The following is a 67,042-nucleotide window of genomic DNA, read 5'->3' as shown; positions in this document are numbered from 1 at the left end:
AGGGCTGCTGCCAGAGCCATGGCAAGCTGGTTGGCATTCATCCCTAGGTCGTGTTACCACTGCCGCCTTCACTTAGTAGCACCTTTGGGGGCTTTCACACTTTGGCATTCAAGTTCCCAAGGCCTGTGCCTCGCCTCTGCTGGGTTTGATGTCAGACTTCTTTGCAAGTGACCTTCTTTGCCTTTTGCCCAGGGAAATACATGCACATTCCAATGCCTCTTAAATAACACGCCTACATCGGCTAGAGAGTAGAGTTGTCCAGGGCATCCCAAGAATTTGGGCAGCGACTCAAAGGGCCAGAGAAGGGATTTTCCACAGGTCACACAGCAGCACCTCCAACGTCCCCATGAAAATCCACCCGCGTGGGGCATGCTAGAGGCAGAAGCAGCATGCCCCGCTTTGTGCCTAGCCGGGGTCTTGTGTTTAATCTCTCTCTCTCTTTAGCCAGAGCGTGCCCAAAGCCAGCCTGCGGTCAGGCTGCTCTGCGCCTGCCTGCCCTCGCCCCGCACACGGAGCTTCGTAAGCAGCTGTGCTCAGGGACAGTAATTGCTCTTTCCCACCCCTTCAGGCAGGCTTCAAACTACGCTTTGGCCTATCAGGCAGAGGAGAAGGACGGCAGGGGCTCACAAAAGCCAGAGTCCTCAGACCACCTGCTGATGAAGAAGTTTCTTCTAACCAACAAACACGGTGTGCGGCAGGAACATAAAGTGCACCAATGCCGTATACCCATATAGAGAAGAGCCTGATCCCAGCAGGAGCTCTCCTTGAAGCAGCAGACCAGGCATTGTGGACTCCAGGCATCCATTTGCCTTCCCTTGCCCTCAAGTGTTTTCGCTAACGCACTCAACTCTTCAGGCCCTCTGTCTGGTCCTCTAAATGCCTCCCACCCAACATCCCTCAGCTCCCTCCAACCTCAACCCTTCAGCATTCACCCCTAGCAGGCCTTACAGCACCTGGCACCATGTGTCACTGACGGACTCAATCCAGCCCTGTGGCTGTGCACAAGGAACATTCCAGCCACAGGACTCACCACACTGGCCCAGAAGAAGCACCTGTGTTCCTATGAGTTCACGACAAGACCAGCACTCATCTGAGTGCAGGCAGCAGCTCTGCTCCTCCTTTGAAATTGGCTGCCATGGCACCCTTACTTGTCCTCTCAAAGACACCAGAACTCCCCTGCCTCGGCTTTGGCTGTCCCAGCAGCAAGGCCTGTACAAACCCACACCTGATCCACACCACGATCTCTATGGCTGCAAGAGCTGACAGTGCCAAGTTCACAGGGGAAGCCTCGGGCAAGAATGCGCTGGGGAAAATGCACCACAGCAACTAGGCAATCGACCGCAAAGGTGCTTACTGAAGAGGCTCTCCCACTTGTCCTCTCGTTTCCCATCCTTCCCCAGTGGGTGGAACAAGAGCATGTCATGGCCAAGAAGGTAGCGCAACAGTTCCTCACAGTAATAGGGGATGCCGTAGCTTCTTTGCGTCAGCAACCTGCAAAGGAGCACATCCAGCACTCACTGACACAGGCAAAGGCAGGTCAGGTGGGTGCTGAGCCACTTGGGCAGAGCACAGAAACCAACGTCTTCACCACAGATCCACCTCACTTCTGAAAGGGCCACGACTCCCACGGGCTTTGGGGCCTGAGTCACCCGGAAGATACAGCCTTTGCTGGAATCCTCGGGAAAAGCAGTGCAGATAGAGCCCCAAGCAAGCCTTGTCCTTCGTGTCCCCAACAGCCTAGATACTTTCCGGCACCAGTGAGAACCTTTGCCCCAGTGAATCACCCCTCAAAGCCTCACCACGCAGACTAATGCCTTTGCCACCCCTGAGCCATGCCAGCGTGCAGGACCACTTCCTTCCTGCCTTCCGGTGCAACACAGGAGGCTGGACACCTCCTGTGCTCTGTGCCTAGGCAGCTGCCCACTCGCAGCTCACGACTGTCAGTATGTCCCACTGGCTAGAGGCACTGGCCCTTCTAGAAGCTCTGCACTGCCTTTTCTAGGGCTTCATTCCCTTTGCCTCTCTGCACAGCTTCAAGCCCTCAGCAAGAGCTCACAGGCCCTGCCTGTGACTTACGTCTCTAGATCCTGGGGCAGGCTGACAACTCCAAGCGCCTGGCAGGCTTTCTGCACTACAGCGGAAGGCTTCAGCTCTCCCAGACGAACACAACTGGTTTTTGGCAGCTTCAGGATGTCTACGGCAGCTTGGCAAAGCCTCTGTCTTCTGCAGTGACTGGCAGTGAAGCTCATCACCATGAAGATTGAGACATCCCTGAGCACGCTCCACATAAGACTCCAGGAGGGAGAGTCGATGCAGTGGGCGTTGTCGATGACAAATACAACGCCATCTTCTTCAACAGTCTGAAACAAACAGCTTGCTCTGGGGGGATTCTGATGGGTTCTCAAGTAGCCTCCATAGCAGCAACTTTGGCCTCTTTCTCTCCCTCTCCAGACAGAGAGGGAGAGAGAGAGACGGAGAGAATGCTCTGAAGCCTCTTTCCTCTCCCCAGCTACTTAGGCATTCAGAATCTTACTGGCTTGCACTTTCTCTGAGACTTTAAGGCCTCTGGTGCAAAGTAGGACAGAAGAAAGAACCTTGTTGCTCCTCCCAAGCACGTTCCCACCAACTTTATGGGAGGAAAGGTATCGGGGCTATGGGCAGGGGTGCTTGGGCTATGAAGGGTAAGGACTCAGGTACATCGTCCTCCCGCCAGCTCCCACCACTCTCCTCCTGAAGCCTCCGCCTGTGGCATTGGTGTCTTTCTCTGACCCCCAAGGGAGAGAAGAGCTCACCTTCTGGAGCACTTTCTTCAAAACCAACTCCAGCTCCATTTGCCTTTGAGTGCCACTCATCTGGGAAACTGCCGTCGAGAGGGGAAACTGCCCAGAAAAGCACAGTCATAGAGAAACAGCCTTCCAGGGCTTGCAGCACACCTACCCACCACACAACACCAACCCAGCAAAATGCCTCTCCTGGCCTCACCATCAGCCCTCTCCCCAACACAGCTGCAAGGAGACAACACAGGTCATCAGCCCCATCTCCAAGCTGCTCTTCAGTGCCTTTTGCCCACCGCGCTCAGGAACAGAAGCCTGCGCTATATGCCCCTGCTCTTCCCTCCAGGCAGCCAAGCGACTCCCCACCAGAGCCTCCAAACTACTAAAGCTCACAAGCAGCCCTTTGCCAGGGCCAGAGAGGGCTTCGCTCTCACCTTAACGAGGAAGATGTCGTTGAGGAGGCAGTAGCTGCTCTCTGCCATCAGCCCTTGGAGCTTTGCCTGCAGCACAAGCTGTCTGGCACTGCACGATTGACATGCCTGCAGGCCCAGGGCCATGGCCAGCACCATACGGAGGGCAGAGTAGACCTGCTTCAGGTTTAGCTCTGTCAGTTCCACGGCCACCACCCTGCCACGCAAAAGCAAAAGGGACCGAGATTCAGAGAGCAACGCAAAGAGCTGCAGACTTCCAAGGCAAAACTGTCAGAGAAGAGGCACGTCATCCAGGGCTGTCTGCAAGGGAGCTCTGGACACACAGCCCCAGACGGATTCTTCTTCCGCACACCTCCAAGTGCTTCACAGAGGGCCAAGCTTTTCCCGCGTCTTACAAGGAAAAGCCACAGAGGGGCAATTGCTGCCAAGCCCCTGGGAGAGCCACCACCACACCCGGTGTCTCCACAGCTCTCAGCACCTCCCCCTGCTCAGCAACTTGCCAGCTGAAGAAGCAAGGACTGAGCAAGTTGGGCCTTTGTGTTTGAATGCCACAGCTTTGCCATCTGCCTCCTATACTACGGAAAGCCTTGGCCACCCCAGGGGCCTTTGGGGATAAAGCCCAAGGGCAAGCAGCCTTTCTCTGGCAGCTCCACCACACCACTCCCGCCTCCCCCAGCATCTTTCTTCTCCTTACTCTCCAGGTGCATGAAAAGCACGCAGCTTGGGCTCTTGCCAGACCTTGCTGCCTGGCCTAAGTTTGCAAGAGCAACAGCCCTGGCTCCACAAGCCACTTCCAGCTCCCGCGAGACGTAGTAGGAGAGCGTACAGCTGCTCCATACCAGCGGCTCCAGGAGGCTTTTCAGGGATGCTGCAGGCCAACGGCCAGCAGCACTAGCAGAGGGGCTCAAGGATGCCACGAACATCAGTGGATGGGCAAGGGAAGTGTCCCACACGTAGCGCTCCAAAACACTCACCTGTGGCCAGCAGCCTGGCCTAAAAATGCCAGCTCAGTGAGTAAATGGCTCTTTCCAGAGCCAAGCACACCCTCAAATGCTAGGATGCTGCTTTCGTGACAAGTCCTGTAGGCTTTCAAGGCACTTTCAAAGAGGGCAATCTCCTCCTCGCGACCTGTGAAGGCAGACAAAAAGCAAGCTGCTGCAGCGAGCTCAAAAGCCAACAACCTTGGGCAGCCTCCCCTCTTGCTGCCACTGCACCTTCCCTCCACCGCACCTGCGAGCCTGCCCGCACCCAGGGCTCCTTCCCACCCTAAGAGCTACAATTCTGCAGCTAGGCCTGCCTTAGGGCACTCACAGCCCCACCTTCCTGCTGGAGCCTGGGAGCAACTGCTTTCTTGAAAGCTCCTGACACGCTAATGGTGCAGGAAGGCAGGAAGCACTAGGCGTCTCACTCTGATTCCCACCTCCACTTCTGGCCCAACTCCAACCTTACGAACGAGCTATGAGCCTAAACCTGATGGCCACTGCAGGCAACACCATCCCTTGCAAAAGCATCTCCATTCCCAGGCTGGTACTAGCAGGTACCCAAGGGCAAGAAATGGGCATACACAAGAGCAAGGCATTCACCTACCGAGCAAGGGGCCGTACTCTGACCTCTCCTCCATAAGATCCAGGCCAAATATGCTAGCAGGGGGAGAGAAAAACAAAAGTCAGTGAAGGAGGCAGAAGCTGGAGGACAGAGAGTCATGCGTGCAGCTGAGGACACACTCTTGCCTACCCGCTCCTCTTTTGAGCATAATGGCAGCCTGGCCACGCTCCCACCACCAAAGTTCACGCTCATTCAGCAGAGAGTGCAAACACCAAACAAGCACAGGGAAAACTTCCAGCACATGGAAGTCCAAGGGCTTCTGCCCACACTGGCACAGCACACGCTATCAACGTGCAAGCAACAGAGGCCAAAACATCATCCAAAGAGAACCTACAAGCCTGGCCCAGAGGAACAGCTCCAGTTTCACCAGCAAGCGAGCAAGAAGACAGGCCTGGCCACCCACACTTGCCCAGGGGACCAGCACAGACCAAAGTGCTTTCCAAGAGCTTCCTGCTCAGAAGCAGCCGAGATAATACCCCCTGGGTGGGTCACAATTGCCACTGCATTGCACTTGCATGCCAGCAAGCAAGCACAGGGCAGAAAGCAGAGTTGCAGGCCCTCTGGGCAGGGGCTGACAGGCCCCTCTGGGCCTACGGACTCCCGAGAGCCCTCTCCACCCCTACGCCATCACTCCCACTCTCTCAACAGCAACAGGCACCAAGGTGAACAGGCAAAAAGCACGGCCGTGCTATGGCTTTCCCTCTTCTCAGCCACAGTGGTGGGAGGCCTGGGGAGGGCAGCAGCTTGGCCTCTTTCTGCACAGCTCCTCTTTTTCCCCAAGGCTGCACCCTGTGTGCCTCCACGCCCCCAGCAGCCTGCTCAAAGAGCACACTCACAGCTTCTGCGACATCCCCAGGTACTGATAGACAGTGCCAGGATCGCCAACCCCCTTCATCTGGGCCTTCGGCAGCTCCTTGAAGTAGGACCGGGGCAGCCGGGATGCTGCGTAGGTCGCCGCATCGCAGGACACCAGCCCCGGGTAGTGCTCCATCAGCCGGGCAGCCAGGTTCACCTTCTGGCCCATGACTGCCACAGAGAGAGAGCACGCGTTGACGTCCTCAGGAGAGCAACCCGCACCACCCTTCCAGGCTGCCGGCTGCATCCCCTGCAGCACAGGCCAGCACAAAACCCTGCTGAGCACGAGCGAGAGCAACAAGGAGGCTCACAGCCCGTCCCCCGTCGTACGGCAGGACCCGCCCCGCCTCCGCCAGTCCCGACGTGCTGCCGCAGGCCAAGCCCTCGTCCTGGCCCGGCGCCCAGGGCCCACAGCTTCTTCCCCGACACTCTGCCTCTTCCCTTCAGAGACGCGGCCCGGGCACCCGCTCCGCAGACGGACACCTCGTACCTGTGTACTCGTGCCTGACGCGGTGGCCGACGACTCCGCAGAACGCCGTCCCGCTGGTGACCCCCACGGACACTGCCCTGAGGCGCAGGCAGAGCAGCAGGGACTCAGCAGCGCCCGTGCGCAGTCCTGCCTGCCCACCGCCGCCCCTTCCCCACGTCCCCGCGCTCTGCCGTCTGCCCCGGCAGCGCAGGCCTCGGGGACCGGCAGAGCCCGGCAGCGGACACGCCAGCTTGAGCGGGCTGCGTGTGCAGAGCAGCCAGGCGCTCTGGCACCCCTCCGCACCCCCCGCCCCAGGCCGTCCCGGGCAGCACGCCTCCCCACTCACTCGATTTTCCCCAGCCTGCCGGAGCAGGCGGTGGAGATTTTAATCGCGCTTTCCAAGGCGCAAACGCTCTCGCAGGGCAGCTTTCCTCCAGGGAGGCCAAACACACACAGCAGCGTGCAGCCCTGCCGAGGACAGAGGCAGCACACCTTGCCGCAACGCCTGCACCAAACCCTTCCCGCCCTGAGACTCCAGCCTCCGCCGACCGCAGCAGAGCTTCAGGGCAACCCCAGAACACAGGGTACCGCTCCCAACGCCGAGGCAGAGCTGCTTCCTCTCTCCCCACCGTGCGAGAGACAGAGCCGCTTCCCTCCTCTCCACCACCACCCTCGCCCTCGTGCGCGGGGGCACTGCTCCTCCACGCTCACCTTATCAAACATGGAGATTTTGTTGATTTCGCCCTTGTGAGGACGGAGGATCTCCGAAATCAGCACGCTGCTGTCCTGGATAGCCTTGCAGATTTGCGTTAGGTTGACCTTGGCAGCAAACTGCAGCTTCACAAAGAGGCAGGTGACCGGCCGCAGCTCGGATAGGCACGCCAGGGGCTGTCTGTCGTCAATCTGGAAGACAGCAGCGGGCCACCTCCACCAGCCAGCTCGCCCTGGGCGCTTCCTGCCTGCAGCAGATACCAAGGCAGAGCGCACAGAGCGGCAGCAGCGGGCGCTCTCAGAGGAATGCAGAAAGCCTCCTCGCAGCGCAAAGCAGGCGTCAGCCTGCGCGAGGCAGATACGCAACAGTGCAATGCGGCACTGGGCATGGATGGACACAAGGGGCCACCCTCAGCAACGCTGTCACCGCTCCGGAGGCATCTCTCTCTTACCCCGGGGCCATGGCCAGAACAACACCAGTGGAAAATGCAGAGGGCAATCCACCCCGCCCTCACCCCCGGCGCTCTCTGCAGGAGCGCACAGTCGGCAGGTTTCTGGCCCCTGCAGCACTCCTTTCCCAGGTTTTTGCATACGGGGGCATTTTCTTTGCCTTACCTGCTGTCTGGAGAACTGCCGCTCTGCAACACACATCTCCTTCTCCCCTCCCTCTCCCCCAAAAGGCACCTCCCAGCACTCGTGGCCATACCTTGCGCAGGACACTGGCTGGGATGTACTTCCTCAGCACCTTCCCCTGAGCACGATGAGGGGCCAAGGTAACCGCAGGCCTCAGGACGCCTACGCAAGGAAAATACACGCGGTCACTGGCAGCAGGGCGCTACGAGCCTGGCTACGGGGGCCTCGCAAAGCAGGGGCTGGCACTGCAACTCGGGGAGCAAGGTCCTCTGCCCTTTGCCCGTGTGTTCCTCTTGCAGGTGCTCAGCCACAGCAGTCCCCTGGAAGCAGCAGGAAGCAGCCAGTGCCTCTGCTGCAGCGCAGCTGCGCCCCAAGCACAACCACTAACTAACTGCAAGGGGGAGAGGGCAGAGGCCAGGCCCCAGCAGCCCCTCCGCAAGCCAGTCCCCATCTTTCTGGGCTGGCACAGAACAAGGCAAAGCCGGAGCACTCACCTGGCATTTCAGGAGAACGGCAGTTCAGCTGGGCTCGTGTGAACTTGGAGAAAAGTTCTTCGCGTTCCGACACAGACATCCGCTGCACGCCTGTAACCTGGAGGCACACGCAGCAGAAGCACTGCCATCAGCCTCCCCAGGAGTCCCAGGGCACGCGTCCTACCCTCCCTCCATCCCGCCCTCGCTTCCCAGAGAAGAGGAGATCTCCGTGTAGCAAAGCCACCTTGCTGGATTTGCACCGGGACAAACGCTGGCATCAGCAGCACACGAGCTGTGCAGCCATCAGCCACGCACCCCGACGTCTACAGAACACCGCCACGACCCCAGCAGGGCCAAACCCTGACACTCCCTCCTGACCCCACTGCAAACCCAGCAAGCACAATCCACAGCTAACCCTCAGCTGGAAGGGCAACAGCTACAGCTCTCCACCTCCGCTTTACAGCTACGACCCCCACAACGCCCATCTCCTCAGCCTTCGCACACCTTCCTCCCTCACCCCCAGCTCCAGGTGCCCCAAACAGCTCTAGAGGCCATCTCACCCACCTTCACAGCTCCTTGGCCTTTCACTCTCTTGCTCTTCACCTGGCTCTGGTTACAGAGCTCCCAGCAGCTGGCTGACAGGATAATATCACTTGCACTTGCAAGGTTTTGCGCCTGCCAGACCTCACCCACGGCCTTGCCAAGGATCAGGAAGTGCTGCTCCTTGCGGTCTCCCACAGTCAGCAGCGACATGTGCCCTGCAGAGATCCCTGGGGAGAGACAAGCACGACTGAGGCGCAGAGCACTTGCACCTCCGCAGCCTCCCGCAGCGGCAACTCTCCACAGGCTCCGTTCCAAGCTCAACCCTGGAGACAGGCTCCTGCTCTCAGCTGCTTCAGCTGGAGGCACCCGTCCTTCATTACGGAGTCCAGCTGGAGTGTCGATGGGGAGGGGGTACAAAGTGGGGCCTGCCAACAGAGGGGCCTGAAACGGGTGCCTAGAAAGAGGCACATGAAGCTGACACTGACATGTCTTCACAGCCACAGCACCCCAGAGGCCCAGCACACCAGCACCTTTGCTGGCCATCTGCTCAGGGTGCGTGCAGGCAGCTTGTAAGCGGCTGCCTGAGAGCACACAACAGCCTTCCAGGCAGAAGGTTTCCACTGGCCCCACGAGGGATCACCACCTCTCCCCCAGGCGGAAAAGCAGCCTGTGGCCCTGCACAGGGCCATGGAGCCACACACGGCACAGCTTATCCAGCACACCCCATACCTATCTTCAGTCGGAGCTTCAGACCCACGTCTGTGTCACGGACGCTGTACTTCTCCTGGATTTGCCGGCAGCACTGCAGCACCAGGCTGATGGTGTCTCTCAGCTGTGTTTCCCTCACTCTCCACAGCACCAGTACAGCATCCCCTGCAGAAAGCAGGGGAACAGGGGAAGGCTCTCGTGAGACCTGACGCTCCCTGAGCTGCACCCCCCTGCACGGACAGCAGGAACCGGCAGGCGTGCTGAGGAAGAGGCACTCGTCGGAAGGCCTCCTCCTCAGCTACAGCTCTCTGGGCACAGGGATGCCTTCCCCTCCCCCAGGCCAGCTACAACAGCAGCCATGCCCACAGAGGATGAAGGTGCACAGTGTGGCTACAGGAACACGGGCACCCCTGCAGCTGGTCCCACTCAGGGCAGAGATGAGAGGCCTCTCTCATCCCCTCCTTCCTACCATGCTGCCTCAACTCCCAAGCTCCCAGGCTGCCTCCCCAACACCTCCACACCAGCCCTGTCCCACTGCAGCTTCCCGCTTGGGGCCTGCGATGGCAGCTCCCCAGGAGCACCTGCGTGCCAACAGAGCCTCCCCTCTGGGCTTTGCCAGCTCACAGCTCACTCTGTCCTCTCCCCTGGCACGCCTCTGCAGTGGCAGCAGAGATAAGTTTCAATTAGAAAGACATACCTGCAAACTTCAAGATGTCTCCTCCAAAGCCCAGCAGCTCTGCAGGCGAAAGAAAGCAAGAGAAGAGTCACCTCTGCACCTTCTCCAAGCAAGCCACAGAAGCAGCCACTCTGCTGCCCGAGCAGCACAGGGGCAGTGGTGCCTGGTGGGGCACCATTCAGGAAAGCACAGCTCCAGCCCCGCCTCTACACTGCTCACAGGCACCACAGCACTGGTGCCTATGGTACTGGGCACTGCCCAAAGGAGCTAGTGAAGATAAGACACCCATTTCTCAGCACCAGTGTCCCCCAGCACAAGAGCCCAGCTGCTCTCGGTGGCCCTCAGCACCCACAGAAACCCCCAGCACGCGGAAGGAGGCTGCCTAGCGCACCTCTCTGCTCTCCCAAAGAGCAGCCTCATGGCACCGTCCCAGACAGTCCTGCAGAACGGCACTTACCCTCCACAATGTCGCCCATGTAGTCATTGAGCGTTTGCGTTAGCTCGTCCGCACCCCGCTCGAGGCTGACGCTCTGGCTAAACTTCTCTGTCAGAGCAGTGAAACCTCAAAGAGGCACAAACAGGCACAGAGGAATCAGCAGGTGCCTACATGGCCGCCAGCTTCACGCTCCCACCTCAGAGAGCGTGCGCATTACATCATGCCCTGACCTGGCTTGTGACAACGAGCCTGCACCACCCAAGAGAAACCACCACTCTCGCATTGGCCACTGCTCCCGGCAGCGTGCCTTCTCCCACACCACACAGCCTGGAGCAGGGGCCCCTGGCCCACGCGCTCTTGCAGCCCGTGGAGGAGTGCCTAGCACTGGGTACCTCTGCTGAGCCCAACTAGCCAACTCCCGGCCTCTTGCAGGCCTCTCCTCTTTTGGAGCCCCTTGTTCCTCCTGACGTCAGCCACCTCTGAGCTCTACTTCCCCCAAAGTGGAAGATGGCAGCAGCAAAGAGGCCTCCTCTGATGCAGTCTCCACCAGAGGTGGCACCGGGGCTCCCAAAGGTCCAGAAAGTCCCAATGCCTCGTGTCTCTGACTTCTTCTCAACCCCCGCCCTTCACAAGCCTTGGACCCACCTGAGACGTCCGCAAAGAGCAGTACTCCATGAAAATTCTGAACGCAACGGGCTTCGTGCCTCAAGTCCTCAGATAAAATGAGGTCGGGGACGTAAGCAGCTACTTCCCCGAGTTCTGAGCAGTGCTTGGACCTTCTCTCCCAGGCACAAGACATCGTCAGCGCCCTTGGGGTACACAGGGTACCTCAGGAGAAGACGACCGTGCCCAACCGGGAGCAGGCTAGCACAGCACCACGCAGGGTTGCGCAATAGCCTGGGGCCTTGGGAGGGGCTGCTGGCCCCCTGCCACCAAGGGGCAGGTCACAATCAGCCGGCAGTGACATCGGCCACATGTCGTCGATTGCCTCTGTGCTGTCATCAGACAAGCGAGCCAGCTAACAGGGACAGCTTCTGCACGTCGTCGCTGCCCTAGCAACTGCAGCACGCAGTGGGGCGCGTCCTAGGTTGTTCTGTTGTGAAGAGCAAGTGGGTCTTTTCCAGGGGGTGGGGGACAGAGCAAACCTCCAGCCACAGGGCTCCTGGCGGAGGCCAGGAGGAGATGGACAGGGCTGCACCAGCAGCACAGCGGACGGGCATATCAGAGAGGGGGAGAAAAAGCTGAAAGACGCGGCAGGAGGCAGCTCCAGCCCCCTGCTCTGCGGGAGAGAGCTGTGTAAAGCTTCCACGCCGCAGGAACACCCCCTCATGCTGGGCACCCCAGCTCACAGGCAGCCCAAGGCTCACTGCACCCTACGGGAAGGTGAGCCGGGGCTGAGGCTGACACCCTCGCAGGCGGTGCCCTTGCCACAGGGCGCAGTCCCGCAGAGGCTGAACACGGCATGCACAGCTGGGTGCTGGCCTCTAGCCGGGCAGATTACAGCTGGCGGCTCCGACTTGCTTGTTTTCTGCTCTGTTTTTCCTGGTTTCTCTTTTGTAAATAAACTCAAGAATCCCAGCTCCCTGTGCGTGCAGAGGGCACGAGCTGGGAGCCCCTGGGCTCTAGGGGCCAGCTCCTGCAGAGATTGCATGCCTAAGGCCAGAATGTGAAAGCGCAAGCGCAGAGCGGTTACCTGAGGTAGTGAAATTGTAACCAATAGAAAGATTTGTATAAAATACTCCCTGGAAAGTGTGTATAAATGAAGAATGAGAGGGGGAGAAGGTGTGCTAGCTTTGTGGATTTACCACCTAGCACCCATCTCTGCGCAGAAATGAAATAAAGAAATATCTCGACCCTGTGTGTCTGTTGGTTGCTTGCACACCGGGTAACAGAACCCAGATTTTGGAACAACAAAACCCTCCCAGGAGCCCCCCTCCAAACCCCTGGAGACCCCCCAGGATCTCGCAACTCCCCCCTACCCCAGGGTCCCAACCACCCCCAGGAGGGCCCATAAAACTCCCTTTGTAGCCCCCCAACCCTCCAGAAGGCCCCCCCAAACCTGCAGCACTCGGGGTGGGGGGCAGCAGCCTATTTCTACCCCTTCCCCTAGGACAGGGAGATCTGGGTGTTTATTTGCCCCAGGGATGGTTGTTTGCCATGGGGGGGGGGCGGTATTTACCCCCCCTCCGCACCCAATGCCACTCTCCCCCACAGCCTCACCCCAACATCAACCCATGATGTACGCCAAAACCCTGCTGCAGCTGGGCATGATGTGACCCCCCCCCCCGAGATGACACGACCCCCTCGAGGTCTCAACACCCCCTGGGGGTGACACCTTCCCTCCCCCCCGGGTGTCTCCCCTCCCCCGATGGCTTTTAATACGCTGGATTGTATTTATTCCCTCCCCATCTTCTGGGGGAGGTGCTGGGGGGGGCGCTGGGGGGGCGGGTGGGGGCGCCCCACCAATGGAGGGGAGGGGCAGGGGGGACCATCTAGGGGGCACTGGCTCAGGAGCTGCCCTGCTGGCCTGGCCCCCACTTTACTGTCTGTAATTAAAGATGTTAAAATAAAGTAATTATTGGAAGCCTCGCGGGGGGCCCAGCGTCTGAGGAGGTGTGGGGATGGGGGAGGGTGTGGCGCTGCTGGCCACAGACACCTGGGTCCTCTGTACGAGTGCAGGGGAGGGGCGTGGCAGCATGCCCGGATGCCTGGGACCCTCCCGGACACCTGAGTCCCTTGGAGAATTGGGTTGTCCTGGGCTTCTTGCGTTGCCTGGACTCCTGGGCACCTCGGACGCCTGGGCCCCTCGCTCACCCGGGGGAGTGGGGTTGGGGGGGGTTCAGCATGGGAGCCCTGGACGCCTGGGTCCCCTCTGTGTGGGGGAGAGCGGGGGGTGAGAAGGGGCACCCGGACGCCTGGGTCCCCCAAGGGGCAGTGGTAGAACTGAGAATCGTGGCTGGATCTGGTTGATCATGTCAAATAAAATATTGAATCGGCAACAAGTTTCTATTGCTTAAACTGTGGAACAAGAAGCTGCTCTGGGTCCTTCTTGTGCTCCCAGCCAAGAGGCACCTTATCGCTAGCAACAAAACTTTAATAAAAAAAAACATAGAAATCTTGACTTTTGCTGCTCCTCACTGGCACCTTCCAACGATCAAAAAGAGAACGGATCATTTTTATCCTTCCAACACATCCGGGAAACGTCCTCTCAGTCGCCGCCGGCAGGGCTCGGCGGCTGCTTCCCCTTTGGAGAGCGCGGTTTAATTTAATCTAGAGGGGATTTAGCGAAATGCTAAAATGCGACATTGATCTCTAGGCGAGAGGCTGCTTTTTAAGCGTGGGGGAAAGCTCGTTCTGCGACACGTGTTTGGTCTTTGGTGGAAAGCTCTAAGCAGGTGGGAACAAAAAAAAAAGGGGGGGGAATAAATCACTTCTACTCACTTAAAACCAGTGCTTTTCCTAAATCCTAAGGACCGTGAGTCATGGAAACTTCCTCAAATCTTTGCTGCATTATAGTGTTTTCATATCGGATTTAAAATTGCAGTTAAACGAGGGGATTTTTTTGCATGTAAGCAGTGGGATGAAGACGAGCAGATCAGCGGAGACCTCCTCTCAGCGACCGTGAGCGTGTTGAGTGTGGTTTCATCTTGACAGCCCTTGGTGGGCATGGCTGCTGCTAGAAGAAGCTTGGAGGCAACATGAGCCAGTTCCCTCCCCCCCTTCCCCCTCCCCCCAAAAAAAAAGGGGGAGAAGAAAGGAAAGAAAAGACATGCATTTCCAAGACATTTGATGGGACGTTGAGATCCTTGGGCTGAAGGAGATGCTGCTCCATGGAGCTGATCCCAAAGGATGAGCCAGGGACAGCAGAGCTCCTGCGCTACCCCAGGGCTCTCCCTGCCACCAGCTGCCAGCAATGACCGTCCTCTCCAAATGCAAAGGACTGGGGAGATGTTCACCCAAGGAGACCACCGGTGGTACCACCACACCTCACCAGCTGCAACAGAAAACAGCCCAAGGGAGCTGCAGGAAACGGAGGCAAGTAGGAGTCCATCGCCCAGGTCTCCACAAACAGGACTTGCACCAGAGGAGAGCAGAAGAGGGGAAACAGGTGTTTGCAACGGCTCTCAATCATGAACGAACGAGTCCAACCAGAGAAGACCGTATTCTCTCCATGAATCGTGCAAGATTCCCAGTCCCAAGTTGAGGTAAGATTTCCATCTTTATGTACTTCAGCCGTAACCTCCGTGAGTTCAGCAATTTGTGGAAAACGGCAGGAAGCGGCGAGGAACAGTGGAAAGGGTCGAAAATATTGGAAGACGAGGCAAAAGCAATGGAAAAATGCATAAAGAGGCAGAAAAAAGGGAAAATGATGGAAATTGGGATGAAACCCCCAAAGCAGCAGAAAACAGTGGGGATGGCTGTGATGTGCCAGCAGAGGAGCTGCACCAAGATGATCAAGGTTCTCCCTGGCTGTTGGCCTCGGGGAGCCTCCCTGCTGCTGGATGGGTTGCTGGGTCCACCGGCCAGCTCGTGGTGAGTCTGAGTGCACACCAGAGCTATGCGTCTTACTGGCTTTCATCCTTCTCAAGCTTCATTCCCTCTCCGGTCGAGCCATGCCAGACCGCAGGTACACAACAGACCAGGTGGCCTCAGCCAGGAACAGGATGGTCGACAGCTAACAGTGCGGCTGGACGGCCAAGAGAGAACCCGGTGCTCAGTTCCACAGCACCCAGGTGCTTCCGGTGTGAGCCTGCAGTGTGCAGGGGCCGTGGTGGGATTGCTCCTGGGGAAGCTGGACTGAACTGCTCCGTGTCCCTGAGCAGCTCCTATGGCTGGCTGACAGTGAAGGGACTGTTCTGCAGCACTGAATTCGCTGAAAGGGACTGGGTCACACACGGCCCCAGCGCCAGCAGCTCTGGATTACGGGGCACCCCAGTGAATCAAAGCTGATGGCTCCTGGCTTTTGAGGTCTTTCAAGGGAAAACAGAAGCACATAGTCATGGGGAAGAGGGAGAGCAGAGGAAAGAAGCAATTCCCAGGGACGGCGCAGGGTGGGCAGTGGTGATAGAAAGAGAGCTGCATGGCAAACACCAGCCCGGCCCTTGCACAGCAGATGCAAGGCCTGAGGACAGCGGGTGTCTGTAGAGGCTACAGAGCTTCTCCCTCTTGCCCTTGTGTTTCCTGGTCCAGCAGAGCAACTGCCCTCTTCCCCCTTGCCTTTCTCTCTCTCCAAAAAAAATTACACACACATGGGCTGAAGAAACAGGACTTTATCTTTGAGGAAAGCAGAGCAAGGGGAAGAAGTGGTAGAACACTAATGGGACAGGATGCGCTTAGAGCTGTCGAGCTGTCCTGTGCTGCGGGAGACACCAGCCATGGCCCAGACCTTCCAGCACACTTGCGTGTCTGCGGCGTGCAGCCCCACGGCATTGGCACAGCTGTGGCCGTGCTGCTCAAACAGAGTCACCTCCTGGCAGAAGGGTGACACCTCTGCCATGCTCTCTGGAGCCAGTGACCCAGTGCTCCAAAGCTGAACCTTGGTGGCGACCGCTCCCGGGCAGTTCTCAGGTCCAGCACGGTCTGTGTCACCAGGCAACGGACGGAGGGTTCAGCATCAGCTTCCAGGGGCTGAAGGGCTGAGACAGAAAAGATCACAGCACATAACAGACTCCCACAGTTGCAGACATCCCTGATATCCCGCCCAAACAGGGCCCGTCCCACCCAGCCCTTCCCAGGCTGGGCAGGCAGCACGTGGGACAAAAGGATCAGCTGCAAGTTGCTGGTCAGGAATACCCCAGGTGACCCACAAATACTCACCTCCTCTCCCCCAAAGAGGCAGACCACACCTGCCTGGCTTATGGCAGGGCCAGCAACTGAAGCTCCCTTCCTGGGCTCCCTCCTCCTCCCTGCCAGGGCCTCCTGCCACAGCTGATCACACTCGCCACTGCAGATCTGCTCCACCTTCTCCTTCCTCTGCTTCATTTGCTGCCCCGTGAGCCCTAGGCAAACACCTCCTGTCAGCCCTCATACTCCCCACCAAGACCCCAGCAGCACAGCTCCCACCGGGCCTTGCCAGTCTAGCCACTCATCCTCTTTCCCTTGTGCAAGGTTGGCCTCAGTGTGGTCCCCGGGGTGCACGATGCAGGCATGCTGTGAGGCACTGCAGAAAGACCTCTCAGCCCACCTGCATGGTCAGGGATGCGACTGGGGTAGTGGCTCACCAAGGAACTTCACGGATGCCTCCCGCAAGGATGCCTCAGGCTTCTCCAAGTATGGCAGGCTCTGGTGCAGGTATTGCTCCGCTCTGCTCCTGTCCCTCAGCACCTGGAGACACCGCAAGGCCGTGGGTTGGCACCGAGACTCCCTGGGGAGTCAGGCTTGACCCTCCTCCCACGACCGGCCTCCTCTGAGATCCCCCCCAAGCCTTCTGACAAGGACAGCCAAGCCAGGGGCTCCTTCAGCATCCCAGGGGGACAGCAAGGGCAGAGGGACCTGGAGCAGAGTCCGAGGCGGCCGGGGCTCTGGGCTGCAGCAGTGGGTGAGGGGCACAGCTGTGTGCCCTGCACACTGGGCAGCGGGGCAGGCTTCGTCCGGTCAGGGCCCCGGGACTTTGGCCTTGTCCTTACCAGGTACTCCCCAATCTTCCATGTCTCCCCTGTCCTGGCCAGTTGCTTGAGCTCCTCCCACTTGAGGAGTTGTGCAGCGCTGACAAGGGCTTTCTGAGCGGCCTGCAGAGCAGCAGAGACCGGCAGATGCCACCACAGCCAGGACAAGACACCCTGCCTCCCCCTCATCTCGGCCAGCCTTGGAGCATGCCCCAGCCCACAGTGGGGCTTAGGACCAGGGCTGCCCCTCCCTGCTGAAGGCAGCGGCACCTCTGCCTTGTCCTTGGCCACTCAGCAAATTGGACCTCCCGCTGACATGCACTCAGAGGCACACTTGTCAGCAGCCCCTGCCATGGTGCTCAGGCCTCCCCCAGGTCATGTCAGCATCCCTTCCCCAAAGCACTGCTCCATACCTGGGCCGCTCTCTGGTTCTGCTCACTCACGTGCAGGAACAGTGGGACCAGGCTCCTCTGCACGCGCTGCTTCATCCTCTGCTTGTTCTTCCCCACCACAATCTCCATCAGGTCCTTGAAGAGCAGCATGGAGAGCTCTCGCACTGTGCTGCAGCTCTGTGAGGAAGGAAGGAGAGCAGCGGAGGCCTCAGCAACGACTGCAGGAGCCAGGCATGAGAAGAAGGTTTTCCTTTGCAAGGCCTCGTCTTCTGCAGGCACAACTGTCCCCCTCCCTGGCCAGGGCTCGGAGCTGGGGACAAGCCTCTGCAGAGGCAGCACAACTGTGGCAGGAGGTGCCAATACACTGGCCAGTGGGCACACGTGCAGAGGGACACACAGCATCCAGAGCCACGTCTACAGATGCACCCACACGCCAGAGAGCCCCTGCCTCTCCCACCAGCCTTACATCTTCAAAGCGTGGCAGAAGCCTCTCCGCCAGCTGCAGAGCCACTCTTTGGAAGCAACTCATACACACACAGTAGGAAAGAACCTGCTGCTCAAGCAGGACTCAGCAACTGGCTCTTCCATTCTCAGCTGCACACTTCCCAAACAAAGCAGAAGGCAAGAGTCAAACTCTTAGATCAGATATGACAAAGAGGAAGGCTTGTGAAAACTTCTGCTTCAGGAGCAGACACTGAAAGCAGGGGTTTTCTTGCTTTTCCATTTCCTTTCCCAAAGAACAGGAGACACAGTAAGGATACTTTGGTGTTTCTTCAACAAAATCGTTCCCTTTCCACTGCTATGCTCCCAAGCCCAGCCGTAACCGACGCTACTGGACAACCTCCCTTTTCAGTCAGGAGCAGAAAACCTTCTTACAACATAACTGATATCCTTGACTCCCCCTTTTACAGAACACACGGAAGAGCTGCTGTGCATATGCTACTCAGGTCACACACAAAGCAGTGGGGGGTGCATGTTAAATGCAGACCCCTTCCTCTAAAAATGCATTTGCATTCAGCACACACTGGTATTGCAGAAGGTAAAGCTCACAATGACAGAAAACGCCCGCATCCTCCAGCTCAGCTTTCAGGCAGAGACACATTTCAAGCTGACACTTCAGTCACACCTCGCCAGCATCGGTGTCCCAGCAGACACAAGGCACAACCCAGCCTTCTCCAGGCGATGTCCAGGGATACCTACAAGCAAGGTGAACAGGGGCTGGGGAAGCACTGGGCGAAGGAGCGGCCCCGGCAGGGCAGGGCTGTTCCCCATGCACAGGGGGCTGCGTGGAGCAGGGCTGCTCAGAGCTCCCGCTCGCCCCCAGGACACTGCCTGGGGGTGTCTCAGGAGGAAGCTCCAGCAGGGACGACACCAAAGGCAAGGCGCTTCCCTGAGTCTCTGCTTTCAGGTCCCTGCCCGTGGGGTGTGGGGAAGGGAGAAGGAGCTGCCCAGGCTGGACAGGAGTCCCAGACTCCGAAGTCCATGGAGAGACCAGCAGGTCTGCGAGGCAGCTCCGAAAGTGCCTTCGCCCACGCTCTGCCCATGCACAGCAGTGCTGGGCCCGTGCCCTGCTCTCGCAGTGGGGACGGTGCTGAGAAATGGTCACCGCAGGTGGCTCCAAGCCGCAGGGCCACCAGGAGAAGGGGCGCAAGAGCCAGGTGGTCCTGGGGGCCGGAGATGGCCCAGGCCGGGCCGGGCCTTGTCCACCCGCTGCTGGCACACGGCCGGGCCGCAGCGGCTACTGCCGCCCCCGTGCACATGGCCGCTCGCTCTGCCCAGCCCTCGGCCACATGGCCGGGGCGGCAGCTCCCAGCACCGCGGCTAAAGGCTCCAGGCGCCCCCGGGGCAGGAGACGCTGCCCCGCGGCAGCAGCCGCCTCTCGCCCCCTCCCTGCCTGTAGGGCCCGGGCAGCCCCGGCCCCCCCTGCCCCTCAGCCGCCTCCCCAGCCCCAGTGCGCATGCTCCGCCCTGCCCCGTCCGTCCTGACCCTCGGGGCCCCACCCCTTGGCTGCCCTGCCCGCTCCGCCCCCGCACAGCGCATGCTCACTGCTGCCCCCTCCTGCTCCTCTCTCCCAGGTCCCGCCCCAGGAGGCCCCGCCCTACCCCACAGGAGCCAATGGAGGCGCGCAGAGTGGGAGGGGTCACAGCATGGGAGGTGTCACTGCTGCAGATGGGGGCGGGGCCTGTGTGTCCATGGCCCCGCCCCTGGGCCCGCTGGCCCCGCCCCCGCCGGGCCCCACCACGGCTCCGAGCTGCCGGCCCCTTCTGCACACCCTTCTCTGCAAACCACTGCATCAGGTCTCTGACACTATCGCTTTCACTCTCCACCAGGAAATTGCTTTGAGACACCATCCCAGCTCTGGGAGGACGGGCTGCAAGCAGAGTGCTCCAGCTGAGGAGCACTGCGGCCCAGCAGTCGGGTGTCAGCTCCTGGGGAGCTCTGTGGCATGGCACCAGTTTCTGTGACGGCACCGCGTTTTCCTGTCCCTTCCTTTCTGTCCCTTGCCTGTCCAAAGACCCCTTCCAGTCACAGCTCCTGCTGTCCCACACCAATCACCAATGTCCACTGCAGCTGCAGTGCTGGCAGCACTGACCAGCAACCACAGAAAAAACGGCCTCTGACCCAGGCCCCTGTGTGCACATTTGGTCCAAAGCAGAGGTCACGCTGCAACGACAGCCTTGCTTTACGTGGCTGTAGTACCCCTCTCACTCTGCCATTACTACATAGAGTTACATTTAGATTAAGTTTCCATCTTAGGGTTAGTGTGACTTGATTACCCACTGCCAGTCCCTGACCTCGTGCTGCTGCAGGCGGCACTCGTCCGCTAAGTGTAGTTTTAAAGAGAGGCTGTGACCGAGCTTCAATACCCATGTTGTGCCAGGGGCAACAGCAGAAGGCAGGAGCTGTTCAGGACAGGTTTGGGGTATCTGTTGCAGTTGTCAGTGTGCCCCCGGTGAGAAGGTAACACCCCATGTCCCTGCAAGAGGAGACACCCAGGTCTTGCCCATCGTGAGCACGTCACGTCTGGTGAACTTGGTGCCTTCAGCGTCTCCCGCAGAGTTCCAGAGGGCAAAAATCTCTCCAGCAGACACAGGGGAACAGATTACCGGTGGGATAATACTGCCTGCATTTGGGGAGCACTGTGCAGAGCGAGTGGCTGTTTGTAGCTTGCATTTCTTCAAAGAAGAGAGCTCTGGTTTCTGTTTGGACTGAGCAGCTCCTGCAGATGTTCCTAGGAAGGACCTGGCAGAGCTGTGATTCTGTGCGGCACATTTTCATGTTGTGTTGCGTTGTTTCATCGGAGCTTCGTAACGGAGACGCTCCTGCCACGGAGCACGCAGTCAAGGTGTTTCGGGGGTATGAAAGCACACTGCCAGCCTGAAGTCCCGGGCTCCAGAAATAACCACTTCCACCTGCTCCGAGTTTAACGCTGCATTTCATAGTTTGGCTGAGACAGAGAAGAAAGCAAAACTGTCTCTGAAGCTGGTCAGGAGCGTGTGGGGAAAACGACTTCTTGAATCCAGATGGCGTGGCCGGTGCGGCCCGGGCTCCGGGTCGGAGCTCCCCGTGGAGGGCTGGGGTCGGGGGAGGCTCCAGGCAGGGCTGCGGCTCTGCTCGGGGTTCCCGGGGAGCGGCGCTGGTGGGGGTGGCTGTGGGGGAGGCGTGGGGCTGCGGGCGAGGGCTGCGGGGCTGGGGCAGGGGGCGAGGGCTGGGCGCGAGCGGGGAAGGGTTGAGAGCTGCGGGGGCTCCGCGGGCGGAGCAGGGCGGCGGCGGCGGCGGCGGCGGGGCCGGGCGCGGGGCGGCCGCTCCGGCCTTAGGGCGGCACCGAGCCTGCCCGCCCTCAGGGCTGCCGCCCACGCCTGGCCAATCAGCTCGCAAGGGGAGTCCGCGAGCCAATGGGGGCCTGGGGGGCGGGCTGTGCCCTGAGCGACATGCCGGCCGCCCAATGGCGCGCCCCGGCGGGGCTGTCCCTGCTGCCAGGCGCGGGGCCGGCGGGGCGCAGCGCCCCCTGCCCGCCGCCTCCTGCGCCTGGGCCAGGGCTCGCCCGGGCCGGGCCCGTGGGCGGGTGGGGGGCGGCGGGGGCCTCTGCCCCGCGGCCGCGCGGGAGCGGCCTGCTGTGCGCAGAGGGAGCAGGAGAGGCAGCGGCACAGGATGGCGGAGCAGGAAATTCCGCCGGAGCGCAGGAAATCGCTTGTTCACTGTGAAGGGGCCGAAGGTGGGCAGAGGTTCCCCGAGAGGCTGCGGAGTCTCCGCTCCGGGAGAGACTCCAGACCGGCCCCTCCTGCTCCAGGGCAGCCTGCTCCAGGGGACCCTGCTTGATCCGCAGGGCTGGACCAGACCAGCTCCCCAGGTCCCTGCCAAGCTCGGCTGCTCCAGCCCCTCCCAGTCCCTGCGCTGCCACTGCCTCCCGGGGTCGGCGGGAGCCCAGCGTGCGCGTGGGCCGAGGGGTGGCAGGTTGGGTGGTCAGTGCGCGGGGGGGGCTAGCGGGGAAGGGGGTTGTGTTAGCAGTTAGGGTCGAGGCCGCTCCTTGGGGTTTCTGCTTGGGGGTTGGTGTTCCGGGTGGAGCCGGGGACGGGGGGTGGCTGTACTGGGTGGGGGCCGGGGGGGAGGATTGGGGGGAGGTTCTGCTGCGGTGCTTCGGGGTGCTGGTGCTTGTGGTGAGCGCGGGCGAGCTTTGTGGGGGACTGGGTGATGGCTGGAGGTGAGGGCTGGGGGAAGGTTGGCATGGTGATGCTGGGGCTGAGGGTGGGGGTGAGGTGAGCGCCAGGGAAAGGGGTGAGAGGTGTGTGTCTTGGCTCAGCGGTGGGGTTTGGGCTGAGGGGTTGGAGTCGGGGCCGGGGCTGGTTCAGGAGCAGGGCTTGGGGTTAGCGGTTGGTGCCCGGTAGGTGAGTGGCTGCAGCGCCTGGTCCGTCGGGGCTGAAGCGGGAGGGAGGTGGCCGTGCGCAGCCCCGCGCTGCCCCTGGAGCTGCCTCCCGCTGCCTCCGGCAGCTCTGTCCTCCGCGGGGCGGCGGCGTTCGGGCCCTGGGGCTGCAGCGGCGGCGGCTGCTGCTCGTGGAGCCGCTGCGGGCAGCAGAGGTGACCTCAGCGCCGCCACGAGCGGGGCTGCTGGGACCCGCGTGGTGACCCACCGCGGCCCCGCAGTGTCCGGGAGGACGGTGCTGGGAGGGGGCAGGAGCGCGCGGGGCTCGGGCAGGAGCCGCCGAGCACAGCTGCGACTTTCCCTGCCGCCCCGGCAGCCCTGCGGAGCCGAGGCGTTTCCCGAGGCCTTCCCACCTCCTGTGCCGGGTGGGAGCCACGGGGCTGGGGCTGGGGCTGGGCAGCGTGGCGGGGCCGCGGGGGCCCTCAGCCGTGGAAGGGGCTGTGGGGCAGGAGAGCTGGCGCCAGGGCCGGGGCGGGCGGGGGGACGCTGCAGCACCGCCACCACCCCCACGGGAAGCTGCCTGGCTCTGCCTTAAAAACTTTCCCCCTTGGCCTCTGCTCTGCCCCGCAGGATGGAGGAGAGACCCCCCAGCCACCCCCGGGCGGCCGGGGAGAAGGAGGGCAGCCGCCCGCGCAGCCCCCGGGCACCCCAGGAGTGGGACGGGACTCCCCAGGGCAGCAGCTCTCCCCAGGCGTCCTCCGAGTGCTGCAGGGCCCAGGCGTCGCGGAGTCCGCGGAGCAGTGAGTGAGGGGATGCGCGGGGCTGGGCCGGGCCGGGGCCGGGCAGCGCGTCCTGCTCTGCACGGGGCTCCCGTCTGCCCGCACCCTGGTGCTGGGGTGCCCGGGGCGGTAGCACGGAGGCCGAGCTCGGTGCGCTCGTCTGTGGTGCCTGCGCTCAGTGTCTCCAGGCCTCCTGGCTCTCTGGCTGTTGCAGGGGCCAAGTTTTCCATCTGCAGCTGGTCAGAGCTGTCGAGAGAGGATGAGGAAGCCCTGGAGTTCATCCAGGCCTTTGTGAGCGGCACACAGAAGGTAGCTGCAGCCACGTCCGGCCGGGCCGGGCCTGAGTCTCCCTGCGGGTCGCGCCGGCTCTGCTGCCAGGCGGCGGGGGGGCTGCTGGCTGTGCAGAGCTGCTCCCGGCCAGGGGACACGCGCACCTCTTGCAGCCCCCTCGCTGCTCGGCTCCTGCTGGTCTTTCCCCTGCTCTTCATGCTCACTCCGTCTCTCTTCCCTGTGCGTCAGGAAGAGGTGCAGAAGCTCAAGTTCCTGGAGTGCATCTGCACCCTCTGCCGAGGCAGCAGCTCCAAGGCCTTGTCGTGGGGCCTGGATGTTTTCTGCTGCACGTACGACCTGGCCGAGCATATCAAGGTGAGGGCACGTGCAGCAGCTGTGAGTATGGGCTCAAGGGCAGCTGGGCGCAAGCACAGCTCTTTGGAGAGGACTTGGGCACTGGGAGGACTGGGGCAAGCAAGCATTGGCAAAGAGCTGCTGCTGACAGGTGTCCGGGTGGCCTTGAGAAGCCCTGCGAGCTGAGACCTCAGAGTGGGGGTCATTGTGGGCTGCAGTGCAGGGATGGGGGCCTCAGGCCTCTGCTAGCCTCACAGAGTGCTGCTGGCTGTGCTGGCGCTGGGCGGTGGCACTTTCAGTGTGGCATGCTGGTTGTGCTCTCCAGGTGCTGCTGGAGGAGGAGCCGATGGAGCAGCTGGGCACAGCAGTGCGCCAGCAAGCCATGCTTGCTCTCACGGCGATGAGGTACGTATGTCAGCCCCTGGTTTGGCCCAGACCTCTCCAGAGCATGGTCCTGATGGCACCGTGCCTGCCTGGGAGGTGTCCCCCCATCGTGGAGGGAGGCTGGTGGTTCTGTCCGCTGGGCCTCTGCTCCCCCTGGCCCCGGGTTTGTCATCAGGGCAGATGGGAGGGCACAGGGCTACCTGCAGCTGCCCAGGGCACCTTGGCCTTCACCAGAGAAGGGGAGGCAGATGGTTGAGGAGGCATGAGGCCTACCAACCAGGACTGTCCTCTGTCCCAGGAGCAGTGTCATGGAAGGAAGGAGCACCCCCCCCAACACACGCAGGGCTGCCCCAGCTGCTCTTGGGACCAGCCCGACGACTCCTGCCCCAGAGTCCACATCCACCTTGCCAGGGCATCAAGGCAGTGCTGCCAGCGCCAGTGTTGAGCAAGCGCCTCTCTCTCTTTGCAGTGCCGTGGAGCCGGTTCTGGAGGGCAAAAAGAGCATCCTCCTGCACACCTGCTTCAGGAGTGTCTTCTTGCTTCCCGCCGAAGAAGACATGAAGAACCTGGACACCTGCCTCTATTCCAAGGTATGCACTGAGCGAGCGATGGGGAGCCTGTCAGCCCCTCTGCTCTTGCCCCTGCCCGGCCTGTGCTGAGAGACGATTAAGATCACAGGCAGGGCCCGATCTCAGCTTTGCTTTCCCACCCTCCTCTCTTCTACCCCTTCCTCTGGGTGTGGCCACGGGCAAAGCCCAGAGGCTGGTGTGTGCCAGGGAGGGGTGAAAGAGTGTCACAACCCTCTGTGCTCCTTGCAGACCCTGGACAGCATGGATAACATGCTGGAGGTGCTGGTGCTCAACTCTGCCACTTCCAGCCTCCTGGAGCTGCAGAATATCTTGCAAGTGTGGCATTTGCAAAGAGTGGGCTTCACAGGGACTGTTCCTCAGCTCAGGGGGAAGCGATACCCTCAAGTGGCCATTTCCTATCTCAGTGCCATGTGGAGGCTGCAGAGTGCAGGGAGGGAGCCCACCTCCCTTAGGTGACCGGGAGGTGCCTGTGGGGTGCGCTGGCTGCAACCCAAGTCCCTTCTGCTTCCAGAGACGACTCCTAGGTCATGAGAAAGCCTTGCTTGCTGCACTCCAGGGCCAACTCTGCCCGCAAAGCCTTTCCTGCACCAAAGATGTGGGAGGAATTGCGTCCTTTTTCTCTCAGCACCACACAGACGGCAGCTACTGCTGCAATCCCCCTGCCTGCCCCCCGTCCCTTGTCCTTTGCTCTCCAGATCTGAGTGGTGCAGGGCCCTGCTAGGACTTGCCCATCCTGCAAGGGGAGCCCAGCTGAGAAGGTTGGTTCTTTTGCCAGGCCAGGAGGCCATAGCCCAACCTCCCCAAGCAGACCGCCAGGGAATGTTCTGCATGCAGGGCGATGTTCTGGAGGGGGAGTGTCTGAGAAGGGTGCCTGTGCAGGGGGTGTGCAGTTACCTGCCTTCCTGAACTGTATCAGTGCAGCCAGGGGCTGAGGAGAGCTGCTTCTGCTGGAGCAGGTGTCAGCTCCCCAGGTAGACCAGTAGGCTTTGTCCTCCCAGCTCCTGTTGCCCTTCACCAACTCGGAGAGAGCAGCTGTGCGTGAGAGGGCTGTGGGGAGGATTGGGAGGCTGAGCAATGTGCTGTCCAACTATTCCTCGCTGGAGGTAAGGAGGCAGGCGCCTCCCAGCCACCCCTTTGCCCCTTGCCTGCAGACCAGAGCAGCCTTCAGCTCCGGGGTGCCTCTGAGGGAAGCCTGGCCAGAGGTCAAAGCGCTCAGTAAGGCCCTGCCCTGAGGCAAAAGCTCTCTGTTCCTCTTGCCATGAGCTTCTCTCTGCAAGCTTTTTTTCTGAGGCCCCAGCTGTACCCCAGCTGTGTGCAGGGCAGGAGTGTGCAGGGAGCACGATGTGAGGCAAGGTGTGGCAGTGCTGCCTTGCTGCTTTGGGAGCCCAGGCCTGCAGGGCCCTCCGGAGCTTTGACTCACCTGGCATGCGTGCCTCGGCAGACTCTTGGCTTCAGGGCTTTGGTGGCGACTGCCTGCCATCAGTCCTTCTAGCTGTACCGCCCATTCCGCAGGTCTGGCGCCCCTTTGGAGGAGTTGAGGAGAGCCCCAGCAGCTACGGAAGGGTCTCTGTGCCCATACTGGGACAACTGGTGGGGCATCTCATACTTTGCTGTGCCTATGAGAATGCAGAGACCAGCCGTGGGGCTTTGGACGCTCTTCATTGCCTCTTCAGATTTGTGGTGCAACGAAAACGTAAGAGAAGCTGTGGTGGGCTGCATCCTTGTGGAGCTGGAGAGCCTGGCAGGGCCAGGGAGGGCATCAGCCTGCCTCGGCCACTCTGCTCCGTGAGACACAGGAGCAGTAAAGAGGGCTGATGGAGCAGTAGGGCAGCGGGATGTTAGTGGCTGTGCTGGACTGCCCTGCTGTGGAAAATGCTCAGCAACCCCTGCTCGCACTAGGGATCCTGAGGTGCTTCACACCACAAAGTCCCATTGAACCCCGCCAGGCCTTTGGTAGCCTTCAGAGCAGTTGCCCCTTCTGTCCCCTGCAAGGGGCCCCCAGCCTCCCGGGGAATCCTGCTCCCCAGATGTTACTGGCATGCTCTTCTCCTCTGCCAGGCTGCTTTCTCCCTGAGGCCATCAGTCTGCCCCCTCCAAGGCTCCTCCCCTCCTCCTGACTGCTCTCTTTTTCCGCTCCTGCTCAGGCAGCGAGCCGTTGCAGGATAATCAAGGGCATGCGGAGAACCCAAAGGAGTGGGAAGCTGACAACGAGCTCTGCGTGTCATGGACCAGCAACCTCAGTGTCATCATGAATGTGAGGAGCACCTCCCCTCCTGCGACTCTTGGCCATGGGGTCATCAGGGGACTTGGATGAGCAGAGGGCTGCCTAATGAGCAGGGCTGAGGGGGTATTGCGGTTCATGCAGAGTGGGCAGAGGGCGTGGTGGAGAGGGAAGCAGCTCTCAGTGGCACCTTGTGTAAGGCTGCACTCTGGTAGCAGCCCAGCTCTCTCCCGGTGCTGCTTCCACTGTGCCTGAGTGGGGAGTGGGCAGGGGCTTCACTCCAAGAGTCCCAGCAGCAGCTGCAGCCTTGAGGGCCACCATCAAGCTGTGCTTGCCTGCAGAGCCAGTGCGCTGTGACCCTGACCGCAACCATCCTCCCTTGCCCTGATGGCCCTGTGGCCATGTGCCCCATGTTGCCGCTGCACAACCCAACAGCCGCCCCTGGCTCTGCTGGGACCACAGTGCCAGCATTACCCCGCCCCCCTCTCCCGAGCCACGTCCACTGCTCAGCTAAGCACCATTAATGTGGCACAGAGCGTGACATTTCTTCCCTCACCTCCTTTCTCCCATAAGCTGTTTGAAAAACCTTCAGCCCTCCGAGGGGATAGACGTCATTGTCACAGCCATCGAGGGCCTGAGGAACTGCAGCAACTACAGCACGGTGGTGGCTGCCCACATGCTGAACATGTTTGTGGTGGGTGCTGTCTCTTCACTGGAAGATGTAAGCAGGCTGCAGGTGGTGTGTGGGGGGCAGGAGCCCTCTGGGACATGGTGTTACCTCGCCAGAGCCAGGGGTCTGGGGCACCCAAGAGCCTTGGAAGGCAGCAAGGAGCACTGGGAGCCGTGGAGAAGGAAGGGGATGTCAGTGGGAGGTGGGGTAATGGCTGCTCTCTGGTAGCAGCCCCACTCTCACCCATGGGTCTTCCAGGTGCCACGGATCATGAGGTGCCTCTACAGGAGCCTGAGGTACGTCAGAGAGTTGTCGGCCCGGGCCACCCTGAACAACATCCTTTGCCAGCTGTGCTGCTCGAACCCTGACGAGGTGACCATGAGCCTGCTCTACTGCTCCCCGCTCTGCAACAGGTATGGGGCCCGTCAGGCTCGAGGGCTCATCGCAGATGGGGAGAATGGCGCAAAGGGGGCCAGACCCAAGGAGACTCCCAGGACACGCCTGCGGGGCAGGGTCCTCTGTCTGTCCCACCACTACCCAGTCCCCATGCATCAGGTAGCTCTGCAGAAGGCAGAGCTGACAAGGGAGCCTGCTTTCAGCAGGCAGCGGCCATGCTCCCTGCCTTCCCCACAAGGCACTTCAGCCTGGTGCTGTCCAGCCTGCATGGGCAGGCCCCCTTTAGGGCTCCCAGTGAGGAGGAGGTGGGCAGGGTCAGGGTTGCTGGACGTCCAGGGAGCTCCAGGGCATGCCCTGGCTCTGGCGCTGTGGCCGAGGAAGTGCCACTGACAGAGCGCTCTGGGCCTGCAGCATCGCCACAACCATGTGGAAGGTGCTGCTGGATAAGCCCGCAGTTGCAAAAGACGTGCTGCAGGAGCTGCTGAGCTTTGTGGAGCAACGGCCACTGCGCAAGCAGTCCACCTGCGAGAGGGACAACAGCGGCATCCTTCCCCTGGCTGTGAGTTGCGGGACGAGGCCTCGTTGGTCCCCTGGCTGTCGCCTGGCTCTGTGGGCCCCCTCTGCCCTGCCTGTGTGCCCCCAGGCAGGCACCTCCCCTGCGTGGGGATACAACATGCCCAACACCAGGCCTCCCGTTGCCAGCGCACAGGGCTGCCGAGTGCTGCTCTGCACACAAACACTCAGGCTGGCCATGGCCTGGAAATCTCCATCTCCCCCTGTCCCCGCACACCCTAGTGTCCCTCACGCAGGAAGGCTCCTTGTGTTTGGACAGGAGTTGAGGCCAAGGAGCCTGCAGGCATTGGCCTTGGTCAGGCTCTCCGAGCCCTCCATCTGCATTGTCCATGGCACGAGGCTGTGCGTGAGGCTCCCAGCTCGAGGATTCAGGGAGCGCTCAGGAGTGAGAGGTGTCCCTGGGTGTTTTCCACAGGCAACAAGAGCACTGCACGTGATCGTCCAGGAGCCCGACGACCCACAGGTGTTGAAGGCCTTCTTCCCCCAGCTCTTCCTGGCGCTGCTCTTTCAGATAGTCTTCACAGCAGGGTTCACCCGCCAGGAAGCAAACATCTTCCTGAGGGAATGCCAGCGGGATGGGTCCCATGCCCCAGCCACGTCAGGTGCTCGATCCCACTCCTCCTGTCTCGGCCTTGGAGTCAGAGGCAGGGCCAGGCTGCCAGTGTGACCTGGGCTTTGCTCTGCATGCAGGTGTGCCATGGAGGCCATGAAGGGTCTCTTCCACTGCGCTGGCTATCGGCACGTAGCCCTGGCTGTGGAGAAGAATGGTGGCTGGGAGCTGTTTCTGCATGCAGAGACATCTCAGAAGGGAGTGTCTGTGCTGGCCAGGTAGAGCCCTTTAAGCCCTGCTCTCCCACAGCACCTCTTCCGTGGATTTGGGGTGCCCCACACAATGTCCTTCCTTGTGGACGGGGGGTGGGGGCAAGCTCTCCAAGAAAGGGGCTGCAGCCTCCCCACTTGTGGCAAGGGCTCACACAACAAAATGGCCATGGGAGCTCCCTGAGCCACTACTGCCCAGCTTTGAGAGATGTTGGGGGAGTAGTTGGTGTTAGGAGTAGTACAAGAAGGTTCCTCGCAGGAGGGGTGTACTCCCAAAGCTCTGGAGTGCCCTCCGGTGGGGCCTGGGCTCCCATCACAGAGAGGATTGGGGACGGTCTGGCTGCAGTGGCAGCCAAAGCCGAGCCCCAGGAAAGGTGCAAGCTGAGCAGAAGGACCTGGGAAGGCCCCCGGGGCAGAGGAATGCCAAGGGGTGAGGACACGGCATGTGGGAAGGCCATGACTTGCAGGTAGGAAGGGTGTTTCTCCAGTCTCCCACCCAGAGGAACATAATGGTGACTGAGCCTGGCTTTCTGATGGCAAGGTGTGGTGGGGAAAGAGTGGCCCTGCAGGAGCACATGCTGCTGGCTGCCGTGGCTGCGTGCCAAGCACTGCCTTGAGCTGCCTTCACTGTGCTGGGGGGAAGTGGCTGAGGGGGTCAAGCAGGCCCAGAGCAGGTTTGCCTGCTCAGCTGAGGACCAACAGTGCCTTCTTCCTTCTGCCAGAGCCATGAGGAGAGCTCCGAGACACCTGTGTCGCTGGATCTTCCACCAGCTGGCAAGGCTGCTGAGCGGGGAGGACCAGTTTCGCCAGAGGCCCGCCATGGCTTTCTTTGTGGAGGTGAGCCTCATGGCAAGCGGTGCCTCTCTGGAGGTGCCGCTGAATGCTCTCTGCTCGCATCGTGCGCGTGCCTGGTGGGTGACGTTGGTGAATGGAGCTGGGGCAATGCACGCGCTCTTGTTAGCAGCCCTGGCCTTGGCTCATTTCTGCTGGCGACCGCTCGCAAGCACTTGCCTTTTGGGCCTCCTTTGCGGCAGCTCTCTGGGTTCAATTGCTCCTCCAAGGGCTGAGGACAAGAGGCTGCAGAGGGCTCCGAGGCCGTGGGGCGGAGGTGAGCAGTGCGTGCAGTGTGCTGAGAGGCCCAGGGCTGGGAGCAGGGCCTGCAGGTGTCTCCACAGTGGCCCCTGCCCGTGGCGTGAGCCGTGTCAGGGGCTGGTGCCCTTGGCCTGAATGTTGGGTGGGACGCAGGGCTGCACGCTGCAGGCAGTGCTGGTGGCTCTGCCAGTCCGTCAGTGCTGTGTGCATTTCAGCTGCTGGACGGCCTTGACCTTGCCGAGATGGACGATGCCGCGCTGCCACTCCTCTGGCGCTACATGCAGACTGAGGGCCTGGAGCTTCGCAGACTGGCATTCAGAGGCCTGCTGAGCCTGCTGAAGAGGCCCGAGATGGTGAGCAGGGGGGCAGCTGGGTGAAGGCATGGTGGCAGGCTGGGGCTTGGCAGGTGGTGTTGGGTCACAGAGTGGCCTGGCCTTTGCTGGCCCTCAGGAGGTGTGCTAGCTGCTCCCACGTCCCCGCTGCCCTCTTGATGTGCCCCAAGTCTTTCATGGCAGCCCCTGGGCTGTGCTGCACAGGCAGAAAGGCACCAATGGCCCTCGGGAAGAGCTCCGCTTTGCCAGGCAGAGATCCCAGCCAAGCAGCAACAAGCCACTTCCAGATGGCCTCCATTGTGAGAACGCTGCGGCCAGAGCCCTGCTGGGAGAGGGACAATGAGGCAGATCACAGGGTTGGGCTAATGCAAGTCGGCTGCTGCTGGTCCTGGAGGCAGGAGCCTTGCTCCCTAGAGAAGCCCTAGTGTGCTCGGAGCCCCCTTGGAGATCTCTGCCCTGCACTGCAGCCTCTGTGCCCAAGCCGTGGCTGTGTGCAGAGCCCTGGCCGTGGCCCCTGAGCCCTGATGGGAAATCAGCCCCCAGAGCACTTGTGGCCAGGGGGCTCTGGCCTTGCTTCACAAAAGGAAGTTGTGTCTTTGCCACAGGCAAGGAAAATGCAGAGCCTGCTCCCAGACATGGTGGAGTGGCTGCAGGATGCCCGCAGGGACGTGCGTGCAGGAAGCTTGCTGTTGCTGAGAAACATCCTCAGCTACCTGGACCAGAAGAGCTCCAACCCCATCGCTGTGCAGCTGGCGGAGAGGCTTCTGCCACGCTTTGACGACGTAAGGCTGGTGGGAGAGCCAGGGGCTCTCTGGCGTGTGGGTGGGTCTGTAGACGTGGCTCTGGATGCTGTGTGTCCTTCTGCACGTGTGCCCACTGGGCAGTGTATTGGCACCTCCTGCCACAGTTGTGCTGCCTCTGCAGAGGCTTGTCCCCAGCTCGGAGCCCTGGCCAGGGAGGGGGACAGTTGTGCCTGCAGAAGACGAGGCCTTGCAAAGGAAAACCTTCTTCTCATGCCTGGCTCCTGGAGTCGTTGCTGAGGCCTCCGCTGCTCTCCTTCCTTCCTCACAGAGCTGCAGCACAGTGCGAGAGCTCTCCATGCTGCTCTTCAAGGACCTGATGGAGATTGTGGTGGGGAAGAACAAGCAGAGGATGAAGCAGCGCGTGCAGAGGAGCCTGGTGCCACTCTTCCTGCACATGAGCGAGCAGAACCAGAGAGCGGCCCAGGTATGGAGCAGTGCTTTGGGGAAGGGATGCTGACATGACCTGGGGGAGGCCTGAGCACCATGGCAGGGGCTGCTGACAAGTGTGCCTCTGAGTGCATGCCAGCGGGAGGTCCAATTTGCTGAGTGGCCAAGGAAAAGGCAGAGGTGCCGCTGCCTTCAGCAGGGAGGGGCAGCCCTGGTCCTAAGCCCCACTGTGGGCTGGGACATGCTCCAAGGCTGGCCAAGAAGAGGGGGAGGCAGGGTGTCTTGTCCTGGCTGTGGTGGCATCTGCCGGTCTCTGCTGCTCTGCAGGCCGCTCAGAAAGCCCTTGTCAGCGCTGCACAGCTCCTCAAGTGGGAGGAGCTCAAGCAACTGGCCAGGACAGGGGAGATATGGAAGATTGGGGAGTACCTGGTAAGGACAAGGCCAAAGTCCCGGGGCCCTGACCGGACGAAGCCTGCCCCACTGCCCAGTGTGCAGGGCACACAGCTGTGCCCCTCACCCACTGCTGCAGCCCAGAGCCCCAGCTGCCTCGGGCTCTGCTCCAGGCCCCTCTGCCCTTGCTGTCCCCCCTGGGATGCTGAAGGAGCCCGTGGCTTGGCTGTCCTTGTCAAAAGGCTTGAGGGGGATCTCAGCATCCCTAGGTCACCAGGGGTCATGAGGAGGAAGGAAGAGGAGGCCGGTCGTGGGAGGAGGGTCAAGCCTGGGCTGCGGCACCTGGCTCCCGAGGGAGTCTCGGTGCCAACCCACGGCCTAGCGGTGTCTCCAGGTGCTGAGGGACAGGAGCAGAGCGGAGCAATACCAAGTCTGCCATACTTGGAGAAGCCTGAGGCATCCTTGCGGGAGGCATCCGTGAGGTTCCTTGGTGAGCCACTACCCCAGTCGCATCCCTGACCGTGCAGGTGGGCTGAGAGGAGGTTCTGCAGTGCCTCACAGCATGCCTGCATCCTGCACCCCGGGGACCACGCTGAGGCCAGCCTTGCACAAGGGGAAGAGGATGAGTGGGCAGGCTGGCAAGGCCAGATGGGAGCTGTGCTGCTGGGGTCTTGGTGGGGAGTATGAGGGCTGACAGGAGGTGTTTGCCTAGGGCTCATGGGGCAGGAAATGAAGCAGAGGAAGGAGAAGGTGGAGCAGATCTGCAATGGTGAGTGAGAGCAGCTGTGGCAGGAGGCCCTGGCAAGGAGGAGGAGGGAGCCCAGGAAGGGAGCTTCAGTTGCTGGCCCTGCCATAAGCCAGGCAGGTGTGGTCTGCCTCTTTGGGGGAGAGGAGGTGAGTATTTGTGGGTCACCTGGGGTATTGCTGAGCAGCAACTTGCAGCTGATCCCTTTGTCCCACGTGCTGCCTGCCCAGCCTGGGAAGGGCTGGGTGGGACGGGCCCTGTCTGGGCAGGATATCAGGGAGGTCTGCAACTGTGGGAGTCTGTTATGTGCTGTGATCTTTTCTGTCTCAGCCCTCCAGCCCCTGGAAGCTGATGCTGAACCCTCCGTCCGTTGCCTGGTGACACACAGCGTGCTGAACCTGAGAACTGCCCGGGAGCGGTCGCCACCAAGGTTCAGCTTTGGAGCACTGGGTCACTGGCTCCAGAGAGCATGGCAGAGGTGTCACCCTTCTGCCAGGAGGTGACTCTGTTTGAGCAGCACGGCCACAGCTGTGCCAATGCCGTGGGGCTGCACGCCGCAGGCACGCAAGTGTGCTGGAAGGTCTGGGCCATGGCTGGTGTCTCCCGCTGCACAGGACAGCTCGACAACTCTAAGCGCATCCTGTCCCATTAGTGTTCTACCACTTCCTCCCCTTGCTCTGCTTTCCTCAAAGATAAAGTCCTGTTTCTTCAGCCCATGTGTGTGTAATTTTTTTTGGAGAGAGAGAAAGGCAAGGGGGAAGAGGGCAGTTGCTCTGCTGGACCAGGAAACACAAGGGCAAGAGGGAGAAGCTCTGTAGCCTCTACAGACACCCGCTGTCCTCAGGCCTTGCATCTGCTGTGCAAGGGCCGGGCTGGGGTTTGCCGTGCAGCTCTCTTTCTATCACCACTGCCCACCCTGCGCCGTCCCTGGGAATTGCTTCTTTCCTCTGCTCTCCCTCTTCCCCATGACTATGTGCTTCTGTTTTCCCTTGAAAGACCTCAAAAGCCAGGAGCCATCAGCTTTGATTCCCTGGGGCGCCCCGTAATCCAGAGCTGCTGGCGCTGGGGCCGTGTGTGACCCAGTCCCTTTCAGCGAATTCAGTGCTGCAGAACAGTCCCTTCACTGTCAACCAGCCATAGGAGCTGCTCAGGGACACGGAGCCGTTCAGTCCAGCTTCCCCAGCAGCAATCCCACCACGGCCCCTGCACACTGCAGGCTCACACCGGAAGCACCTGGGTGCCGTGGAACTGTGCACCGGGTTCTCTCTTGGCCGTCCAGCCGCACTGTTAGCTGTAGACCATCCTGTTCCTGGCTGAGGCCAGCTGGTCTGTTGTGTACCTGTGGTCTGGCATGGCTCGACCGGAGAGGGAATGAAGCTTGAGAAGGATGAAAGCCAGTAAGACGCAGAGCTCTGGTGTGCACTCAGACTCACCACGAGCTGGCCGGTGGACCCAGCAACCCATCCAGCAGCAGGGAGGCCCCCCGAGGCCAACAGCCATGGAGAACCTTGATCATCTTGGTGCAGCTCCTCTGCTGGCACATCACAGCCATCCCCACTGTTTTCCGCTGCTTTGGGGGTTTCATCCCAATTTCCATCATTTTCCCTGTTTTCTGCCTCTTTATGCATTTTTCCATTGCTTTTGCCTCGTCTTCCAATATTTTCGACCCTTTCCACTGTTCCTCGCCGCTTCCTGCCGTTTTCCACAAATTGCTGAACTCATGGAGGTTACGGCTGAAGTACGTAAAGATGGAAATCCTACCTCAACTTGGGACTGGGAATCTTGCACGATTCATGGAGAGAATACGGTCTTCTCTGGTTGGACTCGTTCGTTCATGATTGAGAGCCGTTGCAAACACCCGTTTCCCCTCTTCTGCTCTCCTCTGGTGCAAGTCCTGTTTGTGGAGAGCTGGGCGATGGACTCCTACTTGCCTCCGTTTCCTGCAGCTCCCTTGGGCTGTTTTCTGTTGCAGCTGGTGAGGTGTGGTGGTACCACCGGTGGTCTCCTTGGGTGAACATCTCCCCAGTCCTTTGCATTTGGAGAGGACAGTCATTGCCGGCAGCTGGTGGCAGGGAGAGCCCTGGGGTAGCGCAGGAGCTCTGCTGTCCCCAGCTCATCCTTTGGGATCAGCTCCATGGAGCAGCATCTCCTTCAGCCCAAGGATCTCAACGTCCCATCAAATGTCTTGGAAATGCATGTCTTTTCTTTCCTTTCTTCTCCCCCTTTTTTTTTTGGGGGGGGGAAGGGGGGGAGGGAACTGGCTCATGTTGCCTCCAAGCTTCTTCTAGCAGCAGCCATGCCCACCAAGGGCTGTCAAGATGAAACCACACTCAACACGCTCACGGTCGCTGAGAGGAGGTCTCCGCTGATCTGCTCGTCTTCATCCCACTGCTTACATGCAAAAAAATCCCCTCGTTTAACTGCAATTTTAAATCCGATATTAAAACACTATAATGCAGCAAACATTTGAGGAAGTTTCCATGACTCACGGTCCTTAGGATTTAGGAAAAGCACTGGTTTTAAGTGAGTAGAAATGATTTATTCCCCCCCCCTTTTTTTTTTGTTCCCACCTGCTTTGAGCTTTCCACCAAAGACCAAACACGTGTCGCAGAACGAGCTTTCCCCCACGCTTAAAAAGCAGCCTCTCGCCTAGAGATCAATGTCGCATTTTAGCATTTCGCTAAATCCCCTCTAGATTAAATTAAACCGTGCTCTCCAAAGGGGAAGCAGCCGTCGAGCCCTGCCGGCAGCGACTGAGAGGACGTTTCCCGGATGTGTTGGAAGGATAAAAATGATCCGTTCTCTTTTTGATCGTTGGAAGGCGCCAGTGAGGAGCAGCAAAAGTTAAGATTTCTATGTTTTTTTTTATTAAAGTTTTGTTGCTAGCGATAAGGTGCCTCTTGGCTGGGAGCACAAGAAGGACCCAGAGCAGCTTCTTGTTCCACAGCTTAAGCAATAGAAACTTGTTGCCGATTCAATATTTTATTTGACATGATCAACCAGATCCAGCCACGATTCTCAGTTCTACCACTGCCCCTTGGGGGACCCAGGCGTCCGGGTGCCCCTTCTCACCCCCCGCTCTCCCCCACACAGAGGGGACCCAGGCGTCCAGGGCTCCCATGCTGAACCCCCCCCAACCCCACTCCCCCGGGTGAGCGAGGGGCCCAGGCGTCCGAGGGGCCCAGGACTCCAGGCAACACGAGAAGTCCAGCACAACCCAATTCTCCAAGGGACTCAGGCGTCCGGGAGGGTCCCAGGCATCCGGGCATGCCGCCCCGCCCCTCCCCTGCACTCGTACAGAGGACCCAGGTGTCTGTGGCCAGCAGCACCACACCCTTCCCCCCTCCCCACACCTCCTCGGACGCTGGGCCCCCCGCGAGGCTTCCAATAATTACTTTATTTTAACATCTTTAATTACAGACAGTAAAATGGGGGCCAGGCCAGGGGGCAGCTCCTGAGCCAGTGCCCCCTAGATGGTCCCCCCTGCCCCTCCCCCCCATTGTTGGGGCGCCCCCCACCCCCCTAATGCCCCCCTAGCAGGTGAGGAGGGAATAAATATAATCCAGTGTATTAAAAGCCATCGGGGGAGGGGAGACACCCGGGGGGGGGGAGGGTGTCACCCCCGGGGGGTGTTGTGACCTCGAGGGGGTGTTGTCATCTCGGGGGGGGGTCACATCATGCCCAGCTGCAGCAGGGTTTTGGCGTACATCATGGGTTGATGTTGGGGTGAGGCTGTGGGGGAGAGCGGCATTGGCGCAGAGTGGGGTAAATACCGCCCCCCCCCCCCATGGCAAACAACCATCCCTGGGGCAAATAAACACCCAGATCTCCCTGTCCTAGGGGAAGGGGGAGAAATAGGCTGCTGCTCCCCACCCCGAGTGCTGCAGGTTTGGGGGGACCCTCTGGAGGGTTGGGGGGCTACAAAGGGGGTTTTATGGGCCCCCATGGGGGTGGTTGGGACCCCGGGGTAGGGGGGAGTTGGGAGATCCTGGGGGAGCTCCAGGGGTTTGGAGGGGGGGCTCCTGGGAGGGTTTTGTTGTCCCAAAATCTGGGTTCTGTTACCCGGTGTGCAAGCAACCAACAGACACACAGGGTCGAGATATTTCTTTATTTCATTTCTGTGCAGAGATGGGGGCTAGGTGGTAGATCCACAAAGCTAGCACACCTTCTCCCCCTCTCATTCTTCATTTATACACACTTTCCAGGGAGTATTTTATACAAATCTTTCTATTGGTTACAATTTCACTACCTCAGGTAACCGCTCTGCGCTTGCGCTTTCACATTCTGGCCTTAGGCATGCAATCTCTGCAGGAGCTGGCCCCTAGAGCCCAGGGGCTCCCAGCTCGTGCCCTCTGCACGCACAGGGAGCTGGGATTCTTGAGTTCATTTACAAAAGAGAAACCAGGAAAAACAGAGCAGAAAACAAGCAAGCCGGAGCCGCCAGCTGTAATTTGCCCGGCTAGAGGCCAGCACCCAGCTGTGCATGCCGTGTTCAGCCTCTGCGGGACTGCGCCCTGTGGGCAAGGGCACCGCCTGCGAGGGTGTCAGCCTCAGCCCCGGCTCACCTTCCCGTAGGGAGCAGTGAGCCTTGGGCTGCCTGTGAGCTGGGGTGCCCTGCATGAGGGGGTGTCCCTGCGGCGTGGAAGCTTTACACAGCTCTCTCCCGCAGAGCAGGGGACTGCAGCTGCCTCCTGCCGCGTCCTTCAGCTTTTTCCTCCCCTCTCTGATATGCCCGTCCGCTGTGCTGCTGGTGCAGCCCTGTCCATCTCCTCCTGGCCTCCGCCAGGAGCCCTGTGCCTGGAGGTTTGCTCTGTCCCCCACCCCCTGGAAAAGACCCACTTGCTCTTCACAACAGAACAACCTAGGACGTGCCCTGCTGCGTGCTGCAGTTGCTAGGGCAGCGATGACGTGCAGAAGCTGTCCCTGATAGCTGGCTCACTTGTCTGATGACAGCACAGGGGCAATCGACGACGTGTGGCTGATGTCACTGCCAGCTGACTGTGACCTGCCCCTTGGTGGCAGGGGGCCAGCAGCCCCTCCCAAGGCCCCGGGCTATTGCGCAACCCTGCGCGGTGCTGTGCTAGCCTGCTCCCGGTTGGGCACGGTCGTCTTCTCCTGAGGTACCCTGTGTACCCCAAGGGCGCTGACGATGTCTTGTGCCTGGGAGAGAAGGTCCAAGCACTGCTCAGAACTCGGGGAAGTAGCTGCTTACATCCCCGACCTCATTTTATCTGAGGACTTGAGGCACGAAGCCCGTTGCGTTCAGAATTTTCATGGAGTACTGCTCTTTGCGGACGTCTCAGGTGGGTCCAAGGCTTGTGAAGGGCGGGGGTTGAGAAGAAGTCAGAGACACGAGGCATTGGGACTTTCTGGGCCTTTGGGAGCCCCGGTGCCACCTCTGGTGGAGAATGCATCAGAGAGGCCTCTTTGCTGCTGCCATCTTCCACTTTGGGGGAAGCAGAGCTCAGAGGTGGCTGACGTCAGGAGGAACAAGGGGCTCCAAAAGAGGAGAGGCCTGGAAGAGGCCGGGAGTCGGCTAGTTGAGCTCAGCAGAGGTACCCAGTGCTAGGCACTCCTCCACGGGCTGCAAGAGCGCGTGGGCCAGGGGCCCCTGCTCCAGGCTGTGTGGTGTGGGAGAAGGCACGCTGCCGGGAGCAGTGGCCAATGCGAGAGTGGTGGTTTCTCTTGGGTGGTCCGGGCTTGTTGTCACAAGCCAGGTCAGGGCACGATGTAATGCGCACGCTCTCTGAGGTGGGAGCGTGAAGCTGGCGGCCATGTAGGCACCTGCTGATTCCTCTGTGCCTGTTTGTGCCTCTTTGAGGTTTCACTGCTCTGACAGAGAAGTTTAGCCAGAGCGTCAGCCTCGAGCGGGGTGCGGACGAGCTAACGCAAACGCTCAATGACTACATGGGCGACATTGTGGAGGGTAAGTGCCGTTCTGCAGGACTGTCTGGGACGGTGCCATGAGGCTGCTCTTTGGGAGAGCAGAGAGGTGCGCTAGGCAGCCTCCTTGCGCGTGCTGGGGGTTTCTGTGGGCGCTGAGGGCCACCGAGAGCAGCTGGGCTCTTGTGATGGGGGACACTGGTGCTGAGAAATGGGTGTGTTATCTTCACTAGCTCCTTTGGGCAGTGCCCAGTACCGTAGGCACCAGTGCTGTGGTGCCTGTGAGCAGTGTAGAGGCGGGGCTGGAGCTGTGCTTTCCTGAACGGAGCCCCACCAGGCAGCACTGCCCTTGTGCTGCTCGGGCAGCAGAGTGGCTGCTTCTGTGGCTTGCTTGGAGAAGGTGCAGAGGTGACTCTTCTCTTGCTTTCTTTCGCCTGCAGAGCTGCTGGGCTTTGGAGGAGACATCTTGAAGTTTGCAGGTATGTCTTTCTAATTGAAACTTATCTCTGCTGCCACTGCAGAGGCGTGCTAGGGGAGAGGACAGAGTGAGCTGTGAGCTGGCAAAGCCCAGAGGGGAGGCTCTGTTGGCACGCAGGTGCTCCTGGGGAGCTGCCATCGCGGGCCCCAAGCGGGAAGCTGCAGTGGGACAGGGCTGGTGTGGAGGTGTTGGGGAGGCAGCCTGGGAGCTTGGGAGTTGAGGCAGCATGGTAGGAAGGAGGGGATGAGAGAGGCCTGTCATCTCTGCCCTGAGTGGGACCAGCTGCGGGGGTGCCCGTGTTCCTGTAGCCACACTGTGCACCTTCATCCTCTGTGGCTGCTGTTGTAGCTGGCCTGGGGGAAGGGAAGGCATCCCTGTGCCCAGAGAGCTGTAGCTGAGGAGGAGGCCTTCCGACGAGTGCCTCTTCCTCAGCACGCCTGCCGGTTCCTGCTGTCCGTGCAGGGGGGTGCAGCTCAGGGAGCGTCAGGTCTCATGAGAGCCTTCCCCCGTTCCCCTGCTTTCTGCAGGGGATGCTGTACTGGTGCTGTGGAGAGTGAGGGAAACACAGCTGAGAGACACCATCAGCCTGGTGCTGCAGTGCTGCCGGCAAATCCAGGAGAAGTACAGCGTCCGTGACACAGACGTGGGCCTGAAGCTCCGACTGAAGATAGGTATGGGGTGTGCTGGACTAGCCGTGCCGTGTGTGGCTCCATGGCCCTGTGTAGTGCTGCAGGGTGCTTTTCCGCCTGGGGGAGAGGTGGGGATCCCTCGTGGGGCCAGGGAAACCTTCTGCCTGGAAGGCTGTTGTGTGCTCTCAGGCAGCCGCTTACAAGCTGCCTGCACGCACCCTGAGCAGATGGCCAGCAAAGGTGCTGGTGTGCTGGGCCTCTGGGGTGCTGTGGCTGTGAAGACTTTGTCAGTGTCAGCTTCACGTGCCTCTTTCTAGGCACCCGTTTCAGGCCCCTCTGTTGGCAGGCCCCACTTTGTACCCCCTCCCCATCGACACTCCAGCTGGACTCCGTAATGAAGGATGGGTGCCTCCAGCTGAAGCAGCTGAGAGCAGGAGCCTGTCTCCAGGGTTGAGCTTGAAATGGAGCCTGTGGAGAGTTGCCGCTGCGGGAGGCTGTGGAGGTGCAAGTGCTCTGTGCCTCAGTTGTGCTTGTCTCTCTCCAGGGATCTCTGCAGGGCACATGTCGCTGCTGACTGTGGGAGACCGCAAGGAGCAGCACTTCCTGATCCTTGGAAAGGCTGTGGGTGAGGTCTGGCAGGCGCAAAACCTTGCAAGTGCAAGTGATATTATCCTGTCAGCCAGCAGCTGGGAGCTCTGTAACCAGAGCCAGGTGAAGAGCAAGAGAGTGAAAGGCCAAGGAGCTGTGAAGGTGGGTGAGATGGCCTCTAGAGCTGTTTGGGGCACCTGGAGCTGGGGGTGAGGGAGGAAGGTGTGCGAAGGCTGAGGAGATGGGCGTTGTGGGGGTTGTAGCTGTAAAGCGGAGGTGGAGAGCTGTAGCTGTTGCCCTTCCAGCTGAGGGTTAGCTGTGGATTGTGCTTGCTGGGTTTGCGGTGGGGTCAGGAGGGAGTGTCAGGGTTTGGCCCTGCTGGGGTCGTGGCGGTGTTCTGTAGACGTCGGGGTGCGTGGCTGATGGCTGCACAGCTCGTGTGCTGCTGATGCCAGCGTTTGTCCCGGTGTAAATCCAGCAAGGTGGCTTTGCTACACGGAGATCTCCTCCTCTTCTCTGGGAAGCGAGGGCGGGATGGAGGGAGGGTAGGACGCGTGCCCTGGGACTCCTGGGGAGGCCGATGGCAGTGCTTCTGCTGCGTGTGCCTCCAGGTTACAGGCGTGCAGCGGATGTCTGTGTCGGAGCGCGAAGACCTTTTCTCCAAGTTCACGCGAGCCCAGCTGAACTGCCGTTCTCCTGAAATGCCAGGTGAGTGCCCCGGCTTTGCCTTGTTCTGTGCCTGCCCAGAAAGATGGGGACTGGCTTGCGGAGGGGCCGCAGGGGCCTGGCCTCTGCCCTCTCCCCCTTGCAGTTAGTTAGTGGTTGGGCTCGGGGCGCAGCTGCGCTCCAGCAGAGGCACTGGCTGCTTCCTGCTGCTTCCAGGGGACGGCTGTGGCTGAGCACCTGCCAGAGGAACACACGGGCAAAGGGTGGAGGACCTTGCTCCCCGAGTTGCAGTGCCAGCCCCTGCTTTGCGAGGCCCCCGTAGCCAGGCTCGTAGCGCCCTGCTGCCAGTGACCGCGTGTGTTTTCCTTGCGTAGGCGTCCTGAGGCCTGCAGTTACCTTGGCCCCTCATCGTGCTCAGGGGAAGGTGCTGAGGAAGTACATCCCAGCCAGTGTCCTGCACAAGGTATGGCCACGAGTGCTGGGAGGTGCCTTTTGGGGGAGAGGGAGGGGAGAAGGAGATGTGTGTTGCAGAGCGGCAGTTCTCCAGACAGCAGGTAAGGCAAAGAAAATGCCCCCGTATGCAAAAACCTGGGAAAGGAGTGCTGCAGGGGCCAGAAACCTGCCGACTGTGCGCTCCTGCAGAGAGCGCCGGGGGTGAGGGCGGGGTGGATTGCCCTCTGCATTTTCCACTGGTGTTGTTCTGGCCATGGCCCCGGGGTAAGAGAGGGATGCCTCCGGAGCGGTGACAGCGTTGCTGAGCGTGGCCCCTTGTGTCCATCCATGCCCAGTGCCGCCTTGCACCGTTGCGTGTCTGCCTCGCACAGGCTGACGCCTGCTTTGCACTGCGAGGAGGCTTTCTCCATTCCTCTGAGAGCGCCCGCTGCTGCCGCTCTGTGCGCTCTGCCTTGGTATCTGCTGCAGGCAGGAAGCGCCCAGGGCGAGCTGGCTGGTGGAGGTGGCCCGCTGCTGTCTTCCAGATTGACGACAGACAGCCCCTGGCGTGCCTATCCGAGCTGCGGCCGGTCACCTGCCTCTTTGTGAAGCTGCAGTTTGCTGCCAAGGTCAACCTAACGCAAATCTGCAAGGCTATCCAGGACAGCAGCGTGCTGATTTCAGAGATCCTCCGTCCTCACAAGGGCGAAATCAACAAAATCTCCGTGTTTGATAAGGTGAGCGTGGAGGAGCAGTGCCCCCGCGCACGAGGGCGAGGGTGGTGGTGGAGAGGAGGGAAGCGGCTCTGTCTCTCGCACGGTGGGGAGAGAGGAAGCAGCTCTGCCTCGGCGTTGGGAGCGGTACCCTGTGTCCTGGGGTTGCCCTGAAGCTCTGCTGCAGTCGGCGGAGGCTGGAGTCTCAGGGCGGGAAGGGTTTGGTGCAGGCGTTGCGGCAAGGTGTGCTGCCTCTGTCCTCGGCAGGGCTGCACGCTGCTGTGTGTGTTTGGCCTCCCTGGAGGAAAGCTGCCCTGCGAGAGCGTTTGCGCCCTGGAAAGCGCGATTAAAATCTCCACCGCCTGCTCCAGGAGGCTGGGGAAAATCGAGTGAGTGGGGAGGCGTGCTGCCTGGGACGGCCTGGGGCGGGGGGTGCGGAGGGGTGCCAGAGCGCCTGGCTGCTCTGCACATGCAGCCCGCTCAAGCTGGCGTGTCCGCTGCCGGGCTCTGCCAGTCCCCGAGGCCTGCGCTGCCGGGGCAGACGGCAGAGCGCGGGGACGTGGGGAAGGGGCGGCGGTGGGCAGGCAGGACTGTGCACGGGCGCTGCTGATCCCTGCTGCTCTGCCTGCGCCTCAGGGCAGTGTCCGTGGGGGTCACCAGCGGGACGGCGTTCTGCGGAGTCGTCGGCCACCGCGTCAGGCACGAGTACACAGGTACGAGGTGTCCGTCTGCGGAGTGGGTGCCCGGGCCGCGTCTCTGACAGGAAGAGGCAGAGTGTCGGGGAAGAAGCTGTGGGCCCTGGGCGCTGGGCCAGGACGAGGGCTTGGCCTGCGGTGGCGCGTCGGGACCGGCGGAGGCGGAGCGGGTCCCGCCGTATGACGGGGGACGGGCTGTGAGCCTCTTTGTTGCTCTCACTCGTGCTCAGCAGGGTTTTGTGCTGGCCCGTGCTGCAGGGGATGCAGCCGGCAGCCTGGAAGGGTGGTGCAGGTTGCTCTCCTGAGGACGTCAACGCGTGCTCTCTCTCTGTGGCAGTCATGGGCCAGAAGGTGAACCTGGCTGCCCGGCTGATGGAGCACTACCCGGGGCTGGTGTCCTGCGATGCGGCGACCTACGCAGCGTCCCGGCTGCCCCGGTCCTACTTCAAGGAGCTGCCGAAGGCCCAGATGAAGGGGGTTGGCGATCCTGGCACTGTCTATCAGTACCTGGGGATGTCGCAGAAGCTGTGAGTGTGCTCTTTGAGCAGGCTGCCTGGGGGCGTGGAGGCACACAGGGTGCAGCCTTGGGGAAAAAGAGGAGCTGTGCAGAAAGAGGCCAAGCTGCTGCCCTCCCCAGGCCTCCCACCACTGTGGCTGAGAAGAGGGAAAGCTATAGCACGGCCGTGCTTTTTGCCTGTTCACCTTGGTGCCTGTTGCTGTTGAGAGAGTGGGACTGATGGCGTAGGGGTGGAGAGGGCTCTCGGGAGTCCGTAGGCCCAGAGGGGCCTGTCAGCCCCTGCCCAGAGGGCCTGCAACTCTGCTTTCTGCCCTGTGCTTGCTTGCTGGCACGCAAGTGGCAATGCAGTGGCAATTGTGACCCACCCAGGGGGTATTATCTCGGCTGCTTCTGAGCAGGAAGCTCTTGGAAAGCACTTGGGTCCGTGCTGGTCCCCTGGGAAAGTGTGGGTGGCCAGGCCTGTCTTCCTGCTCTCTTGCTGGTGAAACTGGAGCTGTTCCTCTGGGCCAGGCTTGTAGGTTCTCTTTGGATGATGTTTTGGCCTCTGTTGCTTGCACGTTGATAGCGTGTGCTGTGCCAGTGTGGGCAGAAGCCCTTGGGCTTCCATGTGCTGGCAGTTTTCCCTGTGCTTGTTTGGTGTTTGCACTCTCTGCTGAATGAGCGTGAACTTTGGTGGTGGGAGCGTGGGCAGGCTGCCATTATGCTCAAAAGAAGAGCGGGTAGGGAAGAGTGTGTCCTCAGCTGCACGCATGACTCTCTGTCCTCCAGCTTCTGCCTCCTTCACTGACTTTTGTTTTTCTCTCCCCCTGCTAGCATGTTTGGCCTGGGTCTTATGGAGGAGAGGTCAGAGTACGGCCCCTTGCTCGGTAGGTGAATGCCTTGCTCTTGTGTATGCCCATTTCTTGCCCTTGGTAGCTCCTAGTACCAGCCTGGGAATGGAGATGCTTTTGCAAGGGATGGTGTTGCCTGCAGTGCCCATCAGGTTTGGGCTCATAGCTCGTTTGTAAGGTTGGAGTTGGGCCAGAAGTGGAGGTGGGAATCAGAGTGAGATGCCTAGTGCTTCCTGCCTTCCTGCACCGTTACCGTGTCAGGAGCTTTCAGAAATGCAGTTGCTCCCAGGCTCCAGCAGGAAGGTGGGGCTGTGAGTGCCCTAAGACAGGCCTAGCTGCAGAATTGTAGCTGTTGGGGTGGGAAGGAGCCCTGGGTGCGGGCAGGCTCGCAGGTGCAGTGGAGGGAAGGTGCAGTGGCAGCAAGAGGGAAGGCTGCCCAAGGTTGTTGGCTTTTGAGCTCGCTACAGCAGCTTGCTTTTTGTCTGCCTTCACAGGTCGCGAGGAGGAGATTGCCCTCTTTGAAAGTGCCTTGAAAACCTACAGGACTTGTCGTGAAAGCAGCATCCTAGCGTTTGAGGGTGCGCTTGGCTCTGGAAAGAGCCATTTACTCACTGAGCTGGCATCTTTGGGCCAGGCTGCTGGCCACAGGTGAGTGTTTTGGAGCGCTACGTGTGGGACACTTCCCTTGCCCATCCACTGATGTTCGTGGCATCCTTGAGCCCCTCTGCTAGTGCTGCTGGCCGTTGGCCTGCAGCATCCCTGAAAAGCCTCCTGGAGCCGCTGGTATGGAGCAGCTGCATGCTCTCCTACTACGTCTCGCGGGAGCTGGAAGTGGCTTGTGGAGCCAGGGCTGTTGCTCTTGCAAACTTAGGCCAGGCTGCAAGGGCTGGCAAGAGCCCAAGCTGCGTGCTTTTCATGCAGCTGGAGAGTAAAGAGAAGAAAGATGCTGGGGGAGGCGGGAGTGGTGTGGTGGAGCTGCCAGAGAAAGGCTGCTTGCCCTTGGGCTTTTATTGCCAAAGGCCACTGGGGCGGCCAAGCCTTCCCGTAGTATAGGAGGCAGATGGCAAAGCTGTGGCATTCAAACACAAAGGCCCAACTTGCTCAGTCCTTGCTTCTTCAGCTGGCAAGTTGCTGTGCAGGGGGAGGTGCTGAGAGCTGTGGAGACACAGGGTGTGGTGGTGGCTCTGCCAGGGGCTTGGCAGCAATTGCCCCTCTGTGGCTTTTCCTTGTAAGACGCGGGAAAAGCTTGGCCCTCTGTGAAGCACTTGGAGGTGTGTGGAATAAGAGTCCGTCTGGGGCTGTGTGTCCAGAGCTCCCTTGCAGACAGCCCTGGATGACGTGCCTCTTCTCTGACAGTTTTGCCTTGGAAGTCTGCAGCTCTTTGCGTTGCTCTCTGAATCTCGGTCCTCTTTGCTTTTGCATGGCAGGGTAGTGGCCGTGGAACTGACAGAGCTAAACCTGAAGCAGGTCTACTCTGCCCTCCGTATGGTGCTGGCCATGGCCCTGGGCCTGCAGGCATGTCAATCGTGCAGTGCCAGACAGCTTGTGCTGCAGACAAAGCTCCAAGGGCTGATGGCAGAGAGCAGCTACTGCCTCCTCAACGACGTCTTCCTCGTTAAGGTGAGAGCGAGGCCCTCTCTGGCCCTGGCAAAGGGCTGCTTGTGAGCTTTTGTAGTTTGGAGGCTCTGGTGGGGAGTCGCTTGGCTGCCTGGAGGGAAGAGCAGGGGCATATAGCGCAGGCTTCTGTTCCTGAGCGCGGTGGGCAAAAGGCACTGAAGAGCAGCTTGGAGATGGGGCTGATGACCTTGTGTTGAGCTGAGTGCTGTGTGAGTGGTCCGCTGCCTCCCGGAGCTGCCATCACAAGCGAACAAGCAGAGGGCTTCTGTTCTCAGCTCCCGGGGGTATCCGCACTGTGTTGTCTCCTTGCAGCTGTGTTGGGGAGAGGGCTGATGGTGAGGCCAGGAGAGGTATTTTGCTGGGTTGGTGTTGTGTGGTGGGTAGGTGTGCTGCAAGCCCTGGAAGGCTGTTTCTCTATGACTGTGCTTTTCTGGGCAGTTTCCCCTCTCGATGGCAGTTTCCCAGATGAGTGGCACTCAAAGGCAAATGGAGCTGGAGTTGGTTTTGAAGAAAGTGCTCCAGAAGGTGAGCTCTTCTCTCCCTCGGGTGTCAGAGAAAGACACCAATGCCACAGGCGGAGGCTTCAGGAGGAGAGTGGTGGGAGCTGGCGGGAGGACGATGTACCTGAGTCCTTACCCTTCAGAGCCCAAGCACCCCTGCCCATACCCCCGATACCTTTCCTCCCATAAAGTTGGTGGGCACGTGCTCGGGAGGAGCAACAAGGTTCCTGTGTAGTACAAGATGCCTTAAAGTCTCAGAGAAATTGCAAGCCAGTAAGATTCTGCATTCCTAAGTAGCTGGGGAGAGGAAAGAGGCTTCAGAGCGTTCTCTCTGTCTCTCTCTCACCCTCTCTTTCTGGAGAGGGAGGGAAAGAGGCCAAAGTTGCTGCTATGGAAGCTACTTGAGAACCCATCAGAACTCCCCCAGAGCAAGCTGTTTGTTTCAGACTGTTGAAGAAGATGGCGTTGTATTTGTCATCAACAACGCCCACTGCATCGACTCTCCCTCCTGGAGTCTTATGCGGAGCGTGCTCAGGGATGTCTCGATCTTCGTGGTGATGAGCTTCACTGCCAGTCACTGTAGAAGACAGAGGCTTTGCCAAGCTGCCGTAGACATCCTGAAGTTGCCGAAAACCAGTTGTGTTCGTCTGGGAGAGCTGAAGCCTTCCGCTGTAGTGCAGAAAGCCTGCCAGGCGCTTGGAGTTGTCAGCCTGCCCCAGGATCTAGAGACGTAAGTCACAGGCAGGGCCCGTGAGCTCTTGCTGAGAGCTTGAAGCTGTGCAGAGAGCCAAAGGGAATGAAGCCCTAGAAAAGGCAGTGCAGAGCTTCTAGGAGGGCCAGTGCCTCTAGCCAGTGGGACATACTGGCAGTTGTGAGCTGCGAGTGGGCAGCTGCCTAGGCACAGAGCACAGGAGGTGTCCAGCCTTCTGTGTTGCACTGGAAGGCAGGAAGGAAGTGGTCCTGCACGCTGGCATGGCTCAGGGGTGGCAAAGGCATTAGTCTGCATGGTGAGGCTTTGCGGGGCGATTCACGGGGGCAAAGGTTCTCACTGGTGCCGTAGAGCATCGAGGCTGTTGGGGACACGAGGGACAAGGCTTGCTTGGGGCTCTATCTGCACTGCTTTTCCCGAGGATTCCAGCAAAGGCTGTATCTTCCGGGTGACTCAGGCCCCAAAGCCCGTGGGAGTCGTGGCCCTTTCAGAAGTGAGGTGGATCTGTGGTGAAGACGTTGGTTTCTGTGCTCTGCCCAAGTGGCTCAGCACCCACCTGAAACATGTGCGTGTGCGCCTGCCTTTGCCTGTGTCAGTGAGTGCTGGATGTGCTCCTTTGCAGGTTGCTGACGCAAAGAAGCTACGGCATCCCCTATTACTGTGAGGAACTGCTGCGCTACCTTCTTGGCCACGACATGCTCTTGTTCCACCCACTGGGGAAGGATGAGAAACGAGAGGACAAGTGGGAGAGCCTCTTCAGTAAGCACGTATCCGGCCGACTGCCTAGTTGCTGTGGTGCATTTTCCCCAGTGCATTCTTGCCCGAGGCTTCCCCTGTGAACTTGGCACTGTCAGCTCTTGCAGCCATAGAGATCGTGGTGTGGATCAGGTGTGGGTTTGTACAGGCCTTGCTGCTGGGACAGCCCAAGCCGAGGCAGGGGAGTTCTGGTGTCTTTGAGAGGACAAGTAAGGGTGCCGTGGCAGCCAATTTCAAAGGAGGAGCAGAGCCGCTGCCTGGCACTCAGATGAGTGCTGGTCTTGTCATGAACTCATAGGAACACAGGTGCTTCTTCTGGGCCAGTGTGGTGAGTCCTGTGGCTGGAATGTTCCTTGTGCGCAGCCACAGGGCTGGATTGAGTCCGTCAGTGACACATGGTGCCAGGTGCTGTAAGGCCTGCTAGAGGTGAATGCTGAAGGGTTGAGGTTGGAGGGAGCTGAGGGATGTGTGGTGGGAGGCATTTAGAGGACCAGACAGAGGGCCTGAAGAGTTCAGTGTGTTAGCGAAAACACTTGAGGGCAAGGGAAGGCAAATGGATGCCTGGAGTCCACAACGCCTGGTCTGCTGCTTCAAGGAGAGCTCCTGCTGGGGTCAGGCTCTTCTCTATATGGGTATACGGCATTGGTGCACTTTATGTTCCTGCCGCACACCGTGTTTGTTGGTCAGAAAAAACTTCTCCATCAGCCGGTGGTCTGAGGACTCTGGCTTTTGTGAGCCCTTGCTGTCCTTCTCCTCTGCCTGATAGGCCAAAGCGTAGTTTGAAGCCTGCCTGAAGGGGTGGGAAAGAGCAATTTCTGTCCCTGAGCACAGCTGCTTACGAAGCTCCGTGTGCGGGGCGAGGGCAGGCAGGCGCAGAGCAGCCTGACCGCAGGCTGGCATTGGGCATGCTCTGGCTAAAGAGAGAGAGAGATTAAACACAAGACCCCGGCTAGGCACAAAGCGGGGCATGCTGCTTCTGCCTCTAGCATGCCCCACGCGGGTGGATTTTCATGGGGACGTCGGAGGTGCTGCTGTCTGACCTGTGGAAAATCCCTTCTTTGGCCCTTTGAGTCGCCGCCCAAATTCTTGGGATACCCTGGAGAACTCTGCTCTCTGGCCGATGTAGGCGTGTTATTTAAGAGGCATTGGAATGTGCATGTATTTCCCTGGGCAAAAGGCAAAGAAGGTCACTTGCCAAGAAGTCTGACATCAAACCCAGCAGAGGCGAGGCACAGGCCTTGGGAACTTGAATGCCAAAGTGTGAAAGCCCCCAAAGGTGCTACTAAGTGAAGGCAGCAGTGGTAACACGACCTAGGGATGAATGCCGACCAGCTTGCCACGGCTCTGGCAGCATCCCTGAGTGACCCCCGATTTTGCATTTGCACTGGCAAGGTGCCTGCCTCTGGGATGACAGCAACACTGCTGCCTTCTGCCTTGAGGCGTTGCCTCCCCAGTCAGGAGGTCTGGAGCCTTTGACTTGGGAGTGTTTGGGGAAACTGCCTGGCAATAGCTAATGTTAGGGAAAGGCTATGAAACAAAGGTATGCAAGGGAAGTGCTTTGCTCGTCTTAGCGAGCATGTTTGGTGCAGGCCAAGTGCATCAGCCCACCTGAGGCAGGCCTTGTTCCCGCTGAGGTGGATTTTTGAGTGTTTGCAAGCAGGAAGTCATGACATGAATTGTCTCCCTTTGCTAATCGCTTTCTCCTGCTCCCTTGTGCCGCTCAGCTTCTGTAACGGAGGCTTCAACCATCGCAGCAGCACGGAGCTCCAGCGCGGGGAAGGACCGCAGGGTGTGCACCATGAGGCCGGATGTGACCCTGCAGAACACTGTACTTCCCCCTGCATTGAAAGGTGAGGGGCTGAGCTGCGCTGCGGCAGCTGGCAGCAGTGCTGGGTGCCTTTGCCAGGGCCCGAGGTGGAGAGTGTGGGCCTCGGTGTGCTGCAGAGTTGAGCCTCTCCCCTCTGGGACTCTGCTGGGCAGGTTGCTTTTGTGCCGTGGGATTGTCCACAGAGAAACCTGCATGTTGTCTGCTCTGAGTGGGGTGGGGTGGTCAGGGGCAGAGAAAGGAAGGTATTGGGAGCAGACTGTTCTCAGCAAGAGAAAATGCATTTCCAGGGGATATTTGTCATGGCTCTGACTGAGCTTTGAACTAGGCTTCGCACCTCATTGTTCTGTTTGTAATTTCTCCTGCTTGTGGGGGCCTCAAGGCACTGAAGCCCAACCAAAGCCATCTTGCGAATCTCTCTTTGCCTGTTGATTTCTGGGCTGGCCCCAAAATCACCCCATTTCTAGGGGGTGCTGGATGGGAAGCTGTGAATGAGCATGGCTGCCCTCGAGCTGAGCCCTGGCCGAATGCGGGTGGCAGAAATGTCCCCCATGCCCAGGTGTTCTTCTTGAAGGAGCTGCTTTGTCCAAGAAGGGGAAAGTCTTGTGTGACCAAGGGAAATGCGGGGTTGTGGGGAGCTCTGAGCTGGCCTCAGCGGTGCAGGAAAAGCTCTCTGTCTGTGTGCCCTGTGGACATAAATAGAGCGCAGAGCTGGCAAGCTGCATCCCCGGACATATGCATGTGCTGGATGCTGCCCTGCTCATCCATGGTGGGGGAGCGTTCGTCTGAGCATCTCTGCTTTCCCGCATCCTTGCTTCCTGTGAGTCAAGCAGGAGCAGAGGCATCTTGAAGACACGTGCCCTGGGTTGCAGTTGTCCAAGGGGCTGGGTCCCTAGGGAAGAATCTACCCTCTCGAGTGTTGCAGCTAATGCAGGCTGTGATGGTGGGGAGTGGGCAAGGGAGAGACGTGTGGCTTGCTTTTGGCAGGGATTGCGCTGGCTCAGCTGGACAGCATGAAGCCCTCGGAGCAGATGGTTCTGAAGTATGCAGCCATCCTAGGGCCGCTGTTTAGCACGGAGCTGCTGTTCCACATCCTTCCCGGGTGGAGCAGGGCCAAGCTGAACAAGGCGCTGAATGCCCTGGTGAGATGCAACATCCTCAAGTGGCTGAATGCTGCCAAGGGGGCAGAAGAGAGCAGTGTTCCCACCGAGGGGTCAGGCACCTCTCTGGAGGAGGAGAGCGGTAAGAGGTGGTAAGGGGAGCCTGGGAGCGCTGCAGGCTGCTGCTGCCGCTGTCTGTGTCCCCGGTGGGGCTCCCCAGAGAATGCTCCCTGCCCGGAGGAGGTGTGTAATGCTCATGGCACCCCAGGGAGTTAGGGATGGGTTGTTAAAAGCTCTGACAAGTCCATTTCCGAGGAGCCTGTGCTTTGTGCTTTGTGCTGGAGGGCAATATTGCATTGAGGTGCTGCGAGTCCCTCTGCTGCCCTGCCTGCAAGCGCGGCTCATAGCCCATGTAGGAGAGGGAGTACGAAGGCCTGGACCTGCTGACCCAGCCTCCCGCTGTGTGCAGATGAGGGATTTAGTGTGCGTTGATCTTTATTGTCCCCTAGCGCCGGGGGAGCGTGGGAGGCTGGGAGTGTCTTGCAGAGTGGGCAGAAAGAGCTGGCTGTGTCTTGCTTCTGCGGCTGGCAGCATCCCCAGCTGCCGCCTGGGGCGCAGCTGCACAGCCTGTTGGCAGGGAGAGCAGGCCAGCAGCCCGTTGCGCTGGCCGTGCTAGTGTGAGGAAGGCAAGGTGGGCCCTTCTGCTGTCTGGCCCGGAGGCTCTGAGTGCAGGAGCGCTGGTTTCCTGCCAAGGGCCTACGCCAAGGCCTGTCTTTCATGGTGCAGCTATGGCATGCCTGAGCTCTGGCCCCAGCTCTGGCCCCAGCTCTGGCCCCAGCTCTGGCTGATGGGAAGCCCCGTTGCCTTTCAGATGCCCAGAAGTCATCCGTGGAGGAGAGCAAGCAGAGGGCGAGGCTGGAGTCTGGCGTGCTGGCCTTTTGCGCCCCGCTGCTGCAGGAGGCTGCCTACGAGCTGTGGCCGAAGGGACAGAGGGTGGCCCTGCACCACAAGTGTGCGGCCTTCCTGGAGAGGCACGCGCACAAGTGCCAGTGCTGCGGGGGAGGCGACTTTGTTGCCTTCCACCGCTTGGCCCTGGGCAGCACGCAGGAGGCCGAGAGCGGAGAAGAGCATGGCAGCGACTGCTACTGGCGCAGCTGGGAGGCCTCCCTAGCGACCAGCGAGGAGATGAAGTCGGACGAGCTCCCCGCCTCTACGGGTATGCTGTGTGCCCTGCTCTGGAGCCTGGGTCCTGCCCACTCCTACTGCACACTTGTTTCACGCAAGCGTGGGGATGCTTCCAGTGCAAGGCGGATACTGTTGTAGGACTAGTTCATTTCTCCACTGAGCACAGCTCCACATGAGAGCGATGATGTGTCCACAGCGTAGCACCTTTCTCCCCTTGCGTGTCCACCTGCCATTTCCCAGAATTACGGGAGGGCAGCCCATCTCCTGGCAGAGGTGCACGCGTGGCTCAGCAGGCTGAGGTGTATTAGCTAGTGTGTCTAGTACACTTGGTGAAGCTGGGTTAAGTCTGGAGTCGAGCCCCACAGTGAAGGCAGATGTCAGGGAAGGAGGTGGAGAGGGAGCTGCCGCCAGAGCCTTTGTCTCTGCTCTTCCTCCCTTGGTGCTACAGAATGGCAAGAAGCAGCTCTACGGCATGTGCAGTGAGGAGGTGTTTAATGGCATGCTTTCTTTGCAGATGCTTCAAGTGGTGTACCAAAAGAGAAGAGCTGCTTGGAGGAGATTTTTCGGTGAGGAGCCAAGGTTTTGAAGATGATTTTTGGGGGCAGTGGGGTGAGGGTGTGCAGAGGAGATAAGCGGAGTTGCCAGCTTGGGCTGCCCGTTGTGAGTCTAGCATTGGCAAGAGCAGGCCTGTGAGAGGCAGCTGGGTTGAGATGGCCATGGGGATGCATATCTTTGGGGAAGCCATTGGGATCCCAGTGCTGATGGTGGTTTGGAGTGGAGCAGCCCTGGCTTTCTAGCTGTTAGAGAGCAATGTTGCAAGCTGTGCAGGGGCAAAGCAGCCGCTGGAGGCAGGGTGGCTTGTGGAAGGGGACAGAAATGCCAGCTGGTCTCTCTGCCTGCCTAAAAGAGCAGTGCTCCTCCAGAGCAGGGGCAGCAAAGGCGCCAACAGGATCGGTGCTCCTGCCGCTTTGTTACAGCTATGGCCAACGGAATGGCTTGCCATTGCTGAAAAGGGGAGCTGTTGCTTCTCATGCCAGTTCTGCCCTGCCTGAGTCCACTGTGCCTGTGCTCTGGGGCCCCCGGGCTCCTCAGAGTCCCCAGCATTTACTGGTCAATGTGCCCGCAGTGTCAGGGAACAAATCTTGCCAAAGCGTGCTGTGTGAGTGAGTTGTCCTGGCTTTGCTTGCCATGCAGGGAGAGCCAAAGGTCTTGAGGGAGGAGAGAAGGCGAGAGCGGAAGGGAGGAAGGAGCACAGGGGGAAGTCATAGCAATGATGGGGGGCTGAAGCCCACTCTGGAGTCAGTGGCGTCAGTTGTAAGCTGTGAGGGCCCAGGGAACTCTGGGTGCAGGTAACTGTTGTGTGGGGTAGAAAGAAGGACTGTGTGAGCTCCCTCAGCACGCCTGGGAAGGCTGTGCAACCCACAGCTCCCGTGCGGTGCCTTCGTGTGTGTGGCCTCGTGCTGTGCTAGAACCTGTCTTTAACGTACGCTGAAGGAGCGGTGTTGGTGACGCTGGTGTGTGCTTTGGTGTCTTCTTTCTCCGTGATCTTGTCTCCAGAGCGGCAAAGCGGTTTCTGGCTAAGACCGAATGGATGCCCAAGGTGCCCAGCAAGACCCACTGGACGCAGGGTGTGGAGTGTTCCTGCAGCTGCAAGGCCATTGTGGACTTGGTGCTTGTGCCCTTGGCTCAGCACTACATGGCAGTGGGCAATGACGCCAGAGCCTTTTATTATCTGCTGGAGGGTGCGGCTGCCTACTTGCACGTCTCCGACAACTACCTGGTGAGTTGCCGTGCTTGCCAGAGCCCACTGCCCGTGGAGTCCTCTCAAGTGCCTTGCCCTGGGCAAGCCCATTTCCCCACTGCAACAGGGCCTGCCTGGGGGCCTTCCTTTGTGGGGACTCGGGGATGAATTGGTGGGAGGGAGACCCAGCGTTTGCCTCCTGTTTGCCTCTCCTGTGGCAAGAGAGACAGGGCCATGAAGCAGCCCCTTGGTGCAAGGTGCACCTCCCAGGAGGTGGTGCAAAGGAGTGCTTGTGCGCGTGGTGTGAGAGGCAGCGTGACTGTGCTTGGGTGGGCATCACCAGGGGCAGATGCAGGCCTCCTCAGCAAGATGTTGGAGGCACCTGGGAGTGCTGGGGCTGGGGACAGGCTTGGCAGCGATGCTCAGCTGCTCTCTGTGTGCTTGTTCAAAGGCCTTCCGGAACCTGAAGAAGGCAGAAGTGCTGAGGACCTTGGTGGCTAAGAAGGGAAACGCGCTTGCTTGCTTTGAAGAAGCCACTTTGCTGAGCCTCAAAGGAGAGGTAAGGTGACAGGGTGGTTTTGGTGGGCTCCCCTGGTGGGTGGAGTTGAATGCTTTCCTGTGGGGTAGGGTGGGGTGGGGCAGGCTCTCCCTGGCCCACCTCACTGCGACTGCTCTCAGCCTGCTTTCCTGGGGCCCCTTTGCCCCCTGGCCAAAACCAGCTGAGGTCCTGGCCTTGATTCCACCAGAGACATGCAATTGGTTATGTGCTGAATCGGAGCCCTTTGGGAGCCTTCCCAATATCCTGGCTCTTAGCGTTCCCAGTAGCTGGGAGGCTCAGGATTCCCAGCTGTGCCTGGGGCTGCTTGATGCACTGGGGATGAGCTTTTGTGCCAAACGGGACTGCCTTGAAAGCCCTTTTGCTGTGCAGGTCTGCTACCATATGGGACAAACGGAGCTGGCGAAGACAATGATCAGGAAGGCATTGAGCCTGCTGAAGAGGAAATTCCCCACGACCTCCACTGGCGCCGCCTTGCAGCTTGTGCTGGAGAAGTCAGAGCATGCCTCCCACAAGAAGAACAGAGACTCCTCCGTTCCTCAGGAGGCAGGGTAAGACGCAGAAGGGAAAGCAAAGGCTCTTCTAGGCAGAGGGAAAGCTGCTGAGGGAGCAGGAGGCTAATGGGTGGAGCAGCTGTGGGTTGTATTGGGCAGCTACTGGGGTGCTGGCATGGGAGATGGTGTTGGTGAGAGCAGGGAGGTGTTAGTGGGGAGCCGAGTCTGGGGAGGGGAAGGGAGTGTGCTGGCAGGAGCAGGAGGTGGGCCTGTCGGCGTAAGCGGAGGTGAGCTGTGAGAGGGAGGAAGCTCAGAGGCTGCAGCCAGGCACAGGCCTCCCGTGCAAGGCCCCTTTTCCTCCCGGTGGCCAGCTTTGCTTGGCCTGCCTACACTGTAGTGCCAAGCACCATCTTTAGCAGTCATATTTCCTGGGTGGTGCTCCTTGGTTCTGCCGCTTGTATCGCTGCGGCCGTGCCTGCGTCAGCTGCCCTTCTGCAAGGAGGTGCAGCCGTCTCCTCCATCCCCCTGCTTCCCCCGCCCCGTGGGACTCGGCACAGTGCACCTAGTGGCTGTGGCCCAGCAGTTTCCCTTGTGTGGCAGGAGGCAGAGGCTCCCCTGGCTGTTCCGGCAAAGCCACTGCCTGTCCTTGCTGCGGCAGCTCTTCAGCCTGGAGAGCGCCGCCGGCAGTCGGAGGCTCTCCCGCCTGGCAGCACTCATGAAGGTGAACACGGCCGAGGAGTCCGAGGACGCGAGTCACGTGAGTGCCTTCTCTCTGCAGCAGCAGACCCGCCCTGACACGGCTCCCTTTCCCTGGCCTGGCAAGAGTACCAGCAGGGCCTGCCCCCGGCAAGAAGAGCCCAAAGATGGACGTGTGCCTGCCCTTTTCTGGATGAACTTCCAGAGGGTGTGGGTTGCTGCTGCTTTGGGTAGTCCCTCGCGTTGGATTTGTGTCCTAATTGTGAGCATGGAGGTGGTTCTGGCTTTAAGGCAGCACCACTGTGTGTATTCTGTAGTTTCCTCGTAGCTCCTGATAATGCTGGTGTGCAAGGCCGGGGGCCCCTGTCTTGGCACGGCTGCAGTTAGCAGTGGCAGTAGGAAGAAGAGTTGGTCATATGGGTGCGCGCTGTGAGAGTGGAAGAGAAGAGAGAAGCTGGCAGCTGGGTTGTGGCCTGTCCCCTCCAGGCCAGGGAATTGCCCTGGAGAGACAGAGTCGTGTGCATTGTTGTGTTTGGACCCTTCTAGGTCCTCTTGTCCTACCTGGAATATGCGCTGTGCTGCCAGAACCTGGGCTGCCGGGAAGAGTGGCTGCAATACGGGCGGGCGGCCATGCAGCTTAGCGCTGAGGTGCAGCTCTTTGGAGGAGGGGTATTAAACACAGCCAGCTTTGCCCAGGCCCTGTCCCATCTGACCCTCAGCCTGGGAATCCTGCCTCTGTCAGTCGACGTAGGTAGGTACTGCCCCCGCCGCCTGCAAGAAGGCATCTCTGCCGAGAGAGCCGGTGCAAGTCTGCTTGTCCTCTTCCCAGGCTATCGTGCTGAGAGGCTCTGCATGGAGCTGCAGAAGCCTGACCTGGGCTGCGTGATTCTCAGGACCCTCTTCACGGCACTCTTTCTCCAGATGAGGTAATCCCGGTGCTGGAGAGAGTGGGGGTTGCGCAGTGTCAGGGGTCAGGGACCTTTGGGTGAGAACAGGCCTGGTGGAGAAAGTGGGACGGAGTTGGGAGGAAGAGCAAAGAAGGGAAAACGAGGGAGAGAGAGGTGCTGGGAAGGGGAGTGGGAAGTGTCTGGAGGTGCTGCCTGGGCTCCCAGCCCGTGGAGAGGCTCCCTGGAGGCTCATTGTGTTCCTCCCCAGGTACCCGGAATGTGAGGCAGTGCTGCGCAGGCTAGAGAAGCAGGTGTCTGGAGCAGATGAGATCGTTGGGCAGGCATGCTTCTTCTCCTGCTGCTTAGACCTCTTGCTTGATGCTGGTAAGTGCTCAGTGAGGAGGGCCCCCGAGAGCCTGTTTGCTGGGCAGGCAAGGCTGCCCCCCTGGAGCTGTGGGCCAGAGCTGGGGGCTTTGTGCAAGGTATAAACAGGCAGAGCCCTCCCAGCACAAGCAGAAGTGCACCGTCAGTACAAGACTTCTAGAGATTGGAGTGGACAATACAAGAGTTCTGCCAGGTTTCCCTGTCCTCTGGAAACACGGAAACAGTTCCGCTGGCCAAAGCAGTTTTTCTCCTGGTAGAACAATGACCCCAGAGCCTCCAGCAATCCTTATATTTCCTCCACAGAGCTTTCCGCTGTGCGCATTTCTCTCTTCGCCTGCATCCTCGTTATTTTTTTTCCCTTTTGCGTTTTTTAACATGGGAGCCAAGAGTAATTTGACAGTGCTTTTAGTTATGCTCTTTCCTAGCTGTGTTTTGAGATTGCCCCTTCTGAAAGCTCTTCTCCACCTCACTGTGCTCTGGCTCCCCAGGAAGCAGGGCTAGCAGTGCTGGCATGTGCCTGAGCAGGAGGCACCTAAGAGCCTGTGCTCTGGGGTCGCTGTCCTTGCTGCTCAGTGGCAGCGTGCCTTTGTGCAGTGCTAGAAAGCTGCAGATTTCTCAAGGGCAAGACGTGGTGTCAGGGGAGTTGGGAGTTCTCTTGTTTCCTTCCTGATGTTCTCTGCCCTTGCGTTCAAGGGCAGTTCCGTGCACTTGAGCAGCCCTGAGGAGCTAGGGTAGAAGTGCAGCCCTTGCCTGCTTCCTGTGAGGTTTGTTGCTCTGTGAGTGCTTTGCCTACCAAGAACTTTGCCAGCTGCGCTGGAGCTTTCTGCTGCTCTGAATGCCTGAGGCACGGTGAGGCCAGGGAGGGAGGTGCTGCTTCGCTGCTTCTCTGAGAGACATTTGTATTGCAGGGTGGCAGTATAAGTCCTTTGAAGAGTGCAGGAGGTTCGTGGAGCAGAACGAAGCCAACTGCCTTCTCCAGGCGCGGAGCAGCATCCTGCTTGGACTGTATTCGTCCCTGGCTCTTTGGTAAGTTGGAGACTTGCTTTGAGTGGGGAGAGGCCCAGGCAGTGGCTGTGGCCGGGAAAGGGGGAGCTCTGCGTTCATCACATGCCCCCATCCCGTGTCCACCAAGGCGGCTGCTTCTGGAGCACGGTGGTGAAAGGGGCCAGGGGGCCACGCAGGATGAGCAAGGTGGCAAGGAGCCCCAGGTTGTGCTGCTGTGGAGGCCTGCCAGGGAAGGATGCCTTGGCGGCATTCAGCCACAGCCTTCCTTTTCCCCTTGAATGTTGCTGGGGGACTGTGATGTAGCTGTGATACAGCTGTGACTGTGTGACAGTCTGATACAGCTGTGTGACTGTGATACAGCTGTGATGTAGCAGGGAGACGAGAACACCAAGTTCACGCGGGAGAAAAGGAATTGAGCTACTGCCGCCTGATTACAATGCAGTGCTCTCAGGGATGCTTATCAGGAGCAGCTACAACACGCTGCGGTTCAGCCAGCCAGTACGCCCCCAGTAGCTTCCTTGTCCTAGAGGATGCATTGCCTCTGGAAGCCAGGTTGGGGCTGGAGCCTATGGCCTAGGAGACCTCTTGGTTACTTGCTCATCTCTACAAAATGTGCCTGAGTGTGTGTTTGTATGTGTTTCCTTTTTTCCTCTGGACAATGTAGGTTTGCAAGGCTTGGGCAGTGGGACAACTTCCAGAAGCCCTTTGAAAAGGCCAAGAGGCTGCTGAAGAGCACTGGCGCCTGCCTTGTGGCCAGCCAAGCGTGCAGCCGGCTCCTGGAGTGCCATAGCCTGGTGCTGAAAAAGGACATGGAGCAGGGCTCGTGGAGGGCCCGTGAGAGCTGCCGCAGGGCTCTAAGGGTGAGGGATGCGGAGGAAGGGGAGGGGCATGCTGCAAGGGCCCTCTGGGGAAAGCTTGTTGCTAGCAGCAGTGGGTTGACCTGTGCAGGTAGAAGCAGCCACGACAGGATGGAGTCAGGGTAGTGCCAGAGGGTAGCGGCTTAGGGAGCAACGTGGCTAAAGACTCCTGTAACAGAGGTGTCAGCAGGAGGGGGATGAGAAGGCAGTCAGGTGAAGGCAGTCTTCCTGGGCATGTGAGAACTCCCTTGTGGGACTGTTTGGCCCAAACAGGAGAGGAGAAGAGCCTTGCTCAGCCATGAGCTAGTGAGCCCTGCTGAAATGGCTGCTCCATAGGAGGTGTTAGGGCTCAGGAGAGGTTTGTGTGGTACCTCAGCCTTGCTAGCTGTGCACTCCTCCTTTCTTTGTGGCTGGTTTTCCTCTTTGGGGATTTGGCGCCCTTCTCTGTGCCAAGCCATCGCTGGGCTCTCTGACTTCTCCTGATGTACCTCTCTGTTGTTTTCTCGGCAGCTCGCCGAAGAGGTTTTCTCTCGGTGCTCCACAAGCCCCATCTTCTACCCCAGAGTCTACCACCTGAAAGCCTACATTTTCCTGATGCTGGGGAATGAAGAGCAGAGCCTGCTGTGCCTCAACCAGGGCCTCCAAGCCTGTGAAGACCATGGCAACCTGCTGGAGAAGACTTGGCTGGAGATGAGCACTGTAAGTTGCTCACCTGTGCCTTTGAGTTGCTCCCTGGGCAGAAGTTGAGCCTGCTGTAGCAGAAGGTGGGCCGCACTGTACTGTGGCAGGTAGCCCCAGAGAGAGCCCCCCGAGAGCTTCAGGGGCATGTGCTCAAAGTCCTGTGTGAGCTGGTAGGTGCTCTCAGCCCCGCTCAAGAGGAAGGTAGAGACAGCTGTGATCCCTCTCTGCCAGGTGGGGCTGGACTGGTACGTGAGGAAGCAGTATGCCCTGCAGCTGCTCCTTTGCAGCATCTCTGCTTGGCAGAGTGGTGGTGAAGTGGAATCTTTCCCTGCTCCTTAAGGCAGCTCTGGGAGGCCAGGGTCAACGTGTGCTGAGTCTGAATTGGCCTTGCCTCTCCTTCTGCTCGCTGAGGGGTTTTGGCAGCATGGCTCATTGGCTGATGGGTGGAACAAGCTGCTGAGAGAGGCCTTAGTTGCCTTCCCAGGCAGAAGTCATGGCTCTGGAGGTCACGTGCTCTTCTCAGCTCTCACTGTGCCTTTTTTCCCCCCTCCTTTAGGAGTGCTGGTTCACTGGAAAAGGCCCCCTGGGAGATTTGTGGCTGAAGACAGCCCCGCATTTTCCACACCTGAACCAAGCAAAGCCAGAGGTCGGTAGCTCCAGGTACCTGCTGAAGCTGCCAGCACTGCAAAGGGAGGATTCTTCTCCAGGAATTAAATTCTGACACTGCTAGTCCAAGCACTTCTTCCTTTCCTCCTTCCTTTAATATACTCAGCATCATTCTTCGGCCCCCTGCTTGTATTCTGCCTCGTTCTCTCCTTTCCCACAACAATGTTTGCACAACCTGAGTCAAACTGAACCAACACCTACACAATTACTAAGGTCAATACTCAAAACAAAAAGCAAAAAACAAAACAGTCTGAGCATTCTGAAGAGCTTAGCATTTAGGCTTCCATCAAGTGAGGAATAGGATAAATAAGGCACAAAGCGCTCCAGAGAAGGTGAAGCTCTGGGGGGTTGGTTAATTCCTATAGTTCTATAGTAGTTCCCAAGTAGTATTCATTCTCCTGGGTAGAGGTAATGCATCGGGCCATTTCAGGCCCGTCTCTGCCCAGCTCTTTGCCAGTTTGGTTCTCCTGTTGGAGTTTCTCCTTGCTGCAGCCCCACGGGATTGGGGCTGTAGGCACAATGCAACTTCTGTTCTCTCTGCAGGTTTTATGCACAAGGGGATGTCTAGGGTTGTACCTTTGTGATGAGTTAGTAGAGCAAAATGCATGTCCTTGGTGGAACTCATGTCCTGCAGCAGGTGTTTCTTAAGAAGACACAGATGTTAGGTCCTTGGCAGAGAGAACATTTTAAAATAAAGACATAGTTTACAGCAACCAAAGTAGAGAAGTTGGTAAGAGTATTATGTACTCCTATCCCTGATAATGAAATGGTAGGTGTTGTTATTTTTTTAAAAAAGTAACATTCTCTGGATAAAGGCATCCTGTATAAACTCCCTGTAAGCTGCCACAGGGCCCTCCCTTAATTGGGGAGTACCTTGCTGCCGCAGTCGTCCATGATTAATAAAGAAATAGAAGTGAGGCATCCCACATACATGACTGCAGACCCATTAGAAGCCAAAGGACAAATTTCCTGTTCCCAGCCGGTTGAATTAAGATGCCCCATCGGTCACGGGGGAATCGCAGTGCGGGCATCCACTTCTCCCTGGGTAGAATCTTGGGGGAAGTCCCACTGCCCAGAGCAGGGTCCACACCTTGGGGGTGGCATTAATCTTTCATAGTTCGCACTGTTGTTCTCCCCAGAAGTCACAGCTTAAACCAATTGCAAGCCCAATCATCTGTTGATCCAGTCAGGATTCAGTCTTGCCTACAACTGCCTTGGTTTCCTTTCGATCACTCAGTTCCCCACTGTTCTACCAGCAGTGAGAGTTTCTGCAGTGCCATCTCATCTCTCATCACTCCATTCCGTCACAGCCCTGCAGTGTGGTGCCTCAAGCCGTAGGCGCCCCAGAGGTTGCCCACTGGTGGGAGGCACCAGCGCATGCTGCTGGGATCGGGGCTGTGCTATCCAGGAGGCCCACTCTTGCCTGAAAGCTGTGACACCTGCTGACTCATCAGCTCCCAGACTGTTGCCACAGGTCTTGAGTAGCAGAAGAAATCCTCCGTGTCCACTGCAGAGAGAATCAGGAAATGCTGTGAAGACAGGCAAAATCAAGCAGTTGTGAGAGCGGGCAGAGGGGCTCCAGCAGAGAAGGGGCCAAAGTGTCTGTGCTGTTGACCTTGGAGTGAATTTGCAGGAGCAGCAGGTGGGGGCCCTGGGGGTGGCACCTGCTGAAATTGTCTGTCTGCAGCCACGTTGTGTCGTCCTATTCCTGCACGCTGCAGAGCTCCACAGCAGCTCAGGAGGTGCAAGCCTTCAGGAGAGACCTGAAGTCAGGTTCCTGCTGTTTGTGCCTAAGAAACCGCAGGAGGTTTCTTAGGAAGGCAGGGATGAAGCTCACACTTGTGGCCACAGTCACTTTGCGTGGGACGTGCTCCAGGACGTAAATCCTGGCGTTAGGCACGTCTTTGGTGAACTGCCTTAGTCTCATGTCCCTGTGAAAGAGATGCCAGAGTCTTGCAGCCTTTCCCTAGAGGCAAAGAGGATGGTTTTGGGGCCTCAGTCCTACCACCAGCTGCGAGTGGCCTCGGGACCCCATGCATGTGTGCGTGTGACGGTCCTCGTGGCAGTGCTGCTGCCTCCGGGCTACAGGATCTTTTGCAAGCCCAGCCTTGGTGAGGGTCTGGCCCAGGTTAGTCCCTCTCTCCCTACGGATACAGAGACACTAATTCTACACCGGGAAGAAGAGAACAAACTCTGAACTGTAACTGCCCTAAGACTACTGTAACCACCTACACACCAAGGCTACTGTAACCAACACCAAACTCTGGATCCTAATAACTAATAGCAACACTAATAATGCTAATAACACTCATACTAACTGTAACTAACACCTGTCCTCAGGAAGACAAATAGCTATGCCCTATTTGTCCCTTCTACCTAACTGTGACTAAGAGTAACTACACGCTAAGAATTCAATAACCAACGCCACGCTATCGTAATACTGTAATCCGACTAATGCTTATCCTAAATAACCCGTCCTATCCAATTACATATCCTACAGTCCAAGGAGAGCTGTGGCGGAGTGGTGGGAGGTGATCGCGGGCACTGTGTCCGTGCTGCAGGGGAGGTGGAAGGGAGTCTGGGAGGAGGGGCCGCACAGCAACTCTCTGCACCTCCAAGCCCGGTGCCTTGGGCTCATCTTCCCCTGGCTAGGTGCCAGCACCAGCCTGGTCTTGCTGGGGGGGAGGCCATGCCCTGGCTGGTGGGCAGCGGGGGCCTCCTGCTGGGCTAGCACCTCCTCCTCCTCCTTCTTAGGCTCCAGAGCACGGCCTTGGGGCATCAGACAGGCCGCCCCCTCACAGCATCCACCTCCAGAGTCTCCCCTCCTCCTCCTTCATGGGGTCCACCTGCATGGGCTCTGGGTGCCCATGGTGGCTGCGGTGCTCTGCAGGAGGGCAGCGTGGTTGTCCCAGATGGTTGTGTCCACCTTCATCTTGGTGCACAGTGCTGCCTTCCTCTCCAACCACAGCCACTGTGACTGGCTCACGGTGGCAAGAACCGAGAGCTCAATACAGTACAGCCCCCGGAGTGGGAGGCTCCAGAGGGGGTTGCCTTTGCTTGCAGCAGCAGGTTGTGTGCTGGTGCTGATCTGAGTTACAGGTAGGAGTGGAAAGCTTCTCCCCAAATCCAGGTGTTTTCTGGCAGTGCTGTGCACAGCTGCAGGCCGGTGCTGCGGCAGGAACTGTAGAAAGGAGCTGTGAAAGGAGCATCAGCAAGATGCTGCTGGAGCTCCCGCTGCCCTGGCACCGAGGGAGCTGCTCTCTCCAGACTGAGTCACTCAGAAGTTACAAAATCGATGAATTGTACCTGGGAAATGGAACTCTCTTACATTGAAGTGGACTGCTCTCAGGGGTTATTGGTGTTATTTCACGTTCTGATACCATTATTATTTATAATAATAGGACTGATTTATAGGAATACTGATTTGTTTAATCCTTTTCAGGGAGCTAATCAGATGGAAAATGAGGACAGTGTTAATTTTTGTTATGCATGCCCTTTGCTACAACTAACCTGACTGTGCAGCTTATACAGGCCTTTGGAAAGTCCATAACGTGTCTCAGATTATTGCTTGCTTGCCTATTCCCAAATCTGCCAGATCACCCATGCCGTGGGAGACACTTAGACCTAACATAACATCCATATGGGAACTACTGAAGTTGTTTAATGAGACTTGCTAGATAAGTGATATTATCAAGTCTCAAAGGGCAGAATTGCTGGAACGATGTTGTGGAAACCCTGCAAATAGCTGCCAGGACTCAAGGACAAGGGAGAGAGGGTATCGTAAATCAGTATTGCAAAGGACCACCAGCTCCAGACGAATAACCTCGAGGAAAGCACAACACTGTGAAGAATGTGAGGGGCAGAGAAGACCAGAATAGCAGAATTAGCCGGAGCTGCCTGTAAGTTCATTAAGGCTCTATCTCGACCTTGCTCTGTGCCTACTGGTTGCTTGCATACCGGGAAACAGAACCCAGTTTGGGGAAAGCAATCTGGCCCAAACTGCTGAGGCGAAGGGCGTCTCTTAGACGATGATGCGTCTCCAGCAGAGCTGAGAAAACGCAGCCACTTTGCTAGGTGGTTTTTCACTCCTCCTGAACCCCACCAAGAGAATGCAAAATACTTTTCAGTAGCACTTGGTAGGCCTGCACTTGGCCAAACTAACAGAAAAATGGCATTTCTATCCCTTGAAATCCCATAGGTCTCCCTTGGCCCTGCGCCCGCCTGGGTCGCCTTTGCCCACCTCGCCCGCTCCTGGGGCTGCGCACGTCTCTCCTTCCTCCCAGCCCCTCAGCCCAGACTGCTGCCTGCTGCTCAGGGCTGGCTCTGCCCAGCCTCATTTCCCAGCCTCTCTAGGTATCTCCCACAGCCGCTGAAAGGCTCTGTGGATGCTTCTCTTTCCTGATCAGCTATTTCGAGTGGAGGGGAATGCAGGAAGGCTGCTGAATGGCCAACATGCCAGGAGACACTGCCCAAAGATGGCATCAGGAAATGCTTTCCTTCTGAGCTGCTTCGGGAGGCATTTGGAAAGGAGACTTCTCCCCCAACTACGGCAAGCAGCCATTCCTTCTCAGGTATGTTTTGCTTCTGCTCAGAATTGCAAGTCTTTCCTTTCCCAAAAGACACTTTCAAGCAACAGCTCCCAGGTTTGGAAACCTCCTTGCTTTGTAGGCTTGCTAGTGCCCCCCCCCCCGGCCAGGCCTTGCCCTTTTAGCCTTGCAGGGAAATGCACACCGATTTCAAACAAACAAGGAAAACCTGCCAGGGCAGCAGCTGGGCCTCGAGCTGGTGGGCGCTGATGTAAGCAAGATCCCAAGGCAAAAGCCCATCTCTTAACAGCTAAGGACCCCGAAGGGCACACAAGGTCCACCCCAAAACTAGTCTTTAGTTGCCAGTCAGTGGGACCCCTGCAGAGCAGATGAGGCCTCGATGACCAGTGTCCTGTATCCTCTCTGTGGCACACGAGGGTCCCTGGGCAGAGATGTCCTGGTGCTTGGGAGCACATGGGTGAGAGCGGCTAAACCCTGTAGAGCCCGGGGGGAGCAGGCCGGAGCGCCTCATCTGGGGAGTCTGTAAATCACTATCGCTTCCCCTTCCCTAAGGCCTTGCACTGCTGAGCTTTCCGATCTTAATTTCCCAGTGTTTCTTCTGGCCAGCTGTCACGCAGGACCTCAGCTGCTGCCTGCCGTGTTGAAGGGTTCCCATTGCTCGGCAGTCCCCAGAGATCTGCAGTGACTCAGGGGAGGGCGGAGGTGACACCAGTCCCAGGACAGGGAGCCCAGGCCCAGGCTCACTGCGGGGCCTGGCAGGGGAAGGAACTCTGATTGTGGGGCAGCGTGGGGGCAGCAGGAGGCGGACAGCTTCCCCAGGCCAGCGGGGGCTGTGGCAGTCCCTTCTCCTCCATACGTGAATTTGCTCTAGGCCGGGTCACCTTGCACAAGGACTTTGTCAGGCTGCTGCTTGGCCTCTCAAGTCCTCCCTAACCTCTGGAGCTCTGTTCAGGCCCGTTGTAACCTACCTGCAACAGCAGAGCCATCGCCTGCTGCCTCAGCCACTCGGCATCTGCATTTTCAACGGCGACTCCTAAGCATGCAGTACAGATGGCAAACATCAGTACACGGCCCTTGGAAACTCCCATTTCCAGGCCAATGTATGACACTGAGGATCTCCTCTGGGACATGGACGGGAGGGTTATGAACATCAACACTTTCAGAGCTGTCCAGGCATTTTAGAGAACTCTAAAAAAGGCCTCCGGAAAAAGCCCATTTGCTGTCTGCCCAGTCTCTCACCGCTGGGACACACTTTTCTGTTGTCCTGGCCTAGTCATGGAGGCAGCATGTGGGGAGGCATGAGCAAGCCAGCTCTGACTCCTGCACTCCGGCCACACCAAGTTCCCGAGGGATCCAAAATGCTTCCTCAGCTTGGAGGCTGTTTTAGGGAAGAGGGCACAAGAAACCTCCCTGGCACTCTGAGGGCAGAGACCAAGCCGAGCTCCCAAGCGGTTCTTTTTCACTTGCACAGGCCTGGGAGAACTCTCCCTGGAAGGGGCTGCAGGGGAGGAAACCTCACGGAGAAGGCTTTCAGATGGAACCAGACACAATTAAGATCAGGACAGTACGAGGACACTCTGTGGCCTAGCAAGCTTCCTCCGACTTGCACCTTCCTCAGAAGAGGCACTAAGCAGAGCTGAGCAACTCCCTGTGCTGGGGCCCAGCCTCTCCTGGAGCACTGACACCACAGCACTTTTCTGCAGGCGCTTCCAGCACTTTAAGGCCTCCACGAATGCCTTCTGCTGCCTCCCTCTGCACTGTTTTTTTTCCTATGCTTTACAGGCTGGAAGGTCAGCAGATAGCAAAGAAACTGCCTTGTTTCTTTAGGAAGCAAAAGGAAAGGAAATGACCTGGACAAAGGGACACAGTGCCTCCTCAGCAGGTTTGCAGGCGATACCAAGCTGGGAGGAGTGGCTGATACACCTGAGGGCTGTGCTGCCACTCAGAGAGCGCTCACGAGGTTCAAGAAGGGCAAGTGCAGAGTCCTGCACCTAGGGAGAAATAACCCTAGGCACCAGTACAAGCTGGGGGCTGACCTGCTGGAAAGCAGCTCTACAGAGAAGGACCTGGGAGTGCTGGTGGATGACAAATTGACTCTGAGCCAGCAATGTGCCCTTGTGGCCAGGAAGGCCAACGGTATCCTTGGGTGCATTAGGAAGAGTGCTGCCAGCAGGTCGGCGGAGGTGATCCTGCCCCCCTACTCAGCTCTGGTGAGGCCACATCTCAAGTCCTGCATCCAGTTTTGGGCTCCCCAGTACAACAGAGACATGGAGCTACTGCAGAGAGTCCAGCGTAGGGCTACGAGGATGATCAGGGGGCTGCAGCACCTGCCCTACGAGGACCAACTGCGAGAGCTGGGCCTGTTTAGCCTGGAGAAGGGAAGACTGAGGGGGGATCTTATCAATGTGTGTAAGTATCTGAAGGGAGG

At 59.1% G+C, this 67,042-nt stretch overlaps 2 protein-coding genes across 2 annotated transcripts in view; one reads left to right on the top strand and one right to left on the bottom strand.

Annotated features, from left to right (window-relative positions):
• The window catches only part of LOC134154520 (adenylate cyclase type 10-like), a 22,688-nt gene extending 11,575 nt beyond the window's left edge, over positions 1–11,113 (bottom strand). Inside the window, exons 1-17 of the mRNA XM_062601194.1 lie at positions 10,960–11,113; positions 10,336–10,440; positions 9,900–9,938; positions 9,224–9,367; positions 8,516–8,721; positions 7,973–8,069; positions 7,552–7,640; positions 6,846–7,037; positions 6,481–6,602; positions 6,156–6,232; positions 5,647–5,836; positions 4,793–4,845; positions 4,180–4,333; positions 3,209–3,401; positions 2,793–2,879; positions 2,077–2,360; positions 1,355–1,491 (exon numbers count right to left, since the gene is read on the bottom strand). Coding sequence (XP_062457178.1) covers positions 1,355–1,491; positions 2,077–2,360; positions 2,793–2,879; positions 3,209–3,401; positions 4,180–4,333; positions 4,793–4,845; positions 5,647–5,836; positions 6,156–6,232; positions 6,481–6,602; positions 6,846–7,037; positions 7,552–7,640; positions 7,973–8,069; positions 8,516–8,721; positions 9,224–9,367; positions 9,900–9,938; positions 10,336–10,440; positions 10,960–11,113 — 2,323 coding nt within the window. The remainder of the gene's footprint in view (positions 1–1,354; positions 1,492–2,076; positions 2,361–2,792; positions 2,880–3,208; positions 3,402–4,179; positions 4,334–4,792; positions 4,846–5,646; positions 5,837–6,155; positions 6,233–6,480; positions 6,603–6,845; positions 7,038–7,551; positions 7,641–7,972; positions 8,070–8,515; positions 8,722–9,223; positions 9,368–9,899; positions 9,939–10,335; positions 10,441–10,959) is intronic.
• Positions 11,114–23,921: 12,808 nt separating this feature from the next.
• Positions 23,922–60,122, top strand: LOC134154519 (adenylate cyclase type 10-like). Its single transcript, XM_062601193.1, has 46 exons — positions 23,922–23,980; positions 24,429–24,549; positions 26,062–26,242; positions 26,694–26,803; positions 27,363–27,491; positions 27,699–27,853; positions 28,248–28,395; positions 28,825–29,006; positions 29,100–29,237; positions 29,951–30,065; positions 30,536–30,673; positions 31,258–31,434; positions 32,170–32,271; positions 33,316–33,407; positions 38,117–38,280; positions 38,799–38,903; positions 39,301–39,339; positions 39,866–40,009; positions 40,512–40,717; positions 41,167–41,263; positions 41,596–41,684; positions 42,199–42,390; positions 42,634–42,755; positions 43,003–43,079; positions 43,399–43,588; positions 44,392–44,444; positions 44,903–45,056; positions 45,836–46,028; positions 46,464–46,550; positions 46,972–47,255; positions 47,857–47,993; positions 49,715–49,840; positions 50,803–51,057; positions 51,787–52,131; positions 52,615–52,666; positions 53,658–53,880; positions 54,293–54,400; positions 54,770–54,948; positions 55,492–55,648; positions 56,134–56,338; positions 56,417–56,513; positions 56,743–56,858; positions 57,767–57,884; positions 58,528–58,723; positions 59,231–59,419; positions 59,958–60,122. Exons 1-46 carry the CDS (start codon positions 23,922–23,924, stop codon positions 60,120–60,122), a joined length of 6,711 nt encoding a protein of 2,236 aa, XP_062457177.1.
• Positions 60,123–67,042: the final 6,920 nt, after the last annotated feature.

Source organism: Rhea pennata, unplaced genomic scaffold, assembly GCF_028389875.1.
Source record: "Rhea pennata isolate bPtePen1 unplaced genomic scaffold, bPtePen1.pri scaffold_32, whole genome shotgun sequence".
Lineage (NCBI taxonomy): Eukaryota > Metazoa > Chordata > Aves > Rheiformes > Rheidae > Rhea > Rhea pennata.
This window is presented reverse-complemented; position numbering and strand designations above follow the sequence as displayed.

Coding starts and splice junctions, on each gene's coding strand:
- LOC134154519 (XM_062601193.1), top strand. CDS start 23,922: ATGGAGCAGCTGGGCACAGCAGTGCGCCAGCAAGCCATGCTTGCTCTC. Junction 23,981..24,428: donor CTTGCTCTCACGGCGATGAG/GTACGTATGTCA, acceptor CTCTCTTTGCAG/TGCCGTGGAGCCGGTTCTGG. Junction 52,132..52,614: donor CGAGCTCCCCGCCTCTACGG/GTATGCTGTGTG, acceptor CTTTCTTTGCAG/ATGCTTCAAGTGGTGTACCA.